Source organism: Nestor notabilis, unplaced genomic scaffold, assembly GCF_000696875.1.
Source record: "Nestor notabilis isolate BGI_N333 unplaced genomic scaffold, ASM69687v1 scaffold7376, whole genome shotgun sequence".
Lineage (NCBI taxonomy): Eukaryota > Metazoa > Chordata > Aves > Psittaciformes > Psittacidae > Nestor > Nestor notabilis.
The window spans coordinates 6,886-73,840 of record NW_009932312.1 but is presented as its reverse complement, the minus strand read 5'-3'; the positions used below and the strand labels follow the sequence as shown (position 1 = coordinate 73,840).

Here is a 66,955-nt window from a genome sequence, read left to right as displayed (position 1 = left end):
GTCCAGGTAGATGACATCAACTGCTCTGCCTACCAAAGGAGGCTGACTTCATCTCACATCAAAACCCTACACACTTTTCATCCTAAAATCGCAAGGGCACCCACGGTTTAGTCGCTCTTCTTATTTCAGTCACCATTCTCCAAAAGAGGAAGAGGCCTCCCTTTCTCAGCTCACACAAAGGGTGCAGCCTAAAGCAAACCCAGCATAAATCCAGCTTCTTGCTTCTGTTCTGCTTCATCACCACCAATACCACCCCTTCTGCAACTGGGTGGGGATCATCCAGGGACTTCAATTATAAGAAAACTCTGATAGGGTTTCTCAGTAGTCCTAGAATGCCAGGTTGGAAGGAACCTCAAGGACCATTTGGTGCAACGTTTCTTGACAAATGCACGACCTAGACTAGATGTCCCAGCAGTCTGTCTGGCTGATGTGTTTGCTATTTTTCAAGTGGACACTAAAGCACTGTTGATCAAGGGAGAGGCTGGTTGCACAGCAGATTTACATCAGTTTATGCTGCTTCAGAAGGTTTAGGTCCCAAATCAGGCTTAACAAGACCAACCAATTAATTTTATCAGGAAGCAAAGATCAATACCGAAAACAGCGCAAAAACTACATGCCAACAGAATGAACTATTCTTCAGTTCCCCAAACTACCTAAGGCTTCAGTTCCTTAGGTAGTCTGGGAAGCCGGCATTTTCAACCTTTCACTCTGACACTATTTTGGAGAGTTTTTTGAGATCCTTTTCCTGCTTCTGTTGCCAAAGGCAGACTGCAAAAGGGCTCTGTGTCTAGGCTGGTTTCTGTTTACCTCTATCTTACAAAACCTTCCTTTTAGCTCACAGAAACCAGTACTTGGATATTCCATAACATTGATACTGTTCTTTGCACTCCTTCATTTATTTACATTCCCAACAACAGCATTAGTAAGGCAACTGTGAAATAACTGTTTTTCAAGTGATCCAAGTCATTAATTCTCACTACTACGTCTGCAAAAAGTTGCACCATGAAAAATTTTAAAGCTGTTGCCAGGAATGCAAATTTCATGAAGCACTCTTGTAAGGTGGTTGTGAAATATCTATTTATCCAGGTTCAATAATTCTTACTAATATCTCCTCAGAAGGTCACAGCAATGCAAAAAAAGATTTTTGAATCCTGATACTACTTCTTTTTTTTTTTTTTTTTTAAATCAGGTTTGTAAAAAGACTGAGGAAAGCATTGTCAGCATCAGAATAACCTCCCTTCTTACAGTCAGTTTTGGGAACCTGCTCAGCAGCAGAGCTTTGTGCGTCCCACTGAATGATGTGAAACACCTGATGTCACAGACACACTTGTTACAGGCGTGTTTCATGCGCTAATCATACAGAACATTGTTCATACCTCAACTGCATGGAAAGTTATCCAAGTACTTTCCAAGTAATTAAAAAGAGATATAGACAGACGATAACCAATTAATGCTTCTGCACAGTGAACTCAAAGGTGTGACTTCATTTTAGGGCACTGGTGTACTTGTATATTTGAAGGTTCACTTTCAAATCAAACAAGCAAGTCACCACTGGGGTGGGGATATATGCCTTTTTTTAATGCCCTATCCATGAAATTCAGCATGTTTTAAGTAAAATCTGTAAACTGGGTATTTTTTTTAACACTTATTTTCTGGTTTGTATCACGTAACCACAACATCCGTATTTTTAACTTCCTGTCCCTCATTTTCTCTAAACCATTTCATTTTCTAGTTACTGTTTTCTCTACCCCTTCCTTTTCTGTGTATTTGGGGACTGTTTCTCGTCCCCTGCTTCCAACCCTTAAAGTAAACTATTCATGAATTTGTTCCCTCTCACTTCACATTTAGCTTCATTCTCCACCCACAGGGAGGCACAGTCCCTCTACCTACCTCCCACAGACCCATCAGAGCTTCTCACCTCTGGAGATCCCAGTGGGAGTGCTGGAGGCTCCAACACTTGCCACCATTTTCAACACAGACCAACTCGGAGCAGGCACAAGGGAGCCAGGAAGAGCAGTAGGCTACCACCCTCCTCCAGTCCCACCTATGGCTCAGGCACTTCTGGAGGACATCTGCATCTCAGTGTCTCCCCTGCAAGGGAGGTAACTTGCCCACCTGTTCCACACGAGAAATAGTAGGTATGATGGACATTTTTTCAAGGAACAGAGTATTTCTCAAGGAACCCACACAAAACCACGAAAATAGGTCAGTGGGTCTGGCAGGGGTAGTCGAGAACATTTCAACCTTAACAATTTTTGGTATAAAAGAGTTTTTGGATTAAAATTTAATTTTGTAATCAACCTGGAACAGAATGAAAACAGACTGTTACGTGTTCCTCAATCCTACAAAGAGCTACGATATTAGAAAAATGGAAGAAAAATAATTCAAAAGAAGTTCCATTTACACAAATTGTCAAAAAACATTTACACTTGAGAGCTGCTGAGATTTAGCCCAGTTTGCACGTAAGTACTCCTGGACTCAGCCCTTAGAGATTCACATAAAAATTTAAAAATCTTAAAACACAGAAATAAGTTACCCCATCAGATTCCTATCATGTAATAACCATTCATCCATTTATACCCTCACTATTTTCTCCAGTCTATTCAATCTTAATTATGTCCTTGTCCAGTTGGGCAAAGAAATAAGTTACATAGTTGTAAACACATAAGTCCTTCATAAAAAATTCCAAAAGGCTGAGAGGCGTAAAAATCCTCCATTCAAATCAGAGGGAAGACATTCATATTTTATTCAGAGTAAGCTCATTTCAGTGATCACATATATTCTGAAGGGCAACAGGACTAGAAGAAACCATCAGCTCCAGTAATAGATCAGGAGCTGAGTCCCAAAAGAAAGAACTGTATGCTTCAAAAGGTTTTTTTTTTGCAACATCTATGTTAAGCATTTCACAGTATTTTCACTGCTGGTGGTACAGTGCTGGAGAAAAGAATGAACAACACCTCAACCACATCTCAATGGTTTATGCATAAAAGGCATTTTTAATTTAAATTGCAGTTGTTGTTACAGCCTTTACAACTCTGCATTCTTAACTCAATGAAGCTGACAACATTAGAGCTCTTTTATACTTTGAAAACAATATTCAGTGAAATGGCATATTTTGCTGATGGTATTTGCCATTACAGCTATTCTAAAATAAAGGCCTTTCAGACCTATCTTCCTAATTTACTGTTTTGGTCTAATTAAACACAACGCAGGAACATGCAAGACAGCACAGCACTACAACATGAGTAAAATCCAGCCCCATTACCCAAGAAAGTAGCTGGATTTAACTAAATCAAGACCAATACAGATCTGCCCAGGGAAGCGGTTGAGTTACCATCTCTGGCGGTATGACACATGCGGATGTGACACTTATATACGTGTTTTAGTGGCGGACTTGGCAGTGTTAGGTTAACGGTTGGATTTGATGATCTTAACGGTCTCTTTCCAACCTAAACGATTGTATGAACACAAGAAAAATGAGAGGAAGGGGTTCTGAAAAATAAGTACTGAATTAAATTCACTGTCGCCTACCTTCAGCACAAAAAAGGACACTACTGTTCTAGGCTCCCCTTGTCACTTTTGAACCAGATAGTTGAGAAATCTGTATTTATAGTAACACAAATAACATAAACCCCTGCATAACCCCTTAAAAGCTTGCCTTCAGTAACTAAGACTTGCAGACAGCTAACCTCAATAGATAGAGATATTTCCTAGCAAATACAATTAAGCTTTAAAGAATACAGAAGTTAATGCAGTAATTGCACTTACCTAGGTTAGGTTCGGCAGGTTTTTTAGTACCCATTTCCATCTGCCAAAAGGTAAAGTCACCTGCATTTGGCTCACTACGCTAAAATATGATGTAGCTGAAAAAAAGATCGCTGAAACCAGCTGGAAACAGTATTAGGGTAACTATTTGGACCTGTTTGTATTAAGAGGCATATGACAATGGAGCAACCATCATTTTAATTCTGTATATCCTCCTTCCTACACAATCACAGAACTGTTCTATTTGATATGTGGATTGAAAATTCAGAAATACATAAAATTTGGCTGTGATTAGGCAAATATGAAAAAAGACATCTCAACAGCACTATTCAGAAATTCCACATTTTGCAAATAAAACTCACCAAGCCTGTACATTTGAGGAAAGGTTGTGTTAACTGAATGAAGTAATGAAGGTTTGATGAGGTAAAAGAAGTAACTAAGAGTCTTCAGAGGTGTGAAAAAGAGGATAAAATGTGGTGATGAACAAGAGCCTTCCTCTAGCACTAACGAAAATGAAAGGGTGCCGAAAGCAGTTTGTACTGACTGAGCCTTCTGAGAAAAGTACCACTTTAAACTGTGTAGGAAACGTGTATATTAACAAATACAGAAGTGATGTGGGGACACATTTATATCACAGGAATGCTGATGTGCACCAATATATCTGTTCTCTTGTTCCTTTTCTGTGAACACATTTAGAGTAGAGGGAACACGTTCTTGTCTGGCAGCCGTCACTAGCCCAGCAGAGATAAAGAGAGGTTACAGGTCTGACTGTAGTTAGGAAAACATCTGTAACAGAAAACACTGCACTTACAATAAAATGCTAGCTGTGTTTCCCCCTTACCAAGTGTGGTACTTAACACCTCACATTTTAAAAGGGAGAAAAACCAAAAATACTAGCCCCACATTGCTGGCTGAAATCAGCACCCCCAAAGGAGCGAATCCAGGTTACGGTATTTGCTCGCAAGACGATGTTAGAAGTAGTGCCTGCATTCCACACGTTCTCCACTGCAGCGACAGCCACAGCAGGAGGTGAGTTTCAAAAGCAAATGAGTGCTGAAAACCTTCAGTCAAGAATTCATTTGTAAATAGTTATATGGCTGTTTTGATGAATTACACAGAGATACTCAGTCTGCTCCCATATCAACTACACTGCTTATGACAATTTGTTATTTCAACAAAGCAAAGTTTCTTTTCCAAACAAGTATCTTTGTTCAACGGAACTGTTAATTGAAAGATGTTATGCAATTAAGAAATGAAACTAAGTGGGAAATAAAATGTTTTTCAGAGGCATTTCTATCATTTAACAAGACCCAAACTGCTGTCTCTGCCTATAATTGCCAAGAATTCCTTTAGTAGTTGTCATGGGCAGAAAATCTAACTGAGCAAAAAGCCAGATGACAACAGATGCATTTGGGGGGTTTTAATACTTAAGCTGAGTCTTGCCCTAGACCCAGAGTTACCACAAGGCAGACCCTAGCTTACAGTTGCTGCTGAGGATAAAAGGTGGCTGCAGGACCACCAGGCTCTGAGCTGTGCCACTTTTGCCCCCCTCAATACCTGCCCCATCACCCAGATGGCAGGACAGATGAAAGGGAGCACGAGGAGCCCCAGAGGTCAACTAATTCTGCAAACGACCTTTGTGAACAGTGCAGGAAAGCTTTGAGGTCCACAGGCTCCCAGGCCTCACTCTTGGCTCCCAGAGTAAGACTAGACAGTGGGCTAGTGAAGAAAAGTTGATGTAAAGCAGGTCATAAAGCAGTATGCATTTAAACTGACATTTTTGTTTCTACCTAAAACCTGCTGTTATCTCTCCAGGAATGCATAAAACCTAGCCAAGTATTTTCTTAGTATGTACAGAGGCCAAATGCCAGAGACTGTACCTTCAACAAAAAGAAGAATCTAGTAGCACTGAATTTTTCCTCAGATGCTATCACAAAGACTACGTGATTAAAAATCCCCATGAAATCAAAGAGATTTCTGCCTCTTAACATCTCTTAACAGAAATTCACATATGGACATTCCAGAAGGTGGGGCTTTTCAGTAAGTTCTCGTATTTTTTTATATTTTTCCAGAGTAACACTAGCTACAGTGTCCCAGCAGAGTGCAGCTATGGAGTATGAATGAAGGCACCGCCTTCGAGTGCACTTACGTCCCAGTTCAACAATTCTGAAGCACAGTTTCTGTGAGTAATGCATTGCTGGATAACCCAGCCATCACAAATAAATGTTCTGTGTTCACACTTGCCAGGAGAGGGGAATCGTAAGATGGTGGCAAACATGATATAGCAACAGTAAATAAAACCAAACAAGAATACCCTCCCAAAAAAACAGTGCATGCAACAAGGCTCTGCCACAGTCTTTGGCTGAATTTACTTGAAGAAAAGGAATTTTTCTTTTCCTGCCCTGTAAAAATGGAATAGACAAAAAAATGCTTCAAGCCACTGATGGCTTTACAATTGAAGAACTGATACCTATGGATCAACATGACCAACAACGAACTGAAAATAAAACTCAATACTACTGAGCACTCCCTTGCAGGTGTGGGAGAAGATTATCCACCAAACTCCTAAAATCAGATTTATTTTTGAACAAGAATTAGCAGGACAAAAACTAATGTACCAAAATGGGACTATTCTAATCATGTTGGATATAGTCCAAAAACTATTTAAATGGTGGATTTTACGGTCTGGTTTTCTCTACTGACACTAGGCAATACGGTGGTGCTAGAAGGGAGGATCATCACAGCTAATTTTTCTTGTTAAGCTGTGACAATGAGACTATCTTTGAAAACCTAGGAAGGAAGGAAGATAGGGAGAAAACATAAAGCCAAAATTCAGTTGAGAGTACATTGGGACAGAAAATAATCAACTGACCTGTGGATAGAAACACATCAGGTTAGATATATCCCAATAGCCCAGAAATGTAAATGGCACATTGCCACCACATGATCTATAGTGTAAATCTGTATCTTCTGATGGCAGATGGAAACTATTCTAACTTTTTTATACTGTCAGCAGAAGTAAGCATACAGCTTGTTATTATACAAATGTGTGCAATTTACTTTACATAAACACACATACACGCTTCTTTTTCGGCAAGGCAGTTAGTGCTTAATCTATGTCTTCCTTCAAACTGCCTTTTTAGAAAGTGCAAAGTGCACCTTGGTAAAGTTTGGCTCTGAAACACTGACCACTCCCCGAGGAAGAACTGTCCCTCGGTGCAAAAGGTATCTGCAAATTATGAGACTGGAATTTCTAACCAAGAAGCAAAATCAGTAGCGAAAAGGATGAGAAAAAAGTGAGATGATCAAAACAAGGGAAGTGGAAGAAAAGAAAGCAGCTATATAAAAACCCATTATCAATAGAATGTTGCAGAACAGCTATTCAGGGCTTAGTGACAGGAAAGAACGTGCATATGTTTCTGAAAATAGGACTTCAATGCTGACATTTTACATCAAAACAGAGCAAGGTAGATACTCCACAGTACCTGGGCACACTGGGATGGATTGATTTAATCCCCTCCTGACAATTCAATTTCTTTAAACTGGAACTCTTCTTCAGGGTGGGCTACAAATTGTTTAACAAGTTCTTCCTTAAATCCTCCAAGGCTACAAATTCCTCCTTATCTTTCACAAGTATTTACATTTTTGACACAGAATAGAACAGCTCCATTAGAGGAAGATAACCACCACAAATATTTAGCATTGCCATCAGGGAACATTCAAGAGAGCAAAAAAATTACAAGCCAACACCCTGAAAGTACAGGAAGTAGCTGAACCTCCGGGAGGTCTTCCACATTTCTGCAATTTGGTAGCACACTATACTTCAGGTTTGTCAACTTAGAGCCAATTTTTGTTCCAACTATAAATAGTCATAAATTTCAACCTAATATGGACGAACAGTTTTAGGCTGACCAAAGCACTTTTTTTGCAAGCAATCAACTGCCTATCCTTACTTAATTGACCCATTTCCTGTGAGGAAACCCTCCAAAAAGTATTGATAAGACAAGTTATCCTTTCCTGCACTCACTGTAACACTGTCAGCTTGTTTCTGTTGCCCAGAAAAAAATGTTATGTTACTTCAGAAGTAATGGTAGCTTTCAAAATAATCCATTTCAAAAGCAAGATGATAATTTTCATTCACAGTATTACTTGTTAGAGAATTTACATTCTCCTTCCATTTGTCTTCCAAGAGAAACTTAAATCCAAGTTTATTTCCTTCCAGTTATACTTTTAATCTGGATTCTGAGAGTATTTACTGCCTTAGAAAATGTGTCCTTGGCTCTGTTTGGGGTTTTATTTTGACATCTAAATGAAATCAAAATTGGAGGCAATAGATGCCTCAATAGGAACCACAGTCAAAGTTCAGGAATTGCTTCTCTGTGTAAGGTGGGAGCAGGGGGGGGAAAGAAAGTAGTTTATTTCTGTGCTGAACCCTGAAACTCAGGGTTCAGCACACAGAGCAGGACTCTTGAATTCTCTCTGGTGCTTGCACAAAATAAAGCCCAAACAGAAAGAGGTGAAACTCTTTCTCGTCAACAACCACATTAGAGAGCCCAGTTAAGACATTCCTTGACACAGTCAAACGTTAGCTTTCTTCTGAAGCATAAACATGACCATGTTTAACCTAGTCTGAGTCAGATGATTGGTGTGCACCACATTAAAGCTCTGGTCTGGTTCAAGGACACCACTAAAGCGCAGCGATGCTGAATGACTGCTGCCCTGAACAGAAAGCTCCTCTTTCCACTGCTCCCTGTGCAAGGCAAGAGGAACACTGAAACACTAACGTGCTGGAAAGACACTTCCTTTCAGTTCGCTCCAGCTACTATTTTACATCTTCTTTCTCTCCCCTCAATATGCATCCATGTCAAAAGAAATTACCCTTTCTTTTTATTCAAAAAATGGTTTCTAACTGCCCCCATGCATACGGTAGAGTTTAACATTGAAAATGTTTGCTCACTTTTCTCCCAGTTTAAACATTAAGGGTTTTTTCTTCCAGCTTCTGAACCACAAAAAAAAAAAAAAAAAAGTAATAAAAATCAAATATATTGCAGTTACTGATGAGAGTTGTCTAAACAGCTAGACTAGTTACAAACAGTCAGTGATGACAGCCTACCATATGTTAAGCTTCCCATTATGTTGCCAGAAAACATTATAATCACCTTAATTATAGCAATAGTGATTTTTTCCCCTCAATGACAATGTAATGCAAGAAAACACAACTACTTCTGTTCTGTAGTGTATTAATGCCTATAGCAAAGGCAAGCACATGCACATACTGTCAAGCATTTGTGCAAACAGATCAAGTTGCCAAGTACGCAACTAACCTGAATGGTCTCAAAATGGGGAAAGAAAGCAAACATTACCGTGTGTGTTTTGTTGAAATATTTTGTTCAGATCCAAAGAGGAAGCTCTGGAATGTGATTTTTGTGGCCTTGGAGGTGGAGTAGGGGGCTCTTCTCCCTTTTTCATGGCATCTTCTATTGATGTACTAGAGTAAGACCTAAGGAAAAACAGAGAAAATGGGGGGAGGGGGAGGTAGAAAATTACCTTTTTTCAGAAATTAATTTTAAACAACTACAGTGAATAGTACCTAAAAGTACACTGACCAGAACTCAGGTTCATGGCAGAAACTCCTTGCCCTAATAACTAGAAGCTCCCACTTGTACTAAGACACTTGCAATTTCGTAACAGACAAACCTACACATTTGGAGAAAGGAAAGAATCCTGCTTACAGGGCTAGTATTATTTTAAGGCCTTTTATATCACAGCTTCAGGCCTTCTTACCTAACTTTAACTGTCAACAGGATAATTGTAGCTACTATTTTCAATAAACCTGAGTAAAATTCCCCCCCGCCACTTAGAGTTTCCACTGCCTTTCCCAGCTGTGAGGATAGTGTTTCTACATGTATACCTTCAACCTACCTCTTGCAAGTACACATTTTGTAATTTATACTATTCTAATATTTAAAATAGATTTTTCCTAACAGTCACCAAATTCCACAAAATCTAGAAAAACCAAATGGCTCCAAAGTGACCTGATAAAATACATGGCTCAGTACCTCTTTCCAGGCCTTCCCATATCACATCAATCCCAGGGCAGTACATTTGCTAAGAATTTTGATTTTGCTGAATAGTGTCCAATATTTTTCAGCTGTTGTAGTTACCATTTTCTTCTGCGAGACTGAGAGCTTTGTTCAAAATGAGCACTGACAATGTGAGATGTTACACTTACTGTAACACATTACACATGCCAGGCAAGACCAAAAACACATTGGAGTAGAACAGAAATAACTCTCACTAATGGGAAACGGATCTTTTTTCCTTTTTTCCCCCCAAACAGGCTGTTGTTAGAAAACAGCACTTTAGCAGGACAGACATTTGGCAATGCTCATCCTGTGTTTCTGATACAAACTTTAATAAATACAGGAGTGAAAGATGTTATTGCTTCAAATTTTACATGTGACACAAAAACCTCTGTTGATGCTGAATTTTTTGTCTTGATAAGAGTTTTGAATTCCATAGCCTTATCAGATCAAACCTAACTAAACCCCCCTGAAATAAATGGGAAAGCTTTCAATCAGGATCTTAAGGTTTTGTACTTCTACTTTCCATATTATGCAGTGTGTATTTTCTTGCATTAAAATGGTGCAACTTAACAGTTTGAGAGTCTTAAATTTTTGTTAAAGATCAAGTAAGACACCAGCTACCAGGCAAAAATATACCAACTCAAAAGTGCCAACACAGAGCCCTGTGACAGTGAATTGTTGCTTGCAGCAGGCGGACCTGGCATCTAGAGGTCAGTTGTCAACAGCCTAAGAATCTACACAGCTTAGGCTAGAAAGCCATGAGTCTCTCCAGAGCTGAGAGCTGTAACAGATTCAAATTATTGCCTCTGGTGGTCAGGCACACCTAAAGACAGAGACCCTCAAGCCTATAGAGCCCTCCAGGCTGTGCAGCAGAAGGTGTGAGTTCAAGGATGTGCTCAGGAACCTTTAGTCTTCTGCATTGAAGTAGCGACACATAGTCAGATGTGACACAATCATATGTGACACAGCAGTCACATTGAAGTGACTTTTTTCCCAATTTGTTTAAGCACTTGCTATTTTATACATTTTTGCATTAAATACTTTTTTATACCTTTTTCTTCATATTTGCAATTTATGATTCACTAACATGGCAAGGAAATTTAGAACAGTATGAAAACTAGAAAGCTCTGGCTAGCAACAGAAAAATAGCACACAAGGCAGTTCAGCCTGCCTGGATGTAGGTCCTAAGAAGAGAGCTTTTCAATCTTCCTCCATCATGCTTATAGCTGATTCTCTTACTAGCAGGCTTTGTAAGGAGGGAGCTCCTGATAATACTCTCATTAACTGAAGAAAAAAAAAGAATAAAAAATGAAGCCCCCTAACTAGCACCCAAACCAAAAGTTTTAGATGCACTATATGGCTACACATGAGAATGGTGAACTCCAAACCCAACACATACTCCATTTACACACAGTATTTTCTGGCACAGGTTTCCCTTTACTTTTAAACATTCAGCTTCACCATATGTCATTTCTAGCACACAACAGTGTAAGCCTATTAGCCCCTGCATCACACACCATCTAGCCATAGTCAAGTACATGCACACCAATGAAAGGATTCACTCACCCACATTCGAGAGCTGAGCTACCACTGATGTTTCTATGGGAGCGTGCAGTGTCTCCCTCCATATGCAACCACTGTGTAGGTTTCACAGCACGAATTTGCTAAAAACGTTCCCTGTGATGGGGTGATCCCCACTGCTCCACCCCGATGCCCCTGGGGCTGGGCTGGAGGCAGTCACCACCCTGACAAGGCAGAGGGGCTGGGCAGAAAAGCCCTAGTGCCTTATGACCAGAGACCAGGGCCCAAGGGCTGTACTTATATAGGGTCTGTAGTTACAGACCCCTCCTGGTAGATCTGTCTGGTCTGAGCTGTACTTTCAGCACACCACCAATTAAAAAAAAGGGGGAAAAAAAAAAAAAATCAAAAAAGTCAAAAATGTGATACCAGTTCATATGCCTTGCATCTAACACCAGAGGAACGTATGTCTTGTCCTGAAATAGAAATGAAAGTAGTACCTGGATCGTGGTCTGGCTTTAAGTGCATTAGATTCCTGAGCAGCTGGAACAGAAAAGAGAATCACTAAAATATCATATTAAAAATAAACACTTTTAACTGCAGAATCAGTGTCTGTTAAAAGTGAGAGTGTTGCAAATGTGGATGTGAGAGCGTGCTCATCTTACATGAGCAATTTTTGCTTCTCCTTCCCCTTTGCTTTTGTAGAGTGTGGATGTCCTAACAATTCAAAAGCCCACGTGTGCTCAGAGCTTCACCTTTTAATTCGGTTACCAGACACAGGTAAAGCAACAGGTCTGACAGCTCTGACCTGTGCTCCTAGATGCGATTGTGACAAAGCAACATAAAGAATAGCATAAACTTTCCACAGAAAACATCTCACTCCTAGCTAGGTATCTATTAGTTGTTCTGCTTCCCAAAGCACGATGTTTTAGGTCCTTCCTACATACTTTAACTAGTTAGTATAAATGTACATCTTACGATCCATAAGAAAAATTAACACATCAGGTTGAGACTACTTTGATGTTGGGAAGGAAAGATTCTTGAAGGTACAAAGCTTTACAGGCTAAGTGTTGATAAAACACATTTCTATCAGTGTAAAGATCAGTTTCTTCTATTTGGATGAATTTCAAACATGGTCCCACACACAGGTTTCACACAATAGGAAAACAGCAGTGCTGATTATCTTCTCTGGGTAATTCCTTGAGGCTGTTCCTTGGTTTACATCGTCTTTTTGTGACTTTTACTAACATCAGATCATTTTGAGGAAACGTATCTGTGATCGCTTTCACATTCAGCCCACTGCAATATCCTCAGCGTATTACAGTAGCATCAATGATCCCAATGCACACACAAAGTGAATCCTTGTACTTTTCCCATTATTCTCCTAATCAAGTTGCAACACTTAAAGAGAAGCAAGCAGGTTGGAGAAAAAAAAACCCAAAATCCATAATTCTCAGAGTTTCTAGCTTCCTTCAGATATATGCCTACTTCCAAGTCACACGTTTATCACCAGCTACTATACAGCACTACCTGAAATACAGCAGATCCTTCAAAACACGGAGCAGGAGCTATCTGTGGTAGCCTCTGGCAAATACTGACTTTTTAATAGCTTGCATTGTACTACTGCATAGACTCTCCACAGGAAGCTTTAAGCTCACAGAAGACAAGTAGCAGCATATGGCACATGTACAGCCACACACTTTCTTCATAAAAGAAACCACTTTTAGGGTCATGCAGTGCTAGTTGGTGCTTTCGATGGAATAAACCCAAATGCAGCTGGCAGTGACACAAAGGACCACTTATAAACCAAGTTCTAGTAGATTACTGTCACCACCAAACTGGCGCACAGTCATTCCAGATGTCTGTGCAACAAACTCTTCCTAGCAACTAAAGGAGGAAGAGGGAATTATTATTAAAATATGCAGTGGTGATAATCCTCCTCTCTCTGTCAAACTCCCAGAATACAACTTCAGACACCGCTTCCCTACAGCCATATGACCCAATTTTTCCAATGCTGAAATTGCTGATTATTAAATTACATGCACAATTATTAAACATATGCCACTTAGAAACAGGAACCATAAATCCTTTCCAAGCTAAGCGATGTTTAAGAACCTTCAAGTTTTCTTTCTTTCATGGAGACTGTAATTCTCTTCCTACTTCTTTTAGAAAGCCTTTCCTCTAAAACCCTACAGGTAGAACTGACATTCAAACTCTCCAAGGACATCTTGTTGAGGTAAACAGGAAAGCACACAAGGAAAAGAGAATCCCAAAATGACTACTAATAAAAAAATGACAGCAATAGAATACTACTGCCAAGGATTTTCTTTTAAGCATTTGAAAACTCAGGACATCCAAGGCTACAATAAGCAATACTCAGACTTAGCTTAACCTTTCAAAAGTAGTAGTATACTGTAAAAAAATAAATATTGTAAAGCAGGTAGTTCATTATTAGGACATATGAATCATTATGTCACGATTTCCAAAACGTGCAGTTACTTTGGTACGCTCAGTCTGCACGGACTTAGTGTTTGAGGTGCAGGTTTACACACATACACAACAATCACCCAAGATGATACAAAACTACTTATCCAGTTCATGAGTCTTCCATATTTCTATAGCTATGGATACATAAGCCTAACTTACATGGAACTGATAAAAAGTTGAAGCTGTTGAGAAAATTTATTACATTTATTATTTAGAAGTTTGTATGATTCTTGGAGTAGTAGAGCCTGATGAACTGAACAGCTTGATCTGCTCTAATTAAAGTAATATATGATCATGAACTCTTATTTACTCATTCACAGGAGAGTGTGAAGGTTCCAGTTTTGCGCGTTTAACTGCTCCCACACCCCTCTTGCAATGCAACTTCATTTTAACATTCCAGAGGATGTTGATCCAGTACTTTCATCTGTAGCCTAATATGTTACACTGAACTGGTGCCACCTTGTTTTACAGGCTGAAGATCTAGTGGAAAATTGTACCATAAAAGGTACAAATACGCCACATGGCTAAGAAAAAAAACCCAAACCAAACCCAAAGAATTCCCCACTAGTCTAAATCCCCTCCAGTGACTCAACTTTTAGTGGTGGCCTAGGCTGAAAGGTACAATCTAAACTCTTGCAAATTTGGACCTCAACCCTGTAACAGTATAAGGCCAACAACAATCTTGCATTTAGGAGCTTAAATAAACTGGCCAGATATTTGGAGATGATGAGAATATAAAGTTTTTACTGATTTCAGATTTCTAGTCCTCCTGATGGCAACGAAAACTCTCCCATAATGAAGCATGACAGTATCATCTTTGCATAAATTACATAATTTACATAAACAGTCCAAATGAATAACCAAAGGAGGATGTGAAATTTCTCCCACTTCATCCCAACTGAGTTTTCATCCTGAAGGTTAATGATTACAATGACCTTTCAGAACGGTGACCAATTCTGAAATAGCCCTTCAACTACTGTGCTGTATCTGGCCCACTGGACAGATGAAGATTTTTACTCCTAACATCAATTTTATCATGTAGCCTGCGAATGTGCTTGCTCAAGCCTTCAATGTGCAGGATACCAACGGTGAAACCACTACAGTGACAGAAGTCATGACAGTGGAATGAAACTCCGCCACCATCCCCGCTGGTACAGAAACACAGCAACGCTGCTGTAGGAGCATACCAGCATTGGGATGACCTCTCTGAGTAGAAAATAAAGGACATGGGGAAAAGAAGTTGGTGGCAAAGGAGATGTGCAGGTGATAATGGGGTTTGGGTTTTTTTTCCTTAAGTGAATCGAAGATGGAATTGCTGAACTGAAAATAAAACTCTCCAGGGTGCTCTGGGTATAACTGGGGGGGAAGGAGAACAGAACTGAAAGTCTTAACAACCACCCTCCTCTCCCCCTGAGAGAGATGCATAACAGTGTGTGTGTGAAGGAGAAGCAGCAATCATTTGAGAATAGGAGCTGAAGATAAGAAATCTGGCAGCTGCCAAGTGTTTGGGAAGAAGCCAGGAAAAAAAGAGTTGGGAAATGAGGCATGCAGCTGTTGAGCAGTCATGAATAAATCGAGCTATAAGACAAAACTGCTGTGACAGACATGTGGGGTCAGTTTTCTTTATCAAGGGTATCTTCACAAGTGAAAACATTTATGCAAAGGGAAAAGAAAGCAAGTCCAGATTTTAGCTTCACTGGGAGGGCTTGTGAACACTCTTACCACTCTAGGAGAGATTAACAATGATGAAGGCAAGGGAGGTTGGATGAACTGAACTGAACGCACTCGAAGCTTCTGGAGCAACTAAGTAATTCTGTCATATCCTGTTCCAGAAATAACGTTTTCCAGTATGATAGCAACAAGGAGTGTACGTTGGAGAAAGAAAAATCAGGGATGGTTTCAACAAAGAAACACCCCCTCCAAATCAAAAGCCAGCATCAGTGCTGTAAATGCCTCAAGGTTGGTGTTACCCTTAAACTCCTTGACAGAAAATACGAATGCTCAGTTTTCACCAAAAAACCCAGACCATTTCAGAATGGTTACTGAAACACTGCATAGTTATTCTGCACTTTAGAAGTCTTACTAAGGAAGTACGACATTCATGCTCTTGCATATTCTTTGTAGCATAGAAAAGCTTCAGACTCCTTAAAAAAATGTTACGTTAAAAACATTTGCCACATGTGAAGAACACAAACAATGAGGGAAAGCAAGCAAGCAAGCCTCTGACATTCTGAAGCAGTATTTAATATTTATCTTGCATGTAGTAGTCATTCTGAAGTAGAAGCTAATTTCAGCAGTAAAATAGTATAAGAGCAAAATGATCTTAATAAAATTAATCAGATTACACTAATTTAGGCTTACTGTGATATAAAAATATTTCATCAAAATTCTAACAGAAGTAACACATGAAATCTTTTTCTTCTTACCTGTTTTCACAGTCAAGTGCTGAAATTCCTTTGGTATCGTTTTGAGAGCAGTGCTTACTTTAACAGCTTAATGAAAAAAGCAAAACAATGAGAATTACTTTAAGTATGTGCAGGCAAAATCTACAGGTATCAGTTCTGAGAAAGGAGCATCTAAACTGGTATTAGAACATCTAATAACACCAAACATACTTGAAAAGAAAATTAGCCAAATACCCTCAGAACACCCAAGCACTTAAAAAAACTAACAATTTTAAGAGCACAAAAGTCAAGAACAGAAAGGCCTATGCCCAAGCATCCAAATAATCTCAAATTTTGAGGATTTTGGGGTTTGAGTGCCTAAAACCAAGGACAACTTCTGTTTTAGAGATCAAGCACTCTCACAGAGATAGAAGCTGGTGACACTTGGCAGAGCTAGGACTCATTTCTCCCAGGTTACAAACCTGGAAAGCCAAGGCATGTGAGGGACTGGCTGCTCCTGGCAACTCACCAGCCTGCTCCAGGGAATGTCACAGGGCACCAACAGAGCCAGGGTCAAAATTTAGTAATCCCAATCTTTGTGCTTATTCCCCTTCCACTGATGCCTACACACCCTTTCTTAATTACTTTATTCGTGTGTCCTTAATTCACTATAGCGTATTTTAATGTACTGTAATACGGAGTATTATAAACGATCACTTGGACTGAAGCACCTCATCTCCATCTGCCTTTACCAGACAAAACACAAAATAAAACCAAGTTTGGTTCTTGTAATGAAGTTCTACTTACATTACCTTCCACGTTTAACTATATTATAACCCAACAGAGTGGAGCTAATTTACGTGTACAGTTTTGAAAACGCAGAAAAATTTGCTTCTTCAGTCATGAACTACAGGTTCTTGATTTCTGGGGACATTTCCTCAGTCAGGGGAGCAATCTGCTCTCACATTTGTCAGAATAACAATAAATGGTATAACAAGAGCGCTTGTTCTTTGCCTGAAAAGGTAGGAATCTCTGTCACAGATACAGCAAATCTTCAGCCCTGAAGGACTGCATGTACCAAAACAGCTTCCCATCTGACTTAACATGTCAGCTACAGAAAGCAAAGCAGTTCTTCAGCTAAACAGGGAAGAAAAAAAATTTCCCTTAATAAAAGTAAGCCTTCCCTAGACACTTCAAAGCAACAACCTCCAAGGTTCCAAGTCCTGCTCTGGTTCATTATGAATTTTACAACAAAACAAACCTTGTCAACAAAACATTACTTTCTTGGAACACCCTGACTTGTCAAAATGTTTTACAAACTCCCGCCAACTCTGACAACCTTTCTTTGAACCAGGGACACTGGGACTCTGCCAAACTCTGTCACACTTGAACGTGGATTTAGGAATGTGGACTACCTGGTCTCACAGCCCTGATGCAAACTCAACATGTGGACAGCTGGGAGGTCAAATTTTTTTATTTTTTTTTTTTTAAATTAATGTATAATCCACAGTTCTGAAAATGAGGCAACAAAATACCCACAAGTGTTTTGCTTGCACAACTGAGGGACCTGAAAGTTACCAGCAAGTGAGAACCTGAAAGGCTGGCTAAAGGGAATGTAAAAGGGAATGAATTCACTGTGTGATGATCCACTGCCAATTCTGGAAGCTGAGTGGAAAAAGATCACTTCAGTTTCACATGGCTTGTTCTTGATGGATTTTAAGTGAAGTAAATGTATTGAGTATTTTCAATCCAGTTTGTCCAAAACCTTTGTTTTGCAAGAAAATATGGGGGGTGGGAGGGGTGGGGGGGGTGTTGTTTTGGTTTTGGTTTTTTTTGTTTTGTTTTTGTTATGGTTTTTTTTGTTGTTTGTTTGTTTGCTTTTTAATAGGTCTAAAAACTAATTTTGAGGTGTTGCTATTTCCTGCAAAAAGCGGAATCCAAGATTTGGCACAATGGTTGTCACTCTTACAAAATTGCTTATAACAACAATTACAACTTCATTGAAATAAGTAAGTGCAGCCTTAACTGCCTTCAGACCAGACTTATTTTAGAAGGTGCATTTCTTATCATTCATATATGATAAAACCAATTTTGAAGCAAACCTATTCGTTCATCTTCCAACTCAGCTGCTATCAATAAGTTGTCTCTTTCATCTACAGCAACACGTAGCCATCTTAGAAATTAAACATACCACTGCTTCTATCAGCAAATGTATGGGATTAGTAAAACCACAGAGAATTTAACTCTTCATGGGGAAAAAATAGATTTATTAGAATACCTTCTTTGTCATCTTTCTTTCCCTCTTGTAACAGAGCAGAGTTGTCAGGTACCTCTTCAGCTGTTGTCTTCTTAAAGGAAGAAGATTAATTTATTATACTGATTGGTAGAGCTCACACATTTCCACAGTCAAATATTTAAGAATACAGGTTAACAGAAATAAGTGTGATAATCTCTCTCACACCACAATTTGCTTTGTCAGATTGAAGCAGCATAGAGGACCTACAGAAAGACAATATAACTCTGCTTTTTAAAGTACAGCAGTTCCATACCTGAAATCAGTTAGAGAAGCACTTTCATAATGAATTACAAGGAGCTAAGGACTATATGCAAGGAGAGAATTCGCCCAACAGAGCAATGTCATTCTGTGTTTTCTTTTCTCTTTGGATGTCACATCCATGTTAGGGTTGAGGAAACCTTCTCTAGTCCTTTCCCAAAAGCCAGTCTCCCTAGCCAAAAACTCCAGAACCCAGCAGTTCTGCATTTAATGCCCTCTGGCTGAGGTGGCCAATCCTTCAACCACTCTTTTCTTTCAAAATGCAATCACTAAGATGGGAAAAACACATTTCATTAGCATGTCTGTTGAAGGCCCATTCAGGCCTCCGATTAGAAAATGGGGAACAACTCCTCAGTCTTATTCCTTAACTTTTCTTTATTTCAGGAGTGACTTATAGGCACTTGTTGTTAGTGTAACTTCTGCTGCCTAGCTCGCAAAATGGAACCAGGAACGAATTCTACCTCCATTATCTCTAACAGCAAGGATACACTCTGCAACGAAAACAGCAATAAAGCAAACATCAGAAACCCCAAGCTTCTCTAAATATTAAATGATGCTGATTTTGTTCCCAGTGAAAAGGTTGGACCTAAACATGTCCTGAAGTCCAGTGGGCCTAAAAAAATTGAGAAACACAGATTTGGTAGACATTTAAAAAAAAAAAAAAAAAATCTCAAGTCAGTAATTCAAGAAGACTGAGCCCAGAGTAAAAGTCCATGAGATCTGTTTTATGAAGTTGCATGTAGGATTCCCTAATGCTTCTGAGGAAGCAACACAGCAAAAATATGGCATGAGGATTCTGAAAATGTATGAACAGAACACTTCACATCCACAACTAGCCCTGACACTCTGAAGAGTGTCAGACTAAAGGCCTAATTCAGTAAATGCTTGAATCAATGGAATGACTCTCACAACTTACAGTGAACTGCGAGCATGACATTTCTGACAGAGTTTAGAGCAACCCCAGCCTGTCGTTTTATGCATATAGTGTGAAATCTTGTGTTTCACCTTTAAGCTTTTGGCAGTGACAAAGCTGGTGGAAAAGAGCCACAGGAATGGAGTAAAAAAAAAAAAAAGAAAAAAAGGACCAGAACCAGAGTGGAAGACAAAAACTTGAGAAAAAACAAATAGGAAGACGAAACCTCCTTGGTCAAGAAAAACCAGTCACACCCTTGTCATTCCTGAGCATAACATTAGCAGTCTTTGTGTGTTTTGTGAGTTTAACAAAGCCTAGCATCAAGTGACCTGTCTCCTGGCATTATTTTCTTTATGAATGCATTCAAGAACTGTTCTTATTGTATTGCAGTACTGTAGCGCAGCAGTCACAGTAAAAATGGTCTTCTGAAATGAAATGAAACAGCCTGAATGGATGATAGGTGAAAATAAACATGGAGAAAATGGATAACTGAATGCATTGATAATATAGCATTTTTAATGTAGTGATCAAGTATCTAAACTGTATTTCTGCAAGTAGCCAAGCTACAAATTAAATTCCAGCAGTGAATGACTGCACTTAACACAGAGGGAGATGAATTACTGACCTTCCAAATGATACTCATTCAGTGTATTAATTCTGAACATAAAAATATCAGTTGAACAAAACAAAAAAATTAAGACGAGTCATTCTCAAAACAGTTTTTAGAAAAGATCTTATAGTCCATTAATCTTGGATAACAAAGGAGCAAAATAACAAGGCCCTAAAACAAAGAACTTTGTCCTGTATGTCTAGGGCCCAAATAGTGAAGAAATGGAACAAACTTAGTCAAACAGTTGTGAGATAGCCAGGAACTACTGTCTGTGCTTAGCCAGCAGGCAATCATACTGCAGGTTCTTCATTTTCAACCTAGCCGCAACACCCCTGATTTTGCAGAACATCCTGCAACCCTGCAGAACCTAGGAACGGAACAGAAAATCCAGCTATTCCCCCAAGAACATCATCTGCCTGGCAAAGGCAGCACAGTAATCTACAAAATACTGGCAGTTATGGTGAGAATGTCTCAGGAGGAGAACTCAGAGATAAGGCAGAGGAGTCTGAAAGCTTAACTATTGAAAATTGAATTAAAAATTAAACATAAAATGGGATTTGTTGCTTGTTTAGTTTTTTTACATTTTGTGCTATATACCTTCTACAGCTATTTAATTATTACTATAACATTCCTACTATTATCATCTCCATTGCAGCAGAAGAATTTAAAAACCGAAAAAACATACAATTTAATTTCTCAGGAAATATCTCCCTCTAGATTTATCCTTACTCTGCACATACATTTAAGGACCATAAACAAGACCAGCCTAAAACCCAGACATTTAATAAGATTACAAAATTGTATTGGTTAGGTTACTGAAGTGATATTTTATTTCTAAGAAACGCAAGATAACTCTGACAGCAAGATTTCTGAGCCTTCACAGTCCTGTGCTACTGAAGAGCAAATTTCCTCACAACTCTACAATAGCCAAAGACCAATTTGCATATCTGGGTAGTCACTTGTGAAGGTAGCCTCCTAAAAAAAAAAAAAAAAAAAAAAAAAAAGAAAGAAAAAAAACCTAAAAAAAAAAAAACAAAAAAAAACCAAAAAACCACACACCAAAAAAAATCCCCACCCAAAAAAGAGAGAGTTCCCTAGGCCACAGAGATACTGACGTAGATCCTGAACTCAAGAACTTACATAAACTGATGCTTTTTAATTATTTGGAAAAAAAAAAAGCATTATATGTTTAGATCTATTTTAATATGATTTCGTTATAAATTATATCTTATATCTTTATAATTTCATTATAAATTATATCTTTTCAATATAAATTTTATCTTTTTAACTTGGAAGCAGCATCAGAAGGGCCCATTCTTGCAGTCAGTCTGCCATTTGATTGATTACCTTAAATACTAAACCCGTAAATCCCACAGTGTATATATTCAGAGTAGCAATATCCAGTCACCATGGTTAGTTCAGCTATACAGGATCTTTAAAGGTTTGAGTTTTAACCTTGTTGATAAAACTCCTCTCAATATAGTTTTGCTTGCAACAGTCTTCCATTATAAGGTTGGTATCTGTTGTGATATTGCTATGATGGATCCACATTCTTCCCTCAAAACACTCTTCCCAGCTCCTTACAATTATTACCTAGACCCTCGCATGATAGCTCCTTAGACTATGAAAAGGCTGGATATTAAAATGGAGACTGAATCACTTAGAACTATGCATGTCCATACTGGACAAAATCTGGAATAGTTTCAGCCTGCAAAGAAGCAAAGTACAAGGAATCAGGACAAGCCAAGACATTTTAATTCTCATCACCAAAACTGAGGGAGTAAGTGTACAAATGGAGCACTCACTGTAAATGGAAGAAATACTCAAGAGCTACCCAGTCAGAAGTGCCTGACTAGAACAAGGTCTGCACCTGAAGCCTCACATTTTGGACCACTTCCAATTCACAAGGTATTTCACCTGAGCATTATCCTTCTGTCACAGCGCTGCTCTGGCAGCATGGGCTCTGCCCCTCACCACTGGCTCCCAATGACAGAGGACCAAAGGCAGCCCCACAGAACATGAACAGGTAAGGGGTGTTTCTCTGCAGGCTCCAACGTCGCACAAGGCTGGAGTTCCTTGATGACTACTGTGAATTCTGTTATGTGGGAGTATCTTTTAAAAAGCGTGTCAGCCCTTTCCACACACTTCAGAAATTGTTGAGAGGGGTTCAAGATGGCTTAATGGGAAGCTTCGAGACTCCTAAAGTCGCCTCAGAGACCCGCAGATTTGCTGCTACCCATGCCACAGCCACTGTGAAGCTGGCCTATTCCTCTGCACTCTGCAAGGTAACTACCCTTCTCATGCCTCCTTACCTCTGAGCGACCGAAGTCCCGAGTCTGCTGACCGCCTGGCAACGGCTCAGAGTAAGAATCAAACAGCGCGCAGTCACGCATGGGCTTCAAAGAAGCTGCACGAGAAGGAAAAAAAGGGGGGGGATGTGTCAAGTCTTTGGTTAATACACACTTCTTAAGAATGTATTCCAGCATCATTTGCCCTTTCATTTCTACGTATCACTACTGATCTGTACACCACAGATGACAAACACCATGAAGAAAATCTGTCTGTCTTGTATTTTGAGTAAATCAATGTCATGAAAGGGTCAGCATGTATTTCTGTTGCAGACATAATTGTGAAACCTGGGAGAAGTGACTCTTAGTAAACACTAACCGCTAAACAACAAATATCTATTTTCATTTTTCCTCTTCACAATCCAGTATCAAGTTATTCGGCCTCATAGTTTATACTTTGCTGTCCGAGGAATGTTGAAGGTACTCACCAAACCTTCTACTCCAATTTTTTGACATTCTGAATACTGAGAAGTATAACAGAATCTACATTATACGCTAAAATTGAAGCAAAAAGCAAAGACACCAAACACTAGATGCTGCAGTATACAGCATCTTTAACTGAACAAAACTGAGAAGGGTGGGGGGGAAAGGGTGTGGGAAATCAACTCTTAACTTCTCATGGAAATATTAACAAGAACCTCATTTCTATTGCACTAGCTGGAAGGGACCTTAAAGATCATCTTAGTTCCAACACCCCTGCCATGGACAGGGACACCTTCCACTAGACCACATTTCTCAAAGCCCCGTCCAGCCTAGCCTTGAACACTGCCAGGGATGGGGCAGCCACAGCTTCTCTGGGCAACCTGTTCCAGTGTCTAACCACCCTCACAGTGAAGAATGCCTTCCTAATATCTAGTCTAAATCTACTCTCTTGTAGTTAAAGCCATTCCCCCTTATCCTACCTCTACAGGCCCTTATGAAAAGTCCCTCACCAGCTTTATTGTAGGCCCCCTTTAGGTAGTGGAAGGCTACTCTAAGGTCTCCCCTGAACCTTCTCCGGGCTGAACAGCCCCAACTATCTCAGCCTGCCCTCACAGCAGAGGTGCTCCAGCCCTCTGGTCATCTTTGTGGCCTCCTCTGGACTCGCTCCAACAGCTCCATGTCCCTCTTGTGTTGGGGACCCCAGAGCTGGACACAATACTGCAGGTGGGGTCTCATGAAAGCAGAAAGCGGGGGAGAATCGCCTCCCTCAACCCGCTGGTCACACTCATTTTTTGATGCAGCTCAGCATATGCTTGGCTTTCCAAGCTGCTAATGCACATTGCCAGGTCATGTTGAGCTCCTCAGCATGAAATATACTGAAAGGCAGAATAATCAGTTTGCACATCAAATTTCTAGTTTCTGGCTAGCATCTGATTTTCCTGATTAAGCTCTTGCAAATCTTTCTTAATTTACAATACAGTGGGTTACACACAGGGCAAATAGCCTTACAGATGCTCTAAATTAGTTTTAAATAAAAACTTTCAGAAAAGGAGGTGGTGAGTTGAATTTTTAATGGAGCTGTGCCAGGACAGCACTGGAACCTCTGCTTGTAGTTTACAGAACAAGCCATAAAAATAGCAAGATTAAATCATTCTTAAATGCTCTGTCTTACGCTCCAAGACACTTTATTTGAAGCCTTAGTACTCTTATCAGATGCAAATATTTCACTTGAACCAAATTCTGCCTCATCCTGAAACTTATACAATAACCTAATGAAAAACAGTTTCCAGTAATCCTCATCAGGGTTATTATGAAAACATGAAAAGAGTTTCTTGACATTTTAGGATTTTAGGCAGGTGTATGAGGCACTTGCTCACTTATCAGTGCTTTAATTTCAGAAGTTGATACAACCAGGGCTCTATGCTATTCATGGTGTTAGTGTATTGAGATGTTGTGCTTTTTATTAATGCAAGTCTTTCAAAAGACAGAGTTCTGAATCCTGACTACGTAGAAGAACAAGCACGAGACATTTTCAGATCCTCAAGCTAACTAGAATTAGCATATTAGCTGAGGAATTCAGAGTGTCCACAACTAACAACCAGTCATTTCACCTCTTCCACATATATCAGCTTGAAATGCTTGGTTGTGTACAACACCATGAAACAATCATTAAGAAAATGGTAAAGACACCAGTGCTGAAAGGGAGAAATTAGGGAAAAGGAGGTCTCCCCCAGGCAACAACCACAGCTTACCATGCTTTTCCTCTCATTGACACTATGATTCCCTACAACTAGAGATAGTTATTTCCATTGGAGTTTTACCCAAAAAGGCTTGATGTGAAGACACACCAACAAGAACCCCCTTACAAGCTCATTTATCATGAGGTGTGAGAGTAGCGAATGAAGCGGTGGTCCTGGAGGGAAAAGGGTAGCTGTAATTATGAAAAGGGAATGTAATTAGAGAGACTAAAAGAGATGAAGACTTGGAAATGCAGGTTTTACAGCACCTTCTCACTTTGGATATGAAGATCGTGAATTATAAGGAACATGACTCCATCAGAAATTACTGCACAAATCTGATACAGGGTGAACATTTAATTTTCCTAACTGCAGCTTGATTTGCTCTTTTCCTGTCTTTTAATATATTCAGTGTCATCAAATTCAATGGAGATTTTATTAGGTCTTAAATATTATCCCTTAGCACTGTAATTATCATCTGTGATTAATCCTCCTTGCCCTAGAAAGTCATGCACATTTTTTAGATGGAACAGTACATATTTCAGTGTTCATTTATAATTAAAAGAGACATAACTGAAGAGAACAAATGAAGGGGCAAGTCTCTCACTGCACATTCTTATTGAGCTATGTTATATTTTGGATTAATTCATCCCTGAGCTACATGAATTGTTGTAATCCTCCCATCATTACTGTAAATTACTTACAGAAGAATCTGTGGATTACACAAAATAAATTAAAAAAAAAAAAAAAGTCAACCTTTGATATAACCAGTAACTGCATCTAACAAAATATATTGGCATACTACGTTCTAAAGCAGCCCAGACTCATTTTCAACACATCTTCAAGAGATAGATACTTAATCGGAAGAGTCAAAAGCCATACTGGCTTTTTATGGATTATCTTTGCTACAGGTACCATCTGCCATTTTAGCTATAATGACACCTGAAGCACACTGGAGGAAAGAGGCAGACATAAAGAAGCAGGTAACTGCTACATTTTGCATTGCTATTTTTTGCTTTTATACATTCCTTTTACAGCAGCATTAAAAACACAAGCATTAAAAAGCATCTGGAGAGCCATCCTACCTGCAGGATGAAAAATGAAACCTGTCTTACAGGCATGTTGGGTTCCTAAGATGGCAACAGGAACATGACCTGCTGCAGAGACGTTACCTGCTTGGAGGTACTCGGGCAGCAGTGTTTCCGGCAGTGTCTCAGGCAGCTGGTAACCATTCTTCCTTGCAACCACAAGGTGGAAAGCGGCACAAAACTCAGGGAGTGTCAGCGCCCCATCACAATCCACATCGCTCAGCTCCCTGCGGATACAACAGACACGTTTTCCAAGCCATTATCTCAGGGAAACATACGTGTGCGATCACATGGGAGACAAAAATGCAACTTCGAGAAGGAATATTTTAATACAAGACAAACATCTCCGCCATTTGCACTTGATTCTAACTTTGTCTCATGAAGATGAAGCAAGCTGATTTATTGGGGCCTTTCAGTTCTTAAAAGAAGCCTCTAAGAAAGATGGGGAGAGACTTTTCAGCAAGGCCTGTTGTGATAGGACAAGGGGTAATGGTTTTAAACTAAAAGAGGGGAGATTCAGGCTGGATGCGAGGAAAACATTCTTTACAACGAGGGAGGTAAAACACTGGCACAGGTTGCCCAGAAAGACTGTGGCTGCACTATTCCTGGCAGTGTTCAAAGCCAGGCTGGATGTGGTTCTGAGCAACCTGATCTAGTTGAAGATGTCCGTGCTCATTGAAGGGAGGTTGGACTAGATGAGGTTTGAAGGTTCCTTCTACGCCAAACCATTCTATGTTTCAGTAATGACTTGCCACATTTTGCTTTTTTAATTAAATTTTTTGTTATGTATCATACCATACAATATGATGGTACGAATGTATTAAAACATGAATCTTGTACTTCCAAGGGTGAAATTAACTTTCCAAAAGGTTGGAAGCACTTTTGGCCAATCCATGAAGGATCCTAAGCCATTTCAAGCAGAGAAGGTTAAAAGCAGACTTCAGCAATGATTAGTTAGCACTATTGACTAGCCTCAAGAAAAGAGTTAAATTAATGATCTTTACAAGTCTAGATGTTATTGTTCACTTCTCACTAAAACAGTTCTAATTCTAAGATTCTTCTTAAACACTAAAACCACTCCTCATAAACTCAAGAATTCAATTTTATAAATTAACTATTTGCAAGAACTGAGTAATATTTTATCGTGAGCACATGGTGAACTAAAGCAAACAAACATGTAACTTCCTACTCTTTGAAAGTAATGAGATTTTTTCCAAGCTGTTGAGGTTATAGTGATGAAGACTGAAACCTCCTATGTGTTTAACACAGCAACATGACCTGATAAATCACATCATCACAAAATTATAATTATCTACTAGAAAGGAATACTTTGCTTTAAATTTTGCATGGAGAAAAACTTCTGTCAGCAGTAAAAAGAAAAAGTGTTTTGTTAATACATCGGGTTAATCCATTCTTCTTAAGTATTCTTAAATATAAATGCCAATATTCACTTCCCCCACTACTATGTTTCTTCAGTTGTTTGGTTTTTGATTTTTTTTTTATTTTCACAACTGAGAATCCACTTTGAAAAGATTCCAGACATTCGTTGACCCCAACAGATGTTTAGGCTCTTGCAAGCTTTTCTTCTTATCTCTCTTATAAAAGCATATATGAATTCTATCACCATTTCTGATCAATGTTTAAAACTGTTCTTCCTATCTGAGATGCAAGGATGACACTGAATTACAAAGCACCATGTTGTTTATTGTCAAATTTTATCATGTACAGTTCCATCTGCAATCATTTCTAAATAAGCTCATTAAAAGTGTACTGGTTCATTAGAAAAGCACTGATGAATTATGTAGCTGTACTTACTAAAAATTAGGCATTAATTAGGCCTCCTCTGACAAAACACAGCCAGAAACATAAAACCAACAACACATCTATAACATTCCAGAGGTGCTTCTCCTCTGTGTCTTCTAATGAAAAATGTCACTTCATGGAGCTAATGATGCTGCTTAAGAACAGCTTTCAGTTATATCTCTCTTCAAACCCTCCCAGTCCTGCTGAGCAGGTGAACATCTCCCTGGAAAACAAACGTGTCAGGAAGATCAATGAGCACCCTGCTGCTTGGGCCTGAAAGTGATTCTGGAGATAAGAGCAATAATTATAATTGAAGACACTTTTCAGAATTTAACAAGAACTCCTGAATTAAGCATCTTTAAAAAAAACCCAAAAAACAAAAAAACAAAAAAAAAAAAACCCCAAAAAAAACCAACCCCCCCCCCAAAAAAAAAAAAAAAAAAAGAGGATACATATCCCCAACACTTATTACAGTACTTACCAGATGTGAGAAAGCTCTGGGATGGGCAGCTTTGATTTTGTGAAGAAATTCTTTGCCACAGAACCTGTTGGGAAACCATGCCTTATCAACCATTGGAAATTAGTTCTCCAATTATTTACCTTTGACCAGAGCTACCATGCCAGAAGCAGCTGATTACATCCCAGAGACGCTCAGATTAACTGAACGCTACTATAGCTGTTGGACCATTTGTCTCTTGTTGAGTAAGTGACAGAGAAAGCCAGACAGAGCTGTTGACCTCATTTCCCCACTCCCTCCATATGGGAAAAATTAAAGGAAGGAAAACACGCTTTAGTACTAGCGATTCTAACCAGAATAATTAGTATGTCACTAATGATGAAATAACAGACTTGAACAGCTCTACTTCACCCAGAGCCATGTGTGTGGCAGTACAGTGCTGTAGCATCTATACTGCTCTCCCAAGAAGCTGCTTCAACCTTGACTTTTCCCTTCAGGCTCAGATTTTTGGGGGAACAGGAACCAGAAGACTCCGCTAGCACACAGCTACTGTCCTGCTGCAGGCATTCTCATTCATCCTGCCACAACAGTCCTTCTCATTCTTCTCCTAGCTAACACTTCTGCTTTTTCACCATCCCATATGAATAGGCTATCAGGGTTATCTGGAATCCCTAACTGGATACAGGCTCTTACAGAACATAAGGCAACATGAAGCACAGACTTCCAGATCTATACTCCTTTTCCCCTTGGGCATTCAGGTCAGATCACTCACTGCAGTACATAAGAAAAGCTGTCACAGAGACAGGTCCAAGATTCACCTAGCACAGCATGTCCTCTCCAACGTCAGATGCCAAGAGAGGAGTATGTGACTATGAAGAAGCCATGTAATAATAATGTACCTCCAGAATATCCCCGACCCTCCAACCACATGCAATTCAGGAACTTTCTCAACCAGGGGTAGAACTTAAATATTCAATAACTTATGACAGATCTCTTCAATCACAGATTTTGCAAATAACTTCCTGAACCTGGACAAACCTCTGGTGTCCATATCACGCTGTAGCAAGGATTTCTACAGCTTCATTATTTTAGGATGCTGTGGAAGCTCAAATTTACCATTTATCAACAGTAATTTTGGATGGGCAAGGACTGCCTGAGCACCTTGCTCAACATAAAGGAAAATGCACAACTACCTGAGAGGCTGTATATGCATATATAGATGCATACACAGTTACAGACATATAGTAAGTCTCTGAGGAAATACAATGTTGTTGGACAATCATTTTCTCTTTCAAGTAAATTATATGAAGGAGTCTTAACTGAGGCAAAGAACTGGTGAAGCACTAATTTCTGTCAGCAGCAGGTTATTTAAATTTTCAGCTGGATCCGAGCCTCCTGAACCCTAGTAATACAGCAGGGCTCAGTAAAAACGCCTCAGTTTACAAACTCTGACATCTTCCTTGCCAAACTACGGCATGAAAAGTACTGCCTGCACCCATAATGACTCTCATGAGCACCCTGATCCTCCTATTGAGGATGGAAAGGTAATCTCATGCTGTTAACAATACTTTTAGCATGTGTGTGCTATCCAAGGTTTGCTTCTAATCATCTAAAGATCAAAATCTCAGTCCGCAGAGCCATAAACACTCAGGCTTGGCCACACAGGACAGTTAACTGCATGCTCTGCTTTCATCACATGGACACACAGCCACATTTCTGCTGGGAAACCAAGCACAACCCTATGGGTTTTTCAGCTCAATATACACTGTGATCCACAAATACAGTGGATGAAATACAGAGAGCTCACTTTAATTTTTGCTAAATTGCCAATGCTTCTCCTTTGGATACGCAAATTATTTAATTATTTTTTCTAAAATGAGGATATTTAAGAAAAAACATAATAGCCACAGTACTGGTTCGCTCTTTTAGTTGTCTGCCACAACCAACTTTTTCTCATAAACTCACTCCAGACAGGAAAAAAGAATTAATTTATCTACTTAACACTTCTCACTTCTCAGCCAGGTCCCTCTGTTTGACATGCATGGTGTTTGGTAGCAATTACCTGAAACAAAGGAGTTCAGGTCAGGCTGTAGGGACCTGAACTGGTTGATATAGTAGTCTCGCTGCTCCTCTGTTATCCTCCAAGGGTCATCTGAGTAGTGGGTGCTGCTGTCCTGCTGCTCCCGCTCTGCTGAAAGAGACTGAAGGGAGAGACACTGGTACCAGCCACCAGTGGGGGGGCAGAAGGGCAGTGGAAACCTCAAAAAAACACACTCACTCTCTTCTGTTAGGGAGTGATTTACATTTAAAATATGTATTTTAAAAAGATGAGAAGCAAAACAGACACACAGATTACTGTCTCACTACTTAGCCATTAAAGCTGAGGCTAATGTTAGGTATCTTTACCCGGACAATTAAAGGAAGTTTTACATGACCAAAGCTAAAAGAAAAAAGAAATCTTACGACCGCTGATTGCAAAAAAACCAAAGTCCATGACAAAGTTTATTACCTTTGGATTCATTTTAGGGGTTCATTTTGGCTGCCATGCATTACAACCCTGAACTGCACACTATACACCCGAAATGGATGGAAACAGTAAAGGACCTAAAGCTATATCTATGCAGCACAGTGCATGAAAACTTAGCTTTGCTAAGAAAGTATGTATTTAGTTATTATGGAGCTACACTGCCTCTGGACCCTCTGGGTGCCCAAGCAGAAATGACACCAAGCCAGGGAGACATGCAAAACTCTTGAGACCTCCTCAACCCTCTGTCACTTCCCATAGTTTAGGTAAAAATCCTACTTCAGGAAGAAGAATACTCTGGAGGAAAAGGATATTTTATCCATTTACGTCTTTTTTTTCTGATTGACTTGTCTAAGGGAGGTCTCTATGTTTGGTAGGTTGAGTGGTGGTGTCTAGAAGAGGGCTGCTGGTACAGTTACTACCTTTGTTAAACTGGAATGACTTAATATTCAAGATTTAGGCCTGGATGACAATGCTTTTAAAGAGGAAGGGCAAGAATGAACAATAGCTGGACTCCAGCCAGCTCCGAAACTCTTTCTCTGACATACCTGTCCATTTCCTAAAAATCAAACGCAAAACACCGGTTCTGAAATACATCAAAAGATCCCTGAAACAGGCAACATCATAAAGCTTTAAACTAATTTTCATTTCAAAGTGCTACACAAATGCACTCACTTTCCTTTCAAGTTAGCACGAATTATGCAACACTACCTGCATATCTTTTCCTGAGGCTCAGGTGACATTTTAGTATGGGTGTCGGGTGCTAAGCACATGGGAAAAGGTACAGTCTCTCTGAGTCTTACTTATTTAAGAAAAGCTAATCCTTAGGGTACACTACCTGTTTGCATAATAAATGTAAGCAGGTATGTGGGAACATTGGACAGATCTGCTCTTGCAACCAGCAGGAAAACATAAGACCCACCTCATAAACTGAAACAAATGGGCAGAAATGCATTTATTCTATTTGCAAAGTGATTTAACCAACAATACACAGAATATTAGGCCATAAATTCTGCACACGTGTTACAGACAACATTCTAAATCAAGCAGGAATCTCTGTGAAGCCTCATAGGTTTTAAATGAAAATTTTTACTTCTGCTAGGATAGCCTCAATTATTTATTATTTTTACTTTTTAACTGCAGCTTCTCAGTATAGTTTTCCTACCTATGCTATTTGATACTACTTCTACTTAGCTTCAGCAATTGAATTAATTGGATTATCTATTTTAATTCCTCCTTCCCATCAGCTTTTTATTTTCTTTTTCATAGAGTAAAAAAGCAGGTTTCAGCTTCTACTTTAAAAACACCATGGAGAACACTTTTTACTTTTGATATGAGAATTTTTCTGCCCATTTTTTCCTTTCTCTATTGTTTTATTAGTAGTACTACTAAAGAAAAACATGCAACTCATTACCCGATTTGGAGCTGAGCAGGTGAGTGCAGGTTTGGCTCCATAATTCCCTGATGATGTTCCATCTTGCTGGTGAGTAGAGTGTCTGACTTCATAAGGAGCTACAGACATTTAAAAATGAAATATATAAATAAAATAAAAATTAAAGGATAATCAAAAAGATTCTACTAAGGTAAAGGAAATCATTAAATACCACAAGGTCAAGAATCTACCTTGTGAACCTAGTATCAAAATCCATTTTGTCTTCTGCAACAATATTCCGGCCACATACTTGTCTTTCATGTTACACCATTCTTCAGACATTACTGATAGAAACTGCCAGTTATATATTGCTAGACAACAAAAATCATTGTTCATCATGCTGAAATATAAATTTTTATAGCCTGTTTATATATTTATACATTTCATATACTTATAGCCATATATAGCACAAGAATGCATTACAAGTAAGAAGAAATAAGTCAACGGAGCTGCAAAAAATATGCTTTGACAATGTTACAAATTAGTAAATCACTAATTTTTTAAATACTCTTCTTTCTCCCTTCCCTAATTTCTGTTGAAAATCAAAATACATTTTGCATTATTTGGAGTAAAGTTAGCAAATAAAAGTAACAATTACTCCTTCTTTTGCTAAAATAAATCACTTACATTCAACTGCAGCAAATATGTAAGGGGTAGCATAACAACACATTTAGGAACAATGTTTTAAAAATAGGTCAAGTATGCAAACAAAAAGGCAACCCACCCACAAACCCTTACAGATCCCAGAACTTCTGCTTCCAGCCTATTTAAAACTTACAGGCAGAACTTAGAAGACCCTTAACGTAAAGCGAGACCAAGAAATCTTAAAAAAGGTTCAGACCTTAAAAATTATACCCCCTTGTTTTTCTAAGTGTTCTTATCCTGTGTTGGCATCTATTTTTATTCCTGTACAAGCAACTTCTAATTTCAGAAAAAAAAATACGGGAAGGAAGTTGTGAAACATACAGATGCCCTTGGAGAGATTTAAACACAAGGCCACGCTGCTCTGTGTTTGCTAGCAAGAAAAGCATCCAAAACTATCAAGAAAAAAAGTATAGTCACAGTCACAGTGTAAAGGCTTGCCCTTGAAGACACACCACCCCGTTTCATGGTCAGAGCTGCAGTGCAGACCAGCTGACCTGTGTCAGTGCTGTGGCACCAGCACCTCCTGTGCATACACTAACACGGTGGCTTCCAGAACTGTCCTTTCAAGCGCTCTTCAGAAAACTGGAAGGGTCCTAATCTTAAAGTCCAGGAAGAACCAGTAGGTCACCTAGCCTGGAACTTGGCACAGCATGGGTCTTAAAATGTGACCCACTTACTGCCACTGAGAATACATTTGGCTGAACTATCCCCAGTGGGATTAAAACAGGAGAGATTCCTTTGCTGGAATATAGGAGAAATTCTCTTTCTGGAAAATAACCATAGTGTTCTATACCTGTAGGATTTTATCACCTTAAAAATTCAAGCTGTTTAATAGTTAATTTTAGATGAAATTGACAGCTGGATTGGATGATGCTGCCTCTACTTGTTTTGCACAGCCACTGACCCCATGAGATATATTTGCAATCAAATTCAGGGCGGAGGGGACCAAACAAAAAAAACCCCAACATCCAAAATACCCCCATAGTACTGACCAGTCTGGGACAGGGTCCCAGAAAAGAGCAGAGGTGGCACAATCAGCTGCTCCTGATGGCCACCTCCTGCTCAGCTCTTCAGGGTGTGGGCTATCTGCTACATGTCTTCTTCACTGGAGCAGAAATTAGTTGTACCAGAAGACCACCTCATTAGTATTGCTTATTTCAGAAGTCAACCATCACTGTTTTGATCAGTTATGCCAAAGGTGGGGTGAGGAAAAATCCCATCACTGAACAAACAGAGTTTACCCAATCAGCAAATGAATGCCTGTGACTCAGTACTGGTATGATTTTCACATGAAGGCAACCTGATAGTGTCGAATGCTGTCTTGTGGCTGTACTGAGTTTCAAAATGAAATAGCTCTGTATTTTCACTCATTTGTAAACAAGGACAACAGCTAAAAGGACTAGCACCACATTCTACTCTTCACTCACTGCAAACACACCAACTGAAAGCAGGAGGAATGAGGGAAGGATGACAGACACAAATGCCTACTATTGCCAGCATCTTGGTCACCAGATGTTGCAATTAGGAGAGCACAAGAACCTTACTAAGGCTTTAGAAGTTCCTGTTACTAATACAACTGGCTTCTGCCCACTACCTTCTTACTAAAATCAGAATGTTTTGCCACCTACTCTAACGGTAGTGAGATCAAGGACAGAATCTTTTTTTTGACATATTTTTGACTGTTTTGCCTAAGTTATATTGTGGGACTGTTTTTATATTCATGTTTTACTGTTATTTCTGTTATAAAACCAAAGAGACCACAGAGATTATTATCCTTTCCTGCAAAGGAAGGTTCTCTGCCAATCTGAAAACTAATACAGTGGCTACTGAAATCAGATTTTCTTCCCCTCTAATAAATCCAAAGGCACCATGCACTCTGAAAATACTCGCAAGCACCCTGTCACTGTGATACATTGCACAGTCTTGTCATAGATTAGATACTCTCATCTGTGAGCTGCGACATATAAATCTAACTTACTTACCAGAATAGGAAGACAGGATTGAACAATCAAAATAAAGTTGATTAAATAATTTTTCAAAATACAGGTCTAGTTAAATTTTTAAATCATTATGCTGATTGTCAGTTGCATTTGAAATTTGATGCTTCCGAGAAAGGAAAAAAAAATGAATTTAAAACAATGTATGCATCCCAATTTTTATCCTACCTCCATGCTGCTGTTCCAGACCACTTCTTGATTTACCATATCCGTAACTTAGGGGTATTCTCTGGTAAGTAGATGGAGAAGCAGGAGGTGAACAGATTGGAGACATTGGAGGAGATTTAGGTTCCTATTTTAAAAACACACCAACACAAAAAGCAATTCTGAGACCCAAAAAAGCACCAAGTAATCCTGCACAGTTATCCAAATACATACAGTATGACAGACAAAGAGGCCGCAAATACTGCAGCTCCTGTATTTCCAAGAAAAATCTCCTGAGAAAGCAAAAGACAGATTTTGGTATTGAGCCTTCTAGAGGTAAAGCATGGCAATGCCATAGCAAAGCTTTGCAATGAGCAGCTTAAGACATTTTGCTTCCAAAGATGCCTGAAGAAGTACACGTAGAAGGCTTAATGTGAGTGGGTATCTTTGAACTTACATAACACAGTGTGAGTGCATTCTTTGTGGGAGAGCATTTTTCACATAAAAACTTATTAAAAATTAAAATAAATCTCTTGAATCAGTATTTTAAGCACTCTGTAGATTTGTAGGTGTTACTGGGTAACTATCCTAAAGCTTTCTTTTTCCCTTGACATACAGGGATTGTTTCAGAGGAGGATGTGATCCTGAAACAGTTTACTGAATAAGGGAAATACAGAACAACAAAGATAACTGAGATGAAGCCAGGGCCTGAAGGCAGCGTTCCACTTCAGTGTCAGTACACACAGGCAGATAAACATACATGCTCCTCTTCCTCATCCTGTTATTCTCACCATCTTGTCATCAGCTCATTCCTGTTGGTTGACCTCAGGCTGGGAAAGCTGTTACTCACACTGACACACTGTGTGACAGATATGTGTGCACTGCAGGAAGATAAAGTGCCTGCCACCAGACACTTACAACATGACCTGATACAGTACCAGAGAAGAAGGTGTCAGGCCTGGGGAAAATTATGCAAAACAAGGTTGCACTGTGAAGCTGCGTGTATCTGAGTAAGTGCTCTCAACTCTACTAAGTACAGGTAATAAAAATCTCCCTCATTTTAGCTTTATTAAATTGGCTACTCAGAACAAAGAATGCTGGGACAGTGTTTCACTGAGGACAAAAGAAAAGCAGATTTACTCTGGACCACTCCTGGGGGAGGGTAGAATGGAAGAAAACCTGGTGGTCTTATCCCACCCAGAAATAGTGGCTCGTGATTCAACAGCTCTTCTCCAGCTAAATATTTCTCTAGTGACTAAGTATTATACTGGCCCTGAGAAACTGCTTGCTTTCCTTCTTTCTCACAGACAGGTTTCTATTTGCTGCTCCTCCCTTAGGCCTCTCCAAGAAACAGTGCTAGACTAGGTAGGAGAATAATGCTGAAAGAACTTACATAGAATATTACAGTGCTGACACTTTATACAAGCTCATATAGAGAAACTCCCTTCAGGGATGCAACTGGGATGCATCAAAATCACAGCACAGCCCAATGGGGATTATTTGCATGTCAGGAGTTCATCTCCTGTCTAGTACTGCAAAACTGAGAAAGCCCACGTAAGTGTAATCATTTACAGGATTGGACCCAGAAGGAGAATGCGTAATAACATATTGGCCTGAAGGAGACAAGCCTGTTACCTGTTTGTCCCCTTCATCTGTTCTTTTGTAGGAATTTTTTTCCAAAGTTGCATGTGGAACCTGAAATTTAACTCCATGGAGTTCTGCTGGAGTCCCATAACGTGCTTCACTGTCATTTTTCAGCGCCATAAACCGTGGCAGGGGCAATTCTTCATTAAAAGAGAGAAAAATTCAGCTGAGACTACAGCACATTAAAAGTACTTTAAGCAGTATCGTCTTGTAAAACCAATGAAAAGTTTATCTATAAAAGACTACTATTTATATTTTGTAACACTTGTAAGTGTGGAACTCCTGTGATTATTTTGTATCTTAATAAAAATGTGAATGTTACACAAAGCTACGTTCACTAGCTTAATATATAATCTCTCCATGCAAAGAGAAAGAAATAAGCCTTGTGCACATTATTAAAGCAAGTGGCAAACTCATTTCCTGCCTTCAAAACGTTGTCTGTAATGAAAAGAATGGTTTCCCACAGAAACTGTAGGACTGATGAATTAATCAGTCAGGATCACAGTATCCTCAACACTGCCATCATAAAAGGAACAAATTCAAAATGGTAGGGTTCAGAGATCATGCCAAGGCCTAGTGAAACGACCGTGTCAAAAAGTCCCATGTCGCATCTGCTCTGCAGAGCAGCAGGGTGACACTTTGTCACCCTTTAAGACAATTCATGATTAATTTGAAGAAACACCATTTATTTTTGTGCACAGTCAGCCTGAAAGATCAGTACAATTAAAATCAACAGAATGCTCAAAACCCAGCAAAGCTATACATTACTTCTGTAATTATTTACACCTACAGCTACTACCAGGAAGAAAAAGAACTCAATTTGGGTTGGTACATGTAACTCACCCCACTCTAAAGGCACTCATATATTTCAAGAGAAAATAAAATTAGCACTGGAAGCATTTCAGTAACAGTAAGCAAGCAGGATATCAATGCAAAGACTGCAAGTACCCTTCTTCACTCAAGTATGTGGATTATTTGCACTCCCCACTTGGAGTACTGCGTATAGTTCTCATGTCCTCAACATAAAAAGTTCTCATGTCCTTCCATATGAAGACAGGCTGAGAAAGTTGGGGCTGTTCAGCCTGGAAAAGAGAAGGCTGTGTGGAGACTTCATAACAGCCTTCCAGTATCTGAAGGGGGCCTACAAGGGTGCTGGGGAAGGACTCTTCCTTAGGGACTGTAGTGGTAGGACAAGGGGTAATGGGTTCAAACTTAAACAGGGGAAGTTTAGGTTAGATGTAAGGAAGAAGTTGTTTACTGTGAAGGTGATGAGGCACTGGAACAGGTTGCCCAAAGAAGTAGTAAATGCTCCATCCCTGGCAGTGTTCAAGGCCAGGCTGGACAGAGCTTTGGGCGACATGGTTTAGTGTGAAGTGTCCCTGCCCATGTCAGGGGGGTTGGAACTAGATGATCTTACGGTCCTTTCCAACCCAAACCATTCTATGATCCTATGCTATGTGTGTAAAACACAGTAAATCTCACTTAGTTCAGGTTTCTACATTAGTTTTTTTCTGGTTTTTAGAGATGGGTTTTGGGGACTTTTTTCGGGGGTTGTTCAACTTACCATCTTTAACAAGGACACCAATGCAAGAGAGAGCACACAAACTGTCTGTAAGGAAAACTGATGGACAAATCCAGGCCACCCTGCTTCACCCCTGGTTTAAACTCCCCTTCTAGCCAGGCACTGAGCCATGCCACCTGCATCCGATCCCTCCCACTTGGTTGGGAGCCCTGCACCATAGGAGCTCAGCTCACACAGGTCTGCACATGCTTGCCAGCCTGGATTCCCCCTCAGATGCAGGCAGACCAGGGAATCCCCTCACTGTGCCTTGTAACATAGGTGGATTTTACATTTCATTGCCCTTAACAGGGACAGCAGACCAGAAACTGTGCTGCGAATAGTGACCCAATTGAAAAGCTATGGCTACGTCCTGCCTTTCCTACCTCCCTCTGGTCTCATGGCTGGTTGCATCACTGCCTTCAGCTGGATGGTGGCAAGCACTCTTGCCCAGGGCACGGCCTCATGGCATGGTTCAAACATCTGCCTGGGATATGGGAGCTAAGGATTCAAACCTGTACAGGCTCAAGCCCAAGTCAAAAGCCATGCGTTTTGAAGCCTGAGCCCTGCTGAGGCAGGGCATGCATTAGCAAGGTAAAAACAGAGTTCCTGCAGTTTAGCTGCTATCAAGGTTCTGCAGCTAAAAGGGACTTGCTTTCTCTCTTCATCGCTTGAGTTTGAGACTTATTTTTCTCCACCAAAAGTAGTACATTTAATATTACTGTCAAGTCACTGGGAAGAACAAAATTGTTTTAAATTACATCTAATACACATTTTCATACCTCCTGATAGGAAACATTAGGATTTTGTCACCATTACCTATTTATTTAAGCAGGATTATTTGCTAAAGCATGATGAGTGTTGCAAGCTGCCCTGCACAGGGCGGACCCCTGACCTGCCCACATCCACCACAAGCCTCCACTTGACTCAGCAATCAGCTCCCACTCTAGACAGCTGTCAAGACCAGGGGCTGAAGGTGAGAGAGAAATGCACCTCCAGCACTGATCAGCTGTCATTCATTCCATTCCTTTGGTAATGCTTTTTCCAGAAGGGGATGTCATCTCAGCTTTGCCACACATACGATTCACTGCAATTTTCTACCTATCACTTACAGAATATAACATTACCTTCTACTTTTTCTCTGCTCCTCGAAATACAGTTTTTTTCACAGATATGTTAGAAGAAAAAGTTTACCACCATGGGGAGCTATCAAGCATTAACGAAAGTAAGAAACAAGCACAGAGCGCTGCAAGCAAAATTTGCTACTCACCATTCTTAATGCTCTCAATCCGTACTGGGAACCCTGACTGAGCTGCTGCAATTAACTTCAAAGCAATATAAAATTGAGCAGGACCAAAATAACCCACACGCTTGGCTCCACAAAGCTCCGTAATCTAAGAGAGAAGAGACACACTGTTAGTTAAACGCGTTTCACTCTTCCAGAGAATGTAAACACCTCTACATAAACAAAGAAAAAAATTCTTTAAACAATGAAAAATGCTTGTTGTATTTAAAAGATTTCTATTAAACATAAATGTTTCAACTCTGGACATTGCTGTTTGATCACACCACCCTTAGTATAGGCCAGGTAGGTAGTGGTCAAGCTTTTCAGAAGCCCTGCTGGGTAACACTGCTATTGTAAAACAACTTACAGGTTTTCATACTACATGATTTTAATAGCAAGTAAAATGATAACTTGTTAAGTATGCTGTCCAGTAGAACACTTCCATTGCGCAAGGTATAGTATTCACAGAAAACTGTATTTAATAATAGCCCTTATAATGACAGTTCAGACAATTACTGTAACTGGAACATAAACACCACACAAGAAATACCTCATCGCACTGCTTGAGCAGAACAACATTTTTCTTTATGAAAATTAACATGGTCTCAGCACTGAAACTTAATTTATATATATACACTTCACTCGGCCACCTCTATGAAGCAAACAGCTCCACATTCCCACGCTCAGACAACAGCTAAACAAACAACAGCTATCAGCAGGTTTTAAGCATAGGCACGAATTCTCCCGTCCCTGGAGCTCCCAGATGTTCACAAACAAACCTCAGATGGGCACTGAGGTTAGAATGAAATCCCATTCTCCCCAGATGTAAAGGGAAGCCCCAGATTGTATTCCTGAAATACACCTAGATTAGCAACATCTCCTGGTTGGTGAGGTGCTTTGCCCGCATGCGGAAGGACAGCAGAGCTGTGCCAGTCCTTCATGCTCTCCGGAAAACCATGTCCCAAGCTCCCAAGCTACAACAACATGACAGAAACTATTCCATGTCATGTGTATAAACAAGTAGCACAAATGAACAATCTTTTTTTTAAATTTATTTCTCTATGTATACATACAGACCCATACAGTGGCAAAATGTCACATGAAACAACTACTAAAAAAGAAAAAATAGTTTTAGAACGGTTATTCTTACTAATGAACGCAAATTATCTTCAAGCAAACTCTTCTCTGAATGTGGCTTCTGCTTTGCCTGAATGAGCTCTGACTTCCTTCTCTTCTTGCAAGATTCAGAGATGCATGGCTTAATTCCTTGATCACAAGATGCATCAAGCAGCTTTCTTTTCTCTTACTGCTTGATGAAAAGGGAGATTGATTCTCTGTATGAGGACAGCTTCAACTAACCGGCGTTATTTGCCATCCCCTTTCCTCTAAATATCTTTTTCTTAAAGTCACCCTGACTTTTCTAATTATTTCTTTTTTACAACACCGCCCTCCCCCATTGCTGGCCTTAGTTCTTTTCTGATGGGAACACAGGGATCTTGGCATGTGCCTGAGATGGATGTGCTGAAGCATGATTAAAAATGGGAGCATGGTGGGGATGAAGAAGCAAATGGAAGGGAACTCCTCTGATGAGAACTATGCCACATTTGGGGCGTAAGAAGGAGCCACACCTCAGTGGAAGGCACTGTGTTACAGAGGGCTCCCCACTGCCACAGGGAGCAGCACTGTCCAGTGTAGGGTCCCACTGCAACAGAGGGTCCCCCAACAGCAGCCCACTGGGGTCCCACGACAGGAGCTGACACTACAGGTAGATGCCTGCTGAGCTGTGGAAGCATAAAATCACAGAATGGTTTTGGTTGGAAGGGACCTTAAAGCTCATCCAGTTCCAAGCCCCCTGCCACGGGCAGGGACACCTTCCACTAGACCAGGTTGCTCAAAGCCCCGTCCAACCTGGCGGGGGTGGGGCCAGCCACAGCTTCTCTGGGCACCCTGTGCCAGTGTCTCGCCACCCTCACAGCGAAGAATTTCTTCCTCATATCTAATCTAGATTCTCCTCTCTTTCAGCTTAAAGCCATTCCCCCTTGTCCTATCACTGCATGCTCTTGTAAAAAGTCCCTCTCCAGCTTTCTTGTAGGCCCTTTTAGGTAGTGGAAGGCTGCTCTAATGTCTCCGCAAAGACTTCTCCAGGCTGACACCCAACTCTCTCTGCCTGCCTGTGGCATGGATGTGATGCTGGGACAGCCCACCACAGTACCTGCAGTGTTTTGGGAGGGCTGGGCAGAGCATCAGTATCATTTCTGAAGTCCAAAGCAGGTTCTTTCTCTTTGCCCATGGATGCGCCTAATTCACTCTGTCCTGCTGCCTGCACCTCCCACTCCTGCATGATCCTCCCCCACCAGTGGCACTGTCTCTGCCTGACATAGCGGTGTAGAGCTACAAACCCATCGGGCTTGACCCAGGACACGGAGCATACACCACAGCTGTGGCCCAGCTGGCTCCCCATGGACACAAACTGCCCAGGCACACCAAACCCCACAGCTGTGGGGACAACACTGCTGTGGCAGGGACATGGGAAGCCACCAGCCCAGGGTTTACTGGGGAAAAGTGGTGGAGAAGGGGCACAACCAAGCTGAAATTCAGACTGGGTAGACAGCCCTGTTTTGTTATGGGAGATGTTTGTTAAACAAAGGCCAGTGCTGAATAAGTGAGTTTGCAAAAGCTCGGCATCTCCCTGCACCTGGGCCCCCCCATGGGGATTATGGAGCTCACCTCCTGCTTCACCCATAGGCAGCGCTGGGACGGCAGCTGCTGTGGCACAAAAACACCACGCAAAATCCCTGGGTGTACAATGGGTGTACCTTAGAGTGATATTTCTTCTCTTAAGACTCCTTTCCTGCTACAGCATCCTACACTTGCTGTCGTGGAGCAACAGCTTCACAGTGATCTGTGTTTCCTCTCACTGGCTGCTGGAAAGGGGAAACCCTGAGCAATAGGGACTTCCACACAGGGATTTGTGATGCTGTCACCTTCCTGAAAAGATACTGAGAGTTAATTTTCCATATCTTTTTCTACACTTCCAAATATTAAGGTCACGGAATGCCATAAATGCTCTGCTTGCTTCTGATACGGAAACGTGAACATTTTATTCTGATCAAGCAGACTAAAAACATTTTATCAAGGGTACACCATCTCTCAAAAGCACACTGCTGTTTCTCAAGCACACTTAGAGCTAATCAACCTGAAACTGCCTCTTTCTAATTTTGCTCTTTGGTGGCAACAACAGAAACATATTTTGTAGGTGCAAGCTCCTCTCTGCTATTTGTGCAATTAAATCCTGATCTCTTTCTTAATAACCCAGAGCAAAAGATACAAGCTGACAAGAGTTGCCAAAATCATTACCCAATTAACTGCAGGTATTCATACAGATTAATTGCAGGTACAGGCATTTGCTCTTACATTTAAAGGTTCCTTGTACATTTAAAGGAGAGGGTCTCAGGTTCATTCCTTCCAGACAGCATTTCGTACATCAGGTCCCTGCTTAGAGCTGCTACTGGGAGCAGCCCCTGTCTCCAGCGAACCCAAAGGTAGGTAGCAGATTAGCCTTTATCCATATTTAATTCCTCAGAACATGCTGCCTGCTCAAATTTCCACAGCAGCTTAGACTGAATACTGCATTATTTTTTTGTTTCCCGGTTTTACATTTCACAGGGTCACTGCACATAGCCCCTTGATGGGCAGATTACATTTAGTGATATGCTATACTGAAGTTAAGCTAGTTTGTGCAATCTACTATTAAAAGTCTCCAATATCCATCTGAATTAAAGGCATTGTATATGAACATGATACGATTTTTTTTTCTTTTCAAGCTGAAACTAGGCTCTTTTTCTAATAAAACAGAGAGCAACTTCGCAACTAAGATACATGAAAATATCCCCTGAAATACAGGAGAAACATCAGTTCTGATTTCATTCAACTGACGCTTAAAAACAAATTATTTCTATCCTTTCCTGTTGTCACTTTGGGTTGCATGTGTGCTGCTAAACAGACACAAATGTAAATCAAAACAAGGGATTTTAATAAAGAACAATTGACAGTCAATATTCATTGCAGGTTTTTTTGGTCTTCAGCAGAAAGCTGTAATCCTCCAGTGACAGCTGAATATTGAAGAAAAGTTTAATGAAGAACACGTTGGAAATAATTTTTCATGGTGGCAGGTTACAGATGTTGCTTGCCAAATCTAACCTCAGGATGATAAAACAGAATTTTCCAAAAATTAATCTATTCAATGGTTTGCCAGGCAAGAACATGACGCTGGATGGACTAAAAGCGAGTTTAAATTTACTGCAAGGTGTAACTGCTTATATAAAACAATTTCACAAGTCATTTGCCAATTACGGATAAAAGTTCGTTTCACACAACATTTCTCAGAGAAGGATGGAAAGCTGTCGTGTCTAATACCATGTTTGCTCTCAGTCAGTCCTGGAACAGCCCCTCTCAGTTCAACGGGATTTCAGTAGGTACCCACAAAACACACAACCATGCAGCCATAAGAAGGGGAGAAGGAGCCAGATCTAGGTGCCTGCACACTTTTTTGACAGGCCAGGAGTTTTTCTATGGTTGTAAAACTATATACTTTCTTTTAAACAGATTACCAACTCATCAACATTAAAATTTAAAATGTAGCTATGACCTGCTCGAAAGAATGGCTGTTCTACATTACCGTTCTCCATGCAAACTCCTAATAGAAAAGCTTTAAATCTTGAGATGCTGGAAGACAAAGCAGATTTTTGTATTTATTATCCACTCACTGCTCTCCTCTATCGGCTGACAGCGAGTGTTATTTTTGTAATTGCTCCTTGAAGACATCCCACATGAAACAGCTTTTCCCAGCACAATCTGACATTGTTCCAGCTCTCCTGAGCGCTCTCCAAACAAGTTTCCACTGCAGCCTCCAAGAACACTGACCTTGTGAACACCCTGGGCAGGTCTAATTTAGATTGCAAGAGCTAAACTTCAGGAAATGAACATGAGCCTAGAGCTGAAGTGTGTTTTCCATAAGTTCAAAAAGAGGTAAAATCAGAAACAGCTATTCCATAATCCTATGGACAGGCTGAGATGACCATCCTGCAGCCTCAAGGAAAGGTTTCCAGCTATCAGGCAAAGGCAGAGCTGGGATTTTTGCTTTCCGTTCAGCCATTGACACTGCTATGGCACCCTCTGTATATAGCTGTCACAGTCTTCCCCTGTTCCGCACCCCTGTTGCTGCCTACCAAAAAGATGGTCACTGCTTGTCACTCATGGGCAAGCCCAGCCCAAAGGCACTCAAATCTGCATAGGTTGTGAGAGACTGAGAGGAACACATGTAAGCTGAATGCATATTCAATGCACTTGGAAAGAATAATTGAATAGTTTGGGTTGGAAGGGACCTACAAAGGTCATCTGGTCCAACTCCCCAGCAATGAGCAGCGATAACTTCAACTAGCTCAGGTTGCTCAGAACCATATCCAGCCTGGCCTTTAATGTTTCCAGGGATGGTGCATCCACCACCTCTCTGGGCAACCTGTGCCAGTGTTTTACCACCCCCCTTGTCAAGAATTTTGTCCTTATATGCAGCCTGAATCTCCCCTCTCTTAGTTTAAACTATTACCCCTTGCCTATTGCAACAGGCCCTGCTAAAAAGTCTCTCCCCATCTTCCTTATAGGCCCCTTTTAAGAACTGAAAGGCGACATCACTGGCACCTAAGTTAAAGGAAATTTTCTTGTTGTACCTTCCATCTCAGCCCAACCACAGAAAGCACTGTCCTTGCTCAAGCTATAATGAGGCAGAAAGATTTTCCAATTCATCAACTACCTCTGTTTTAAAGAATATGTTGAAAAGCTGCTCCTACTAGCTGAGGCACACTCTCCTCCTCAACCAATGCACTCTAGACCACAACCAGCCTTCAAGCCACAGCTAAGACCTCAACCATGGAGCAACCCCAGGCTCCCTTCTGTATCAACCACCCTCTTACAACTGTTTCAAAGACAAATATTTGCAGCAGTGGCTTCTCAACAGCAGCTTCTCAACAGCTTATCTCAGAGCTGTGTCATGCATCTGACCCATTTCACCTTTTTTTTTTTTTCTTTTTTAAATTTGTGTTTACAGGGTCTTTGATCTGTTTGTTACAGACAAGTTTTGCTACATTCTTAAACAGGTATTTCTTTCTGGATCATTGTTCAGATATCTGTAACACTACCTGGAGCCTGTGGCTATGTATCTATCTCTGCATTATTTAAAGCAAAGCAAAATACAAGGCATCCTGGATCCAGGAGGATTACTGCCTCGGAAGGCAACAGGAGGAAGAAGAACATGCCGGAGCAGTTATGTACCCAACTGTACAGAGGAAGAGCCTCTGGTACAGATTAGGTTCTTTAGCTCTGCTCCTTCGTATCAGTGGCATTTCTGTAACAATTTATTTTATTCAGTCATCTTGCCTTTTGAAAACAAATGGTTTCTCCATTTCAGACTTTTGGTTTTTTAAATATCACCTGAAGTGCTTATTAAAAATCTAGCTATTTTGAGCAAGCAGGGTTCCAACATCTAAAACAAAAGGCATTTAGAACAGCCTAGCTAAAGGCATGAGACAACACATACACAGTGTATTTTTAAACACCTAACTACAAAACGTTCTCACCATTTCAGCTCTGCATGACCATTGCTTTACAGTGAAAAAAACACCACAGTTTTAAGTTGCAAGGCAAGCTACTGATAAACTGCCAAAGCATAGCAACTTCAGTTAACACAGTGGTAACAGCAGCAGAGACCAACCACATCTGTCAGGCAAAAACCTGCTAATAGCACTTCCAGGGTTTCCCCAGATTCCATCCTCTGGCACTACCGAGAACCATTTACATCCACGTGCCACACCTTTGTGCATACAGGGGGAAGGCACTTCAGGAATAGGGAAGCATTCTTCCAGCAGCCCCAAGCAGAATGTTTTATGCCAACACGAAGAACTACAAGGCTTATAATTCAGCACACGCTTGTGCACACACACATGCACATAACATGAAACAAACACCAAAACCATTTTCAAACAACTCTCGAGTCTCACGTTGAAGCTTAACAGCAGAAGTATTTTATAGACTAGAAAAATTCGATTACTGAGCAGAGGTTAAAAACCCCCAAAAGTACAAACACAACTGTTTCCACTCAGCAGAGCACTGCGAGCAAGCAGGGCAGGAGCAGGGCACTCATGCTCAGTCACTGCAAGGGTCGTCCAAGTCCTCTCTCTTGCACAACAGTCAGCTGCAGATGCCTACAGAAACTCAAGCACATGAATCACGCGGTACTTCAAGTAGGAAGACTGACAATGCCAGCATACCGCAAAATATTGATCTGAATTGCACAGCTACCAGGACATGTGAGTCAGCACTCTTAATCAAAAGATTTCAATTATTAAGGAGTGTTGGTTAGAAAAATGCCGCCAGGGACTAAAGGCTGCTGATGCATACTAATATTCATAAGCATTGAAGTATAGCTGAAAGAAATCCCATCTCCTACACTCAACCTTTTGTCTTTAATATGCAAATGCTAATGAATCTTTCATCAGCATGTGACATGGAAAAGGTGGACACTTTCATCTAATGTCAATCTTACTGAGAAGTTTAAGAACCATTGAGAAATACCTGACAGTCTCCACACCAAGTAAATTATTTTCATGATAGCAGTGCCTACAGAATTAGGCCAGAGGTTGCTATATACATTGCTGATACTTCATTCTGTCTTTCCTTTGAAAGCAAAGCCTAGTATCACCTTCACTAAATAAATGACTGTAAGAGTGTGTAAAAAGCCTGCAGGGGTGAAACAGAAAGTAAATTGTTTTCAAAACCTCCTTGCCTTTTTCTTCTCACTATTGGGAAAATGAATGCTCCAAGAACAGCATTCATCCACCTGAAATTGTTCTAGCTGTGTTTCATATTCACTAGTTTCTATCAGATCCATATAAAAAACTCTCTGGGTCAATAAATACATCTTGTGCCAATAAATTTGTATAGGGTGAAATTTTAATAAAGCTTATAACACTTGGAACACAAAAATTAAAAGTCTGAAAACAGGTTACTCCAGATTTTAGAACTCAGTGTAAAGATACCAACAAGCAGTACAGATTTTTTATAAGAGTATGAGTCCACTTATTCACTGAACTGCTTCACATTCTTTGTAGATAATCAGTTCCTCAGCCCCTGGATATGGAAATGCAGATATTCAGCACGTCACTCTCTGAAACGCTGTACACACAGCCTTGCCAAAATCACTATTAAGACCTGAAATCCCACGAAAATCTGCAGAGTACACAGAATTGGGTTATAGATGTTTTCTCTGCTTTTCAAATCTTACTGTAGAAACAGGGGAGCAAGCATAATGTCCCAAGTAAAACGGCAAGAACAGAGCTGTCACACTGCCCCATCCAAACAAGTAGATTGCAGGAAGTGTCCAGAGGGCTTATCCGAATTTCTCCTGATGCAATCCTCTGCTAAGAGCATTTCATTCTCTTGGACATGAGACATGAGTTTCATAAAGCCCATCCTACAAATGGTTAATACCATGTATTTTGTAGGTTGCAAATACGCTTCCTTAAAGGCACTAGTGATTCCAAGGATTTCTGTTCATTTTCCGGCTCACCTCTTCTCTTCCAAGAACGCATCTAGGGATATAACACAGAGAAGGTCCAGGAGATTACGGAAGAGAACCCACGCCCTCCAACTCCTGCCCACTCTGCAGAGACATTATCCTGAACTCCCTCAACCACAGGCAAATGACACTGCAAGAGGAGCTTGATGGAGGCAGGATATAACTATCCCACACTGGAATTTTGCCAGTGCTAGCACCGGGCCAATCAAAATACACATCTGTTCCTAAAAACTTTCATTTTCTGGGGGCTGAACTGAAAGAAGTATGGAAACCTTACTGCTATTGACAGTGAATGGAGAGTTCTTCTTCAGCTCAAGTGGAAATGCTGTGTTTTGCACGGAGGCTGAACCAGCACCCAGCAGGAATTTTTTTTTGTTTTGTTTTGTTTGTTTGTTTGTTTCTGAATACATTTTAGGGAAAGGTAGTATATTCTTGTGGTTTTAGCATTTGAGATCACTTCAGCAACGAAGCTGTTAATTATTTCACGGAATACTTTACACAAGCAGTATATCCATTAGCATATTTTCATCTTGAGAGTCATTTTCACTGACTTAAAATGTGGCACTCATTTATAAGCTTAAATTCATAATTTAAAATGACATTTATTATTAACTTAAATGTATTTCAATATACTTATTTTTTTAATCCATTCAAAACGCTGGCTATACAAACAAAACTGAAATTAAATGTAACTTGAAGATCAGCCTTAACAACTAAACTTTTGTTGGAAAGGTTTCTGCAATCTGTCCAAGCCTTTTTTATAAATGGAAGAATGGTCTCTCCATTGCCACAGTTCAGATATGGATTAAAGCACATACCCTGAGTATAAAATAAATTAATTGAAAATACTGAGATTTTACAATGGAGCATGAAGCCATTTATAATGTAGGATTTATCTAGCCTGCTTAAAACCACTTGACTGAATCTTGCAGTTTGTTATTATAGAGAGAATTCTTATCCTACCTTTTGTCAAATTTCAGTCTCTTAACAGCACATCATGGACTGAGAAATCAATTATTTTTTGGAAAAAAAAACACTGATTTGGATGGAAGTAATTTTTTTTTGTCAAAGTCAAAATTCAGTTTGCGTATTACTCATATAAAACAAATATGTATTACAGAAAAATCCACTTTATTTATATACATAATGAAGTGTTAAGACTGAATTCACCTTACCCTCTGAAGAAGCTAACATCAACTCTTTGTTCAAATTATTCTTCAATAAATGAGCTAACTTACAAAGTTCAGCAAATAATTCCATTATGTTCTCATATTAAAACATCATCATAAAAAGCTTTGGTGTGAATAACACTTTGTGAAAACACTCTCTACCACCCATAACGAAGCTCACCAAGCACACCTAAGGAGCAAAAAATAACTCGAAACAGCTGAAAGTGACAAACTTTGAGTTTAGTAGTAAGGAGATAACATCTGTGGGACACACTGTAAGGTTTTATGAATTGACAATCAAAATCTCCTCTCAAATTCAGAGACTTTTTCAGCACCTAAGGAAAAAGAAAAGGAGACAACTGCTTGATAAATGTTGAAGTCAAAGTACAGTGAAGAAAATGGGCAGAAAGGCATGTAATCTGCTTTGTGAATGTATAAAAATTAACTGCTATCAGAACTCTCTTTTGATACTTCTGCTGTTAAACTCAAGTGAAGGCTACACAGAATAATGGACCTTTTCAGTCAAATCTTTCTTTTCTCATTCAATGGCAATGTTTAAAGACCTCACTCTGTCCAAGCACACTGCAATCCTAGGGATGAATCTCGGTAAGCAAAGCTATTTTAACTTGCCATCACCATTGAGAGGTCAACAGGACTGCCTACAGACAGTACTGCAGTATGCTTCTGCTGCCTCTACAACAGCTGCCTTATTATTTCCACATTTCTTTGCAACTACAACAAGGAAATACTTCAGGAGTTTCACTCTCAGATGCTATGCCAGGATAACTTCACGATGTGTTCCATTTGTAGGCGTTCTCACAGCTGAAAGCATACCAAGAGCAACCAAGAGCAAACCTTGTGACAATTACTGTTATCTTTACATACCCATGCAAAAACATTTCTCTACTTGTTTTGGAAGATGGACTGCTTTTTCTTCTCAGTGAGTGCACTTTAACTTGTTGATGGGATGCAACCCCTCCAGCCACCACTGCAGTCCTGCTGCACCCAGTTGCACACCTCAGCCAAATTATATGTAAATAAATAATTCATCTCGGATCATAATCAAACAAGGCACCTCACTCATCTCCGACCAAAATCAAACAAGGCACCTCACTCGCTGCCCCTCTACACAGCGACAAGACACTTGGATGCTGAACCCCACAGGCCATGTTTTAACTCATAGTACATCTGTGGAATCAAATTGGTTGCAGACGACAACAGATCAAACGCAGAACACACCTGAAGTCGACCAGAAAGATTACAGTAAAACATCTAATGTTTACAGTTTAACATTTCAGTGACAGCTCAAATTATTACAGTACAAGGCCTGTGAGGAAATTAAGAATCTTTTAGTTTTGGAGTTTCTGTGTAAACATGGATTTCTGCTGTGTAAGATCTAGTACACAGGATTTTATGCCAAATAATGAGGTAGTCTGGGAAAGTAAAAAGCCACAGGCAGACATGGTTCAGAGTCACTCCAGCCACTGGGAGAGGAAGTAATCAGAACTCTCCACTCAGCCATCATCAGTATTTTACCTCATTTTGGCCACGTTCTTCTGGTCACAAGCAGCAGTAGCACAGCAAACTGCAAGTGTATTGAGCCATCTTTCAGGTTTCCTCCCACAAACTCTTACAAAATCCCTGTCCAAAGCTCAAGAGACACACACTTCTCCATCCCGCACTGCCAGTACTGGAGCCCTTCCACAACACCCTCAGCAGCTCAGGGGACAAGCAGCAGGGCAGTACCCAAATGTGCCTGCCCGCCTGCCAACCTTCCCCCTCCGTGGGCTCACACCCCCAAGTGAGGGTTTTCAGAGCAGTTTAGAAAGCCCCTCATTTTGCATGTAGGCATGCAAACAAAGGGCTAGACAACGGGTTAAAGCAAGCGTCACTCTAAAAAACCAAACAATGCGTGCAATTGATTGATTCAGCTTTCCCATGACTTCTGGGATAAAGGGGGACACAAGCAGGCTCCTGAAGCACTTCCCAGCACTTCCATGCACAAGGCATTCCCAGGACATGCATGTGGGAAACATACCCAGACCCCACCAAAATACAGTGACAAACCCAACAGGTGACTGATACATAGCAGAGCTGGCCAAAAAAATATAGCAGCAGAGTTACTAGCTGCAAGTTTCTGGACTTCACTGCAGAAAGCCTGGCGCATGGATCAAAGCAGGATGGCCTCTCCAATAGAAGACTGTTCATAGCAAGATTTTTCTACAGGACAAAACTCAGGTTAATACCTTGACTAACTTGATTTATTTGTTTTCAGTAGGCCTTGGTTCCAGTAAATAAAAGAATAAAGCTTTTCTTATACACTAATGCCTAACATAATTAGTATCATTCACCTTGTATCACAAGATTTTTTAACTCGGGACAGTGCAACATAGATGAGTGCTTAAATATTCAGTACAGCAACACCTTTATGCTTGTTTCCATCTCCTTTCCTCCCAAATCTTTAATTGCTTAAGACAACTGTAAGACCTAAATATCACGATATGCAAAAACAAATAATACACCACTTATGAAACACAGCTCTTTTGCAAAATCTTCCATAGCATTACACAAAGACACATATACATTATTATTCAGCATTATCTTTTAGCAATATGGGTTTAAAGATATAGCAAACTATTTAGAAAAAAATTTTCTTTTAAATCCAAACACACTTAAAAAAAATCAAAATCTGTACATTAAAAAAAAATAAAAAAGGAGACCAAGAGTCACACAGAGTGCTTTAAATTATGTCTTTTCCGAAGTCCCACAGGGAGCAATTGATGAAGCTTGTTTTCCAAGTCTTGGTAGCAGAGTGAAGATTTGTGCAATTTAAAATTAATTGACGTGTTATTAGGAGCATTGCACTCAACTGAAATAGCCATAATTCACTGACAGAGAGGTGAGCCTGGAGTGAAATTCTGTAAAATGATTTTCTAACCACCAGGTCAGTGGCAATTTGTGTGGAACAGCTGAGGCTGGTTCACTCTGGAAAGACAGAAGTCACTAATGGCACAGCCTATTTGTCATCCATCAGAGATGCTGCATCATCCATCACACATCACTGCTGCAGCAATTTCTGCTCAACCTTTCTCTCCCATCCTCAGATAAAGATAACAATAGCATAATTTGTGAGACTGTCAAAACCTGCTTTGGACTGCTAAGACTTCAATCAAATACTGAAAGAATACATCTAACAGCCCCTTCTCCACACATGGTATCTGCTGCACTGCACCAGGGAGCTGCACAGGCTTGCACAGCTGAGGGGAGCAACCCAATGGCTGAGATTCACAAGAGGTATGCAAATCCCCGTTTAATTTCTAAGTACTTGGCACAACTTTCAACAACCATTTGTGGCTCAAAATAGCAAATTAATAAGGAAGAACTTAACACATTGGGCAAAGAAAAGACTGCTTATTTATTTGACCCTGAAGAGATGGGTAAAATGGAAAGCGATCCGTGGCTGGTACTGCATTTCAGATATCCAAAGGCACTAATGATCACGGCAGGAGACATACACTACTATCTGCAAAGCAAGAAGGAAGTGTCCCATGAAATCTTACTGATTTTCATCTAGTAGCAGAAACCCCACACACTGATTTTAAGAAAGATTTTTCGCCTTTTTCTACACAAAATACTACAACTGTTTCCAAAATAATTGCTATGTCTGTGCTTCCTCCTCCTACACATTCACAAGTAACATTTTGCCATTTTTGCACTAAGCAAATGAAAGCTTCTATCCCTGTCTCTCGTTTCCACAGGCCAATTTTATAAGGATATGAACATAGGTATTTGTGATCCAGGTCTCATTTCACAAAAGGTGCATGAACCAACACTTCCCTTTAAGTCTGCAAGAAATCTTCCTGCAATCAAATGGGACAATTCACAAAGCCAGCATCACCCATGTTTGGATAATATCCTAAAACAGGGATATTATGCACTTGCCTTAGAAAGACAGCTCTGAGCTTCTCTTCACAAACCCTGTTGATCTGTATACTCAGTATCTACAGCCTGCTCTCATAATGGCTGTATTAAGCAATTACTTAGCACTGGTCCATTTTTCAAGGAAAAGGAACTCAGCAGAGACATGCTGGAAAAGAGTGGGATGCTCTGGGAAAGGGTGGCCACGTACTGGTTCTATCCATGCCTGCCACCACCAAAGCACCTTCTCTTGCACTTGCACACAGTGACACATGCAAGAAGAACTCCCAATGTACTTGAAATTCTCAAATTATTCAGTTTCTCATCTCTTCAGTATTAATGCAACAACTAACATGCTTATTTTAATATACCTCCATTATTAGGACAAATCACACAACAGGCAAGGTATTTAAAAATATTAGCTGTGAGGCTTTTATGACTCTTTCACAGGACTTTCTGGAGTTAATCTAGAAAAAACAAAAAGACATTTGTACACATTACTATAAAATAAAATAAAAAGGATTTGTAAAAAAACCATCACATGCAGCTTTTCTAAATATCTCTTAATTTTTAGTACTACTTTGCTACAGTATTGAAAATTAAGCCTATGCACCAGGACAGTGAATGAACTATTTAGCAATCATTTTTCCTTTCAATTGCTTTCTTTTCTTCCTCGTTCTTTAACGCTGGGAAGCTTTACATTGAGGCAGAAGTCTTTAGGCAAATTATTGCTTAATGTAAATGAAAGCTAGATACCAAAACCCAAGCTTGAGTTGCATGCCAATTCATGTCCTAAAGGAAGCAGCCTCTCTTCCTTCTTCTAACCCCCTACCTCATACTTAGCACAATTCCTGCACTAAATGAATCAGAAATCCCGCAGAGCAAATAGTTTATCATGCAATTAAACCCTACAATGCATTCACAAAAGGGGGCCAAAGTGCAAAAGCTTTATTAAGAGCAAAACCACAGAAGACTTTTAATAAATCTGTATTTTAGGAAGCACATACTCGCTGTATAACTGAGCTAGAAACTCTTTTCTTCTCTAAGAGCTGTACAATTCAAAAAACTTCTCTCTCCGAGATTCACATTAAACAGCCCCATGAAAATTCACTAGGAAAGCTCATCGGCTGAAAACTCCCAAGTTTTTTAACTAACAAAGTAGTTAGTTTGGAGCCAAAATGACTATAAGCAAAAGCAGTAGTACTTAACAAATATATACTATTGCCCCTATTTTCCTTGCCTAAACCGTTTAAACTCCTGAGAGTGTAGGAACTGCTTGAGCTTTTAATTTCGCCAGTGCTTTTGCACAGGAACCTGTTGGCTTAGTAGACTTACAACAAGCACTTTGTTAAGCATGAGAAGCAAGATACAAGGAAAGTCCTATTCCCAACACTTCCTTACACTCTGATCCCACCTAACAAACGTTGCTCTACCTACCTGGCTGCTGTCTGGCAAAGGTGCTGCTACAAAAAGTGCCTTCAACTTGGGATGAAGTTTTACTTTACTGTGGGAAGTTAAATTTCAGATGTTCTTAAACCACAACAGCAGCTTACAGAAAGCAAGTTTAAATAGAAAAGAAAAATATTTAAATAAGACAGAACAGACATTGCTACATTTCTTCACTTGAAATCTTTCAACTGTGGCTTAGTTTAATTTTCCTGTTGAAACTAGGTCAAAACACAGGAGTATTTTTTCCACTTGTGTGAATAGTTAAATTTAGATTGCATTTCATCACTGGTTTTGGGGTAGGCTGAGGGGAGGAAAGAAGGGAAGAAGAGTTAAGATACTGTTTTTTTGGGGGGGTTGCCTTACAAGTGCCCATGTCTTGCATAGGAACAGGGAAGAAATGCCAGTTTTACACTTCTCTCCTGTATGACCCATCCACTGAGTAACCAAAAAAGTATCTCCACCCGTGACCTGCTTCTCACCACAGCTGTAGGCTCACAGTTGAGCACAAACAGGAGTTTTGTCTGTCTTCATCTTCTTCGCCATGCTAACTTTCTAAGGTAACTGTTCTATAACACATTTACAAAGCATTTTCAGCCTCTAGAAACAACAAGGTTCAAGCAGAAAAAATCTCTATGCTTCTACCCATGAGCACTTTTTCTTCTGTAAACAAACCACTGCATACCTATTTCGTAACAGTATCCATTTGAAAGACTCCCAGACTTTATAGAAAATCCTACATCAAGGTAAAATTATTTTTAAAATAATCTGTGCTATTATGTTAGTTCTAGATTAAAACAACTTGCCTACTCCAACTAGTAACAAGAAAATTAAATACAGCTTTGTGCATTATACAGTTAAAAAAAATTGCAAAGTCCCTAATTCTCTGAAAAGTTTCTGGTGAGTACAAAGTCCTGAAGTACTGGGGACAGGGGAAGCCTTTTCTCAATGCGTATCATAGAATCAGAGAATGGTTTGGGTTGGAAAGGACCATAAGATCACCTAGTTCCAAACCCCCTGCCATGGCCATGGACACCTTCCGCTACACCAGGCTGCATGGCAGATACACTGTATAAACTCACTATAATTTCAAAACCACATTTGCGATGGATGTCACAAATAATTCTGAATCTCTGCGTGGTATGTACCTTACTGGCCCAAAGGAGGCATTTACTACTGACAGATAAAACACAGCTTTGAGGAACTGTATGCTTGTAGATTCAGGTGATTTTGAGATACACACAAAACCAGGATGATTTTAATTCTGACAAACGATGACAAATTGTGCTACCTTTTTCTCTCAAATAAACAGTGAGAAATATATCCATCTGCTGCTTACTTTTATCTTCCTATGCAAACCATCATGGAAAAAAAATGTGACAACTGTAAATGTTCCATGAAAGAGCAAAATCATGCAAAATACCACACAAATAATATGAACAGTTTGGGAACAACAATTTTAAAAAAATATTTTTCAGAAAAATAACTCTGATTTCTTAAAATTGCCATGCCCTTTTAGAAACCTATTTGTTTACCTGTACTTTTCATTCTTCCAGATTCAGAAATGTGGAAAACCCTTTGTTCACAACAAGTCACGCAAAAATGATCCAATTAAACTGCAGTTTAGAATGGAATATATTTGTATTCTGTACCTTTCTTTTTAATGTCACAATATTTGGGCACCATCCCCTAGGGTCTCTTTGTTTTCAAATCCCTCAGAACTGCTTTCATAATAATAATTCTCGCAACACCGAAAATCTTTGGCACCATACTTCAATGTCAAAAGGAATTAATTCAAACTGGAAGAATACAAAGCCTTTTGTCCCTTTAAATAAGAAATTTTAATGAGGTATATAATAGTATTTATTGCACATCAAGAGTACAAATTTAATTCAGACTGCATGAGAATACCAGATTTGGGGTTTTTTTTCCCAGCCTGCTAAAAAAGCTGGAGGCATTTCCACAGAGTATTAACTTAAAAATCTTGACACTCCCCACAGGAAATTGAATTTCTGCAAAAACTTTGGGAAGGATTCGACTTGGATTCCTGCACAAGGTATTTACAGCCTCTTTGGGTCCAAACATACAACACAGCCCACAGATGAGAGCACAGCATATAAAAAACAACACATTCAACAAGTCGGCGTCAAACAAAACTTTTGAGAATAGAAGCCCCAGAGGAGCAGAATGGAAGGTATCAAAACACACAATTCAAGAGTTTAACATTTTTTTCTAAGTCTCCTTATTGAGCATCCTCTAACGAAATAATTTTCACGGTAACTGCTGATCTTCTATACGTTTTGACAGGCATGTAAGATGGCAACCATCCAATTTATCTTGCCGCCATGAGCTTCATGTATGGTTTGTTTTTCAAGGAATGAATAAGAAACATTTCCTACTGAACAAGACATTTACTGTGAGTTCATTCCCTTAGAGAGGAGCTATGTTTGGGGATTTTGTGGGGTTTTTTTATTACACATTGGTGCCGGGATTTCCAACAAAGGAGGTCCTTCGAAAACTGGCCTCGGATAACAGGCCTTCCTTTCTGGTCCACAACCAAGGTTGGTTTCAAAGCCAAAAGCATACATGACTGCAAGTGGAAGCCACTAGCAGTAGGAACAATCTTTTTAAAACTAGAATTTAAAGGAGGGAAAAAAAAAAAAAAAAAAAGAAAAAAAGAAAAGAAAAAGAAAAAAACCCAAACAAAACAATCCCAAACACTGGCGAACATACTATGAAGTACAATCCACCATTTTAATGCATCAGTAGGAACTCTAACTTCAAGCCTGCCTTTGTGGAAACTAAAATGGTTTTATGAACATCAAAATCTTCATGAATTCTTTACAGATTAGCTCACTGGGATGAGGGGATGGTCTTGAGGCAGGCAATGACCCCTGGGCACAATTCACTGATGGACAGTGAAGTTCATGCAGTCAGTCAGTATGTTTTGGCTGCCTTGGGGGGCTGGGGGCAGCAGCATCACCAGGGCACACAGCAGACCCATGACCAGGTGGCACAGCCACGTCCATAGGGAGGACCTCCCTTGGCACCGCACTTCCCATGGACCTTTGAAACTTACCAGCATGCCTCAGGCACAAGAGAATCCCTGCTCAAAGCCCAAAGGATCTGAAGAATCATGCACATATGGCTTTTATTCTTACATCTGATGTGACCATTTGTACTGTTGTCTATCTTACTAGAAAATGCTACCTCAAGATTCTTGGAGAAAAAATTTCTCTGTTTTCATTTTCCCAACACTTGCTGCAGAAATGTTCAAACGTGTAAATGACAGTTTGCAATGCTGAACTAAAAGGAGGCACGATAACAGTTGGCTTGAAAAGGGAGAGGAATAATCTGTTCTTCATATCCTCCATAGACAAACCATAAACAACACAAGGCTTAAAAACCACCTTCTTAAATCTAAAGATAAAGCAGCTGAAGAGTACATTGCCTATAAAAGTTACAGAGTCATCACCAGGGATTAACAAATCTCTCAAAAATAACACAGAAATGGGATTTTGCTACAGACAGGAGAGGGTGCCTAGGGATGGTCTGAGGTCATTTCTACAGCTGTGGATAATCCAGCCTCCTATAAAGATAAGACTGATGTGATCACACGGTAACAAACACTCTCCCCAGTACTTTTCACAGCCCATTAGCTTTGGCATCCATTTGGTTTGAAAGAAGGGCAGAGGTGTCAAGAGAAATGCATTTCCCAGCCTCTGATTTTCATGGATCTTAGCGGAATAGCTGACACAGCTCAGCCCCTTCTCTGTGCTGACACAGTCGTCAGGTAGCTAGTCAGGGCACGGGTTGTTTCTGATCCAGTTAATGTTTATGCTGCCACTGGCCCACGAAAAGTGCTATGCAGTGCTCATGCTGCCATTTGACTTTTCCCTATGAAAAAGGCAGTGTTCTAGGCCAGGAGTGAGAGGCACCTCCAGGGGTACTCTTAGGACGTGAGTCGTAAGTACTGTAAGACAAAACCACATCTCTGGGTCCCTACCTTTTCCTGTTTCATGAGAAAACTACAGAAACATCATTTATTTTCAGTGGTACCTAACATCTACAAAAACCTCAGATTTGCTGATTATTGTTGAGTGTTGTTTATATACATTTCACAGCTACAGGTTGGGCGGACAAGCGATCCAGAGCAGCCCTGCGGAGAAGGACTTGGAGGTGGTGGTTGATGAGAAGCTTGACATGAGCCAGATTCAGGGTTCACTTGCAGCCCAGAAAGCCAACTGTATCCTGGGCTGCATCAAAAGAAGCATGACCAGCAGGTCAAAGAAGGTGATCCTGCCCCTCTACTCTGCTCTCGTGAGACCTCACTTGGAGTATTGTGTCCAGTTCTGGTGTCCTCAACATAGAAAGGACATGGAGCTGTTGGAGCAAGTCTGGAGGAGGGCCACGAGGATGATAAGGGGCCTGGAGCACCTCCTGTATGAAGACAGGCTGAGAAAGTTGGGGCTGTTCAGCCTGAAAAAGAGAAGGCTGCAGGGAGACCTCATAGCAGCCTTCCAATATCTGAAGGGGGCCTCTAAGGATGCGGGGGAGGGACTCTTCATTAGGGACTGTAGTGGTAGGACAAGGGGTAATGGGGTCAAACTTAAACAGGGGAGATACAGGTTAGATATAAGGAAGAAATTCTTTACTATGAGAGTAGTGAGGCACTGGAATAAGAAAGTTGGGAATGTTCCATCCCTGGCAGCATTCAAGGCCACACTGGATGAGGCTCTGAGCTACCTGATCTAGTGGAAGGTGTACCTGCCCATGACATGGGGGTTGGAACTAGGTAATCTTAAGGTCCTTTCCAACCCTAACCATTCTACGGTTATCCTTTATTTTACTCCCTGTCACACCCTGAAAAGTAAAAATGACAGTCAAAATCCCATCTCACTCTTACCAATGATCAAACCTTACTGACTCTTAGTACTGCCACTCTTCCTGATGATCAAACCTCCGCACTTCTGCTCCTCCCCACCAGTTTCTTGCTCTGCAAGTAGCAGAGTCAATGACAAAGAGCAGAGAAATGTTCAGACCTAGCTGACTAGGGCTAGAGGCATGAAGGGTATATGGTCTATTGCTCAAGTCCTGCTTCTCAGTAGAAGCTCAGCTATGGTGTTTTCAGCACATGCATGAAGTTCTCTTTAGACTTGGCAAGCTAGTTAAACACAAGCATACAGGACTCACATTCTGTGAAATTATTTTGCATTCCAAATAGTCTTGCAAACAAACCACGTCACAAACATTTTGTGTAGCTTAAGACCTCAAACACGTTTCCAAAGTCAAAAGGTACATGGTCAAGCAAAGTTTGGCTCATAATTAGATAATTTTTTCCAAGGTTCAGTATCAGCAGAAACCCTTCTGCAATGAGATGAATGATGGAATTTGTTATTTCTAAATTCCACTGGAAATAGTTGTACAGTTTTCATACAAGAAAGTATTTCCCTGCAATGTTTATACTTAAACATTTCGGTAATGAAAGTTTGAAAATAAGGCAAATTTTCCTTCCAAGCTGAGAAAAACAGACAGCAGAGATATAGTAAGAAATTCAGCGAAGTCTATTGCCCATTTTTACCCATAATAATAACCACTGAAATTTTTAAAGTATACATAAAAACTTGTTAAGTGCTTTCAAAAGGTTACATGATCCTCTTAATTACGAATGAAATAGAGATAACTAATGAGATATATCTATGATAAGAGAGAGATTTTTTGTTAGGACATAACCTCGCTGTAAAGGGGAATCAGGCAGGCAGGAGAATCTCCTGCACGTCAGTGCAACAAGAGCAGTTCCTGCACCACAAACAGTGAAACTTCCTGAAGGGAAACCACTGCTAAATTAGCTAAACTTGTTAAACATGGCTGAAGAAATTCATGCCTCCTTTCACAAACAAATGCAGAATGAGCAAATAGCAATGAAGCTGGGTACTTACATTTACGAGCAGCTATCAGTTGTGACATGCTGAGACGCCACACTGTGTGCAAAGGGCTCACCTGCTTGTTGTGCCAAGTATAATCCACTTGTTCATCTGAAACCCCAGCTTGAGATGAGACATCACTTGGGGTCACAGGGAACATGAGCCTAAGTATAACTAGGGGAAAAAAAGGAATGGGCATGGTCCCTCCACCTCCCAGGCAGACAGCAGTCACGAAGTCTGGAAATGCTAAGAAAGTACTGGCACTAAAGGAGCAAAAATAGTACCGGCACATTGTCTTCAGCTTCCCAGGGAGTTAGAGGGAATTTATAGGACAGAAAGACAGACAGCTCCCAAAGCCCAGCAGTGATCATAGAATCACAGAATAGTTTGGGTAGGAAGGGACCTCCACAGGTCATCTAGTCCAAACCCCCTGCAATGAGCAAGAACATCTTTAGCTCAGGTTGCTCAGAACCACATCCAGCCTGGCCTTGAGTGTCCCCAGGGATAGCGCATCCACCACCTCTCTGGGCAACCTGTGCCAATATTTTACCACCCTCATGAACTACCCAACAGCATATTGACCATTTGGCAGCACTCTGAAGTTTGTAATCAGTATCATATTTTGTGCCTCTGCGCAAGTGTTTCACACCACATCCAAGGCAGAAAATACAGTTTGGAAGTACTACGGAGATGCATCAAATTTGGGCTGCATGTTAACAAGACGCCTGGCAAGCTCTCAGGGGACTACAGTAAACCTCTCAATGGCAATGGCATATTTACTAGCCAAATAAAAAACAATCCATCTCCAATGCATCAGTGTCAAAGTACTTGCATTTTTCTTAATGCCAGAAAACTGAGAAAAACAAAAGGGCAATAGGATTCAGCTCTAGTTTCAAGGACATTTTCTCACAGTAATCCATTTTTGCAAGACATACAATTATTTAAAAAAGAAAAAAAAACAAAACCAAAAAAAAACCCTAAGTAAAGCTGACAAAAAGAGCAAGAACACATCCCTTCCGTTTCTCTTCCCACTATTTATTTATTTCCTGGCAGATGCAGAGAAGTGCTGAACCAGCAGCTCTCTTGGCTGGTGGAAGTCACCAGCTGGAAGCAAAGGGAACAAAGAGCAGCGCAGGTGGAGCCGCGTGGGAAGACACAGGGTATGCAAAGAGGGGCACAGAAATAGCAACACAGAGCAGATACAGAGAGACTCCCCTTCTTCTCCATTCACTACCACAGTAACTTTTAAAATGCTATTCTACAGCCATCTTCTATCTCCTGCCCACACCACTATTTAGAATCACGGAATTATTTAGGTTGGAAAAGACCTTTAAGATCATCAAGTCCAACCATTAACCCAGCACTGCCAAGTCCGCCACTAAACCATGTCCTTAAGTGCCACATCTACATGTCTGCTAAATACCTCCAGGGATGGCAACTCCACCACTTCCCTGGGCAACCTGCATTAGCTCTGTAAAGTTGCCCATGAGCAGCAGAACTGACAAATCCCAACTTTCTCTGGTCCTTTGACTTCAAGTGACACTCCTCTACTGATTCCTTAATGTTTAACATTGGCTGAGTTCATTTGGGGACTTTTTTATCAGCAGGGAAATTACTAGGGGTTTTTTTACCAAATAACTTGGGTCTTTGATACAACTCTTACGAACTTTTCAAAGTCTCTCAATTTTCTCGAAATTCTGGTGAAACAGCTACCAAATTCAGAAGTTATTACTGGGCTGAATTTAACAGCATCATTGCACAAGCTTCATTTCTTCGAAAACCAGGCCAAAAAAAACCCCAACCCACGACATGGGAAATTGGCAAATTTTAGATTACATTAAGAAAGATCATGTGGAATAAGCAGCATCAAAGGAGATCATCTCTTTTTTTTTTTTTTTTTTTTTTTTGCTCATTTTTGAGCTGAAACTACATGGCTATGTAGGAAATGGCAAGACTTTTCAGGAATATAAGCTCATTATATTTAGCCATATAATGATAACCAAAAGACCATTAGTTGGCTGGTCACTCCCAGCAGGAGATAAAAGCTTGTGTTGCATAAAGAGCAGGGTGACAAGTTAAGCAAGCCCCTAATAGAGAACCAGAGGAAGAATGTCTTCCCTGTAGTGTACGTTACACATTTAGAAACTCAAACGTCTTCAGCCATTTGACCATTTAATGGTTAATTAGACTGATGGCTGTTCACACAAGGATGTAACCAGCTTTCATATTCTGCTCGCAACCTGGGTAATAAATGAGCTACTACTGCCATGGAGAGGTAAACTTAGCATTCCTATTGCAAATGAGTCCTTCTAACATTACATTTGTAGCAGTTCTCCCAGAACCACCACAAGAAAAGGCTAAGTCAACAGAGTGAAACATATCATAACAAGGTATTAAAAGCATGGACAGGCAAACTTCTAGCAGAACAGAACCAGCAGCAGCAAAAGAAACATTTTGTATTTCAGGGGACTCAAATGTCATTGTAGGTTAAAATTTTTTTAAGCATTAAGTTTGGGAAGTGGTTCACTATGTCAGTGGGTATTAGCTTATGATCCAAATTCACCTTTCCTTGGAACTACACAACTCTGGTACACTCTCTTGTTACAAAACTACAGCACTTACATCATCTTACAGCAATGGTGAACTGGTTTTGAAATTGCTTAATGACCTTCTACAAATTAAAACTGCTGTACAATGTTGCTTGCAGGACACGTTGTCTTGCAGTAGTGTGCAAGTCTTTGCACCAGTGTGCAAAGCAAAATTTCAATATTTAGAGCTTGCCCAAGTAATTTTACTGCTACAAACAAACTGCTGTGCTCTGCAGAGTCACATACAGACTACACCACTCAATTAGACAGTGCTGTGGAAACTGTAGAAACACTGTTCTGGGAAAATGACAATTTCACCATAGGACAGTCCTGCAACTATTTAAGGCACTATGTATTACCAAAATTTTCCATACGGAACGGAATCAGGAACATGGAAAACTAGATAGCACTATTCATCCACTTCTTTAAATGTGTTTCACATCTACAGCCCATGAGACATTGCTCCTCTCTATTTTCATTAAAATGTCAAACACTCAGATTTTGAAACTTAACTTACCCTGAATGACCCAGTTATTAGAAGTATTACCCAAGTATTACTGTGCCTGTCTCAGTATTAATTTGGTTGTTACTAATATTGGCACTTAGATTTTGCCAAATAATTCAAACTATATAGTGGGGGGCAAGGGGAAGAGGAGATTCACCAACTTATCCCCTACTTTTGCACTTTTGGACGTTTCCCCTACTCAGAGATACTGACCTTAAGACCTGTCCTTCAGTATTTGAACAGAAGATCTTCAGTCCAATTCCGGAGTGCCTTATTTTGTTGCAGGGCTTAAATTTAGTAGTTATACTAAAATAAAGTGCCTTGGTAGACTTAACTTAATGCTTTACCTCTTGCACATTCCCCCTGCAATCAAATATATGCATGGTAAATAATGCAGTCTAAAAACAGCTAATGAGTATTTCCGAAGGAAAAAAATATTCCTTTGGAGAATATCCTCATCAAGGACAGTCCTGATTTAGATTAGATCAAATAAAAGATATAATTACTGTAATATAGCTTGGAGGGACGGGCAGCAGAGAGAGAAGGAAAATAAAGGGACTGATGACATGATGTAAATAGCATTAAGAATTATTTTACTGCTGACATCAGCACTGCCCAGTGCTGCTCGCTCTTGTCCTGAAACAATATTTGCTCTGGCCAGTGAACCAGGACCTGTCACTCTATGAGGGACTAGGTGCTGTAACATCATCACCCCCTGGCTCCCCATCCTGGTTCCTTCCTCTCACAATGCTCAAAACATGTTTTGAGAGGCATGACTTCACAGCTGTATTACTTTATAAATATCTCTGGCATAATAATTTAGTGCTGTTTTTTAAAAAAGGCCATGGTTAAGCAAGTGTAGCAGTAGGTTACAAGTGCAAAAAACCCCAAACATACTGTTTGTTGTATGTATACCTCTGTCATGTACTAGCTGTAGAAAACAGAAGGCTGAGGCTCTCAATTTCTAACTTCAGTGGCATCTCATGAGAAACTCAACCTAAAAAAACAGATAAGATTGGGCACTGTAATTTTGTTTGGGGTTTTTTTGTTTTGGGTAGGTTTTGAGGTTGTTGCTATTGACAGGCTTTTCATAAGACCTCTCAAGGACTCTGCAGGAAGCTTCAGGCACCAGCATAATTTTAAACCTTACATTATCCCTTTTTAAAGGTTACCAGGTTCTAGCCTGTTTCACCTTCTATCTGCAGCAGACATTTGTATTTATAACCTGCTTATCACCATGGTATCTAAGCATCTAATAAAAAACAGAAACAAGCAGCTTCCTGGTTCCTGCCTTTTATTACTCAACAGCAGAGAACAGCAGTTAACAACATATTTATTTTTGCCTTCTGATCTTCTCCCAAACCAGATATCCCCCAATACGCACATTGGCCAACTCCTTTGAGCTTCTTTTCCCATCTGTTTCACAGCCACTGTTTGTAATGACATTCACTACTGCCCTGTTTCTACTACCTCCCAGCTCCCTCATCCTCAGGTAAGGTCTCCACTTGACTTATATTCTTATAAAGGGAAACTAGTTTTAGCCTATCTGTTCTTTATGCTTCCTACCAGATCCATAAGGGATCCCATGCAAGCATTAGAAGCACAAAAAGCTACTGAGAGGCATGAATGTCACAGTTACCAAACCCAGAAAGGAATCCAGCCAGTAACCTAGAAGTCAGCCCACTATAACTACATAGACATACTATCACTTTGGAATAGCCTTGTAGTCAGTTTCTTCCTCTTACTCTGTTTAAGAAGAGAATTACTGTATTCTGGGTCCAAAGGAAAATTTCCAGGACCCCTTTTTACCATTAATACTAAATTCAGAATTTACAGAAGAGAAGAACAGACAGCCACGACATATGGGACATGTCCACATAGCTAAATAAGAGACATTTCTAGCACCTACAATTATCTAGGTCTTCCACAACTTCCAATGATGATAGAAAAAACTGATTCTTCAGAGATTTAAACATTTGCTTCTCAATGCTCAGAATGAGGATCAATGATAGACAACTGCACATGATGGATCTGACACTTGGTGTCTCCTAATCCTCATTCTGAAAGCAGTGACAGAAAGTGCTTCAAGTTGCTAAGAATGACAGGGGACAGTATCCAAGAAGGTAAGAACACCACACACAAACTTTGACAAATTCAGCTAGATGGCAGCCACCAGATCTAGTCATCTTGAACTAAACTAATTGAAAATATTGCAAAATCTTGAGTATCTTCCGTATCTTCCGGGGGGGGGGGGGGGGGGAACCCAAAACAGGGGGGGAGTGTAACCCAAAACCAAACAAAAAAAAAATCCCACCACAAACAAGGAACGATTACACACCCTAAAATTACCACCATTTCACCCAACATGCTTGCACCTTATGTGCTGAAATACGTCATGCAGCCAGTGAGAACCTACTCGCTTGCATCTAAACCAAGTGCTTGTCCTCAATTCAGCTAACGAGCACAGGACTTCAAAGAAGCAACATCAGCAGACAGAGTCAAAAATTACATTGTCTCCACTGCCCATTCACAGTATGTCAGCATGGTATAGCACTTTTTATATCCCAACTTATATTTGCATTTCTATCTGTACATACTAAAGGAAAAGCAGCCTATGACTATTAAAACATAAAGTTGTTCTTAAAGACAGCAGTTATTCAGAGGAGGGAAAAAGTAAACAAAAGCACACATAAATCACACTATTGAGTTCATTTCGCCTCCCTTCACATTTATTTTTATTTTTGGCACTTGAAACCTCAGAGTACGTCACCTTTTACTGCTCCATTGCTGTTACTGTTGGTAACAAAATAATTTTGACTGTATTTGTTATCCTATAGCAGTCACCCTGTTTTGCAAATGATTAGACGCATTGTTTTATTCTGAAAGACCATCATCTTGGCTTTCATAGGACATCACTGTGTAAATTATGGCAGAAGTAAATAATGCATGAAATGTGAAACATTACCTATGCCAAAGCTGATCTAATGTTTCTTGGTGTGGAAAGAGAGACTTTAAGAAGAAGAAATGTTTTTTTTAAAAGTAAATTAATTTGAAAGGCTCATGCCAGAAAACCCTTGAATTTTATAATAATAATAGTAATAACAAAGTAATGCCACAGACATTTGCTATTGAAAGTAGAATTCAGTTCATGACTCATACCGCAGTGAGAAAGCAGACACCATAGATTATGTTCAGACAGCTTAAATTCAAGCTCAGCCAAGTGTTCCCCATCAGCCAACTCTAAATTTTCAGTGCCACCAAGCCAGTGGGAATTACAAAGTCTAAATCCAGTGTTTTGAGTACGGCCCTGCTCAAAGGAATAGCTCCCCACCACCTCCTGTCAGAAAGGAGGATCTATCAAGGTACACATTCAGA

General features: G+C 40.1%; 1 protein-coding gene across 1 annotated transcript; it reads right to left on the bottom strand.

Annotated features, from left to right (window-relative positions):
* Positions 1 to 9,138: 9,138 nt before the first annotated feature.
* REPS2 (RALBP1 associated Eps domain containing 2) lies at positions 9,139 to 44,346 on the bottom strand (the record flags this gene model as incomplete). The annotated part of the gene is made up of 13 exons (XM_010016320.1): positions 9,139 to 9,265; positions 11,870 to 11,912; positions 16,283 to 16,348; positions 18,519 to 18,588; positions 22,630 to 22,724; positions 25,997 to 26,139; positions 28,197 to 28,260; positions 30,235 to 30,373; positions 32,111 to 32,208; positions 34,939 to 35,062; positions 36,550 to 36,698; positions 39,387 to 39,510; positions 44,325 to 44,346. Coding segments are annotated over 13 exons (1,264 nt in total), but the record flags the coding sequence as incomplete, so codon positions are not given.
* Positions 44,347 to 66,955: the final 22,609 nt, after the last annotated feature.